This window comes from Chenopodium album, chromosome 4 (genome assembly GCF_948465745.1).
Source record: "Chenopodium album chromosome 4, dcCheAlbu1.1, whole genome shotgun sequence".
In the NCBI taxonomy this organism is placed as follows: domain Eukaryota; kingdom Viridiplantae; phylum Streptophyta; class Magnoliopsida; order Caryophyllales; family Amaranthaceae; genus Chenopodium; species Chenopodium album.
In genome coordinates, this window is record NC_137837.1 from 51,575,154 (window position 1) to 51,644,303 (window position 69,150).

At 39.7% G+C, this 69,150-nt stretch overlaps 1 protein-coding gene, 1 non-coding gene and 1 pseudogene across 2 annotated transcripts; all 3 read left to right on the forward strand.

Annotated features, from left to right (window-relative positions):
• Positions 1–18,312: 18,312 nt before the first annotated feature.
• On the forward strand, positions 18,313–24,028 carry LOC145627910 (uncharacterized). Its single transcript, XM_081680250.1, has 2 exons — positions 18,313–18,577; positions 20,791–24,028. Exon 2 carries the CDS (start codon positions 20,801–20,803, stop codon positions 24,026–24,028), a length of 3,228 nt encoding a protein of 1,075 aa, XP_081536376.1. The 5' UTR covers positions 18,313–18,577; positions 20,791–20,800.
• An 11,838-nt stretch (positions 24,029–35,866) lies between these two features.
• On the forward strand, positions 35,867–35,973 carry LOC145629738 (small nucleolar RNA R71). Its single transcript, XR_014111887.1, has one exon. It is a non-coding gene; the product is annotated as a small nucleolar RNA R71 (small nucleolar RNA).
• A 23,465-nt stretch (positions 35,974–59,438) lies between these two features.
• On the forward strand, positions 59,439–59,537 carry LOC145629778 (small nucleolar RNA R71; annotated as a pseudogene).
• The last annotated feature ends 9,613 nt before the right edge of the window (positions 59,538–69,150 follow it).

Genomic DNA, 69,150 nt, shown 5'->3' on the forward strand with positions numbered 1-69,150 from the left:
CATAAGACGGATCACACCCACCCGGACGATAAGGGTCGTATGGGGGGGGTGCCAACGCGTTGGGTAGGGTCGATGGGACCTTCCCAATAGGCGTAGCAAGGGGGGGTGGGGTGTTGAGGGTCATAGGGTCCCCAATGATTGACCGGACCCTCTTGAGGAGGGTGGTAGGGGTAGTTCACATAGGGCGCTTGAATGCCCGCTTGCACAAGATTGTCATAATTTGCCCTCGCGTAGTACCCCCATTGCTCAATGGAAGCTTGATTGTCTCGACGAATATCGTCGAGGGTACTACGAAGGGCATTGAAATCAAAAGGAGGAAAGGAAGAAGAAGAAGATGCCTCACCTCCCCCGCTAAGGGGGGGATTGATTTGCTCTTGATGGAGGACCGGTGGAGGTTGAGGAGCTCCACCCCGGGCTCTAGTTCGCCTCAGCTCATTGGGGATGATTTGCTGAGGGATCTTCCATTTGAGAGGAGCGGAGTGGTCCACCGTAGTGAGGTCGGGGTCCGGGAGGACACACCATTCGATCTCCCTATCAACCAGGAGGATAAAACGGCGTTTGCTAGTAGTGAAATTGAGGAAGCGGCTGTGACGGAGGGTGCTTATGGATAGAGCATAGGGAGGGAACTCGTCGGTCAGCTCTTCTCGGTTTTGGTGCACGGGTGGGAGCAATTCAATTTGTTCCTTGTATGCTCCACCCTTCAAAGAGAGAGAAATGATAGTAATCATGCCACCCATAAATATCTCATCACCCAGACGGTTGTCCCTAGTATCCAAGAGCCGTTGGATAAAGGTGGAGGAGCATTGAAATTTTAGCCGTTGAGGATTGTCGGCGAAGAATAGGCAAGCAACCTCGTCTTTTACCATGGAGCCGAGGTTGGCTTTGAAGAACACGGCGTATTGTAGAAGCCGTACAAAATACCTCAAGGCTAAATGGATGATGTTGTTGACTTTTGAGGTATTAGTTTGGAACCTATCCTTGTTTGTGATGCTCCTCCACCACTCTTGCTCGTTGTAAGGAATGCGATGGGAGGAGGTCATTTCAGACGGGTGATCAAGGCTAGTGGCGTGCCAAAAGAAGATCTCATTTAGATCACTCTCCGTTAGAGAGTGATCCTCGTTGAACATCCTGCAGTGTATAATGAGTTGAGGATCCTCATCGACATCTTCCGGCTCAAAAACTTCCTTGCGGAGGGAGGCAAGGAATTCCAAGGTCACACGCTCGTAAGTGTGAGCGTGGAGGTGGATGAAGTCGCCCCAACCAAAGTTTTGAGCCAACCTAGTCACCTCATCCAATATTCCCAGCTTCCTCAAAGTTTGAGGGCAAAAGAACCTTGTGGACCTAATCGGACGCTTGATGAGTGATGCATATATAGGCCAAAATTGCTCGTCCGGAGCAATAATGCCATGATCGTTGATGCCGGGAGGAGGTGGGAATTGCGTTGCTGAGGATTCTCCCACCCTCTTCCTCTTTGACTTTCCTTTTCCCTTGCCGAACATCGTGATTCTACAAATTCACCAAGAGCATATCATTAGAACAAATTGATAGGAAATGACATAAGAAGCCAAGTACTTAACCAAGGTAAAAGTGTATGCTTGAGAGTATACAATTCAAGGCATGCATGAATACATTTGGACCAAGGTTTGAATAAGGATTCCTATGTCATTCCTAAATTAGTCCTAACAAGGTCTAGGTGAAATTTGGCATGATGTCCCCTTATTTTCATGATATCCAATCATCAAACCATCAAAATCAAGCCAAAACCATGAATAACAATCTCCAATAACATCCAACTCATGCATTTCTCAATCATAAAATGGTAACATGAATACCCTAGTATGAAATCAACATTCAATTACATTGAGATCAAAATAAAACCAAGTTAAACATGCATAATCATCATAAGAACATGTTCTACTATGAACAACCAATCAATTGCAACAAGTCAATCCAAAGAACCACATGAAATAAACAAGTCATTACTAATAATTTCAAGAATACCATAATTCACACTTAAATACGTAAAACATGGTAAAACTATAAGAAATTAAAGAAATAAACTTGCAAAAGCTAGAACAAACATACCACAATTGATTGGAAGGAAGTAAAAACCCAAAAACACCGAAGCACTTAAACCCTTGAAATTGGGGAAAAATGGAAAGATGGGTTTGTTTGGTAGGAATTTTTGGTAGAGATTGCAAAAGTTGAGTGAAGGATGGAAAATAAGTGAGAAAGGATGAAGATTGGAGTGATTTTGATGGAGATTTGAGGTTGTAAGGGGAGGTGCAATGGAGGTTTAGAGTGAGAAGGAGAAGAATGGGGTAGGTGACGAATATGGGAGTGATATTCACGAAAATGCAGCAAAATAGAAAACATGGAAGCATTTTTTTTTTCGACTCTGAAGATAGGTTCGGCCGAACCGAGGGTATGTTCGGTCGAACCACAGTAAAAGTTCGGCCGAACTCCCCTGTGGTTCGATCGAACCATTGCCAAAACTCTACATTTTAAAATCCGGGCAGAAAGTTCCAGCAAAATCGCAAAAAGAGAGGAGTGACCGAACCCAGGGAAGTTCGGCCGCACTACGAATTAAGTTCGGTCGAACCATACTTGGGTTCGGTCGAACCTATGCTGGAACTGCAAATTTTTAGATTCTGGCAGAAAGTTGCTGGAAATTTCTAAAAATTTAGGAGTGACCGAACCCAGGGAAGTTCGGCCGCACTACAGTATAAGTTCGGTCGAACCTCCCATGGGTTCGGTCGAACCTTCTGCCAGAATTCAATATTTTTGTTTTTGGCAGAATGTTGCCATAAATCCTTGAAATTGCTGCAGTGGCCGAACATGAAGTGGTTCGGCCAAACTTCCATAAAGAATCACGCAAGTAAAAATAGTCCGTTAACACACATCTAAACACATTACAATCATGCTAGATGCAAAGTATATCTAAAACCCAAGCACAATCAAAACCCAAAAATCCAAACAATCCAAAGTCGTAGATGGAAAAATAGAAGCAACATGAAAAGAAAAAGTATAAAAGGGTTAGAAACTCGGGTTGCCTCCCGGAAGCGCTTTTGGTTAACGTCATTAGCTCGACGTTCCTTGAGTTGATCAAGGAGGGTCGAATTGACGATGCACATCAAGAAGTGTCACAGAAACTGGTTCATCACTTGGGAATCCTTCATGATAGGGCTTGAGACGGTGACCGTTGACTTTGAAAGGGGAGTGGCCATCTTGGGAAATTTCGTAGGCTCCATAGGGAAACACTTCCGTGACAATGTACGGCCCACTCCATCTTGACCTAAGTTTGCCCGGGAAAAGCTTCAAGCGGGAGTTGAATAGGAGGACTTTTTGGCCTTTGACGAATGCCTTCTTGACAATTTGAGCATCGTGCCAAGCCTTAGTCCGCGCCTTATACATGCTTGCGCTATCGTAGGCATTCATCCTCAACTCCTCTAACTCATGTAGCTCTAGAAGCCTTTGCTCACCCGCACTATGGAGATCAAAGTTGATTTGCTTGATTGCCCAATGCGTTCGATGCTCCATCTCCACGGGCAAATGACAATTTTTCCCATAGAGAAGCTTGTAGGGAGTGGTCCCTATTGGGGTTTTGAAGGCGGTCCTATAAGCCCATAGTGAATCAATAAGTTTGGAGGACCAATCCTTCCTTGTCCTAGCAACCGTCTTCTCCAAAATCACCTTGAGCTCTCTATTGGTGACCTCCGCTTGGCCACTCGTTTGAGGGTGGTATGCAAGCCCTCGCTTATGAGAAACCCCATATTTATCAAGTAGTCGAACGAAGGTGTGGTGCTTGAAATGCGATCCCCCATCACTAATTATTGCTCTTGGAACACTAAATCTATGGAAGATCACCTTTTTGAAAAGGTCGACCACCACCTTAGAGTCATTCGTTGGAGAAGCCACGGCCTCCGCCCACTTAGATACATAGTCAACGGCGACCAAAATATACTTGTTCCCATGTGAAGAAATGAAAGGGCCCATGAAGTCTATAGCCCACACATCAATAACTTCAAGCTCAAGGATGGGATTTTGTGGCATTTCATCCCTTCTAGAAATATTCCCCATCCGTTGACATCTATCACAAGTTTTGACAAATATCCACGCATCTTTGAATAGAGAAGGCCAAAAGAGCATAGATTGAAGGACCTTTGAGGCGGTCTTTTGAGCACTCATATGCCCACCACAAGGAGAAGAGTGGCACATATGGAGAACACTTTGAACCTCGTCGTTGGGGACGCATCTCCTCCACAAACCATCGACCCCTCTTTTCAATAAAATGGGATCATCCCAAATGTATCTCTTGGCCTCGTGCTTGAGTTTTCGACGTTGTTGTGAAGTGAAATCTGGTGGTATGGCACTACAAGCTAAGTAATTCACAATATCCGCATACCAAGGCTCTGATTTCACTTCAAGGACATAAAGCACATCATCTCTTAGAGCGTCCTCTATTGGCAAGCCATCATCTTCAAACCTTGCTATCAACAAGAAATAAAACATTAAGGGAAATGGTTTAGGTATAGCATTCACTTGAACATAAACAAAGGCATAGAAATTGAATTAATTATGAACTAAACATGCTCGAATATCGAAATTAAGAATCCAATCTAGCCGCCTTCCGGGTTTAATTGGCTTCTCCTAACATAGCCTCTATGTTTCCACATTAGAACCATATACTAGGAGGTACTATTAAATAACAATCGATAGTAATGAACCTTAACTAAGTCAACTTCCGTTTCTTGTTAGCAAAGATTCACCTTTAATCAACCAACAATGTGCACTTGCAAGAAGATTAAAGAATATCAAGCATATAAAGACTTTAATCACAAATAAATCAATTCTAAACCCTAGAACATGCTCAAGGTCCAACTACACCACAACCATCCCCTTAATGGGGAAATTACTCACTAATCATGATAATAACAAGATTAATCAACAAATAATCAAGAATCAACATGATCAACAAGCAATACCAACAACTAAAATAATAATCAAAATAAACAAATAAAAATAGAGGAGAGAGAGTAAGAAATTGCTCATTAATTGAAGATGAAGATCTACAAAGGATTGAACAAGCTCCTTCTTCAAAATCCAAGTTCATTAATGAAGAAAACCTCACTTTCTCTCTCTACCAAAGAAGACTAATCCTAACCTAACCTAAAACTAATTAGAGAGTAGAATAATTGGTTATTCCATGTTTTTCTAATTACCCTAAAATTGGGTATTTATACTAAGCTAATAAAACTAGGAAAAATAGAAAAATAAAAGAAGGAAAATAAAATAATGAAAGAAAAGGAAAATAAAAAGGAAATAAAAATAGAAAAGAAAACAAAAGAGAAAAGAAATAAGAGAAGGAAAAGGAAAAGAAAATAAAAATAAAAGAAAAAGAAAAATAAAACCAAAATCCCCCCAAAACATCAGCTACCCCGATTCCCCTTTTCTTCCAAATTCATGGCTGCTCTATCATCATCAACCATCAGCAAGCAATCATCTCAATCATCACCGCTTATCATCATCATCTTCATCAAGCATCCAAGATCGTGGCCGTCCAATTTTCATTAAAAATCACGCGAAAAGCTCGTGAAATGGTTCGATCGAACCGTGGGTTGGTGCGGCCGAACTACGGGGTTGGTTCGGTCGAACCATGGGTATGTTCGACCACTCCTCTTCGATTAACAAAACCCACAAAGTCTCTGTCTCGAAGTTCGATCGAACCACAAACGGTATGCTCGAACTTGATTGATTTTCAATTTGTTCTGAATTGCTTAATTGCGGGGCCGAAATGCTTGTGTGAATTGGTGGATTGATGTTGCCGGTTTAGGTGTGGCTGATTGCGTTGGTGGTTTGCGTGGTGCAGGTTGTGTTGCTGTTGGTGTTGGTGGCGTTGCTGTTGGTGTTGGTGGAGCAGGGGATGTGCGTGAATTGGTGGGTGATTGTGGTTGTTGTTGCTGGCAACTGGAAGTGAGGCAGGGGCAGCGAAATGCTTGTGTTCGTTGTTGTTGCTGTTGTTGGTGGTTGAGAACGGTGGTGCGGCTGGTGGTAATTGGTGGTTGATTGTGGGCGGTGCAGTGGGAGGTTGCAATTGGTGGCTGCTGTGTGCGGCGGCATTGATTGGTGGCTGCGGTGCTGTGAGAGTGGGGAGCTAGGAGCAGGGGAGATAAGTATGTGCTTGGTGTGGTGGAGGATAGGTGTGGTGGGGTGAAGGATAGGTGTGGTGGCAGCAAGGGCAGCATCTTGACTTGATTGACTCGGGTCTCGAACATCCAATGCAAACCACTTGACTTTGAAATCCGTGCTTGAACCCGAAAACATACCTACACAACCAAAAATACACATTGGAGAATCGGGACATAAAATAAGATAAATGAAATAGAAATAAATAAAATGAAAATAGATAAAGGACGAAATAAAATAAAACCAAGACAAATAAAATAAAATAAAATAAATAAAATAGGAATAAATAAAATAAAATAGAAAATAAGAGACATAAAACTAAACTAATAAAAATAAAACAAAAACTATACAAGCAAATAAAGTAAAATAAAATACGAAAATAAACTAAAGCTAATAAAATAAAGAAAATAAACTAAAACGCTCCAAAACTACCAAAAAAACAAGAAATTTTATTAAAGAGAAAACAAGAGAAAGAAAGGGAAAATAAGATAAAATAAACACGAAAATGACTCTAAAACTACTCCCTAAGAGTGACATTTATGTCACTCATCAGGAGGTCGTTGTTAACTACAATTTTTTTCTGGGTTAAGCTAATTTTTATATTTTATTTGCAGCTTATAATCAAATGAATCATCAGTTCATATTCGAAGGTAAAGAAGAAGATTTACGGTTTGAAGAAGCATTTTATAGGATTAATGATTTTTTTATATATGTAACTTTGGATTTTGTATAATTTTGTACTCTATAGTCTATACCATGTATAAATATATTAAATGTATAAAAATCAATTAGTTAGTTTGATGAACTGTAATTTTAATTTACGATTTAAAAATCAAATAAAAAAAAACTATTTTTTTTTTTTAAAATGATACCCAAGAGACCTATGAAGTTAGATAAGCGGTCTCTGTTTTCAAAAAACAGGGACTGCCTAAGTTCAATAGGCGGTCTTAGTTTTCCTGAAAAAGAGACCGCCTAACATCAATAGTTAGTCTTAGTTTTCTCATTCTAGAGACCGTCTTTCCGCAATAGGCGGTGTTAGTTTGTTCATTCTAGAGACCGCTTCAATCAAAGCAGTCTCTTTTCCAAAGAGACCACTTAGCTGGAGACCGCCTCTAAAGCAGTCTCTTTGGCTTTTTTGACGGGTCTCTTTGGCCATTTTTGTAGTAGGGTTGTGTACTCGTTTGTTATAGGCACGGGTCATTCTCAAACGGTAAAACTCATGACATAAGGCAGCATTGCCCCTGCATTTCGGGAGTGACTCCAATTCTAGCCGCATGGCCTCCCAGTTTTCCTCTTAATCGTATAGCGTGACTTGTAGAGTCGGCTCATAATGTTCGATAGGCAAGATGGCTTCAGCACCGTAAACCATGAGAAATGGGGTTTCACCGGTTTCTCGTTTTTTAATTGTCTGGGTGGCCCATAGGACATGACTTAATTCTTTAGCTTATAACCACCGGCTCTTTCAATTTTTTTTTATGTCGTTTGAGATGAGTTTGTTGAAGGCTTCAACCTGGCCGTTTGTTTGGGGTCAGTTGACTGATGCAAAACAATGTGAGATCCCTTGATCTCCCAACCAAGTCTTGAGTTGAGGCGTTTCATTCTAAGGGCCATTATCAATCACCATAAACATAGGTATCCCATACCGAGTGATGATGTTCTTCCAAATGAAAGAGATGACATCCTTTGTCTTGATGCTCTTGACCGCCTCTACCTCCACCCATTTGGTGAAATAATCCACAGCCACCAGAATATAGCGCTTTTTGCTTGGAGTGGGCGTATAAGGACCTATAATGTCCATACCTCATTTAGAAAATGGGACTAGGCTGTAGATTGCTATCAGGTCAGTTACCGGTTGATGAATGAGCTTGCCAAATCTTTGGCACTTGTCACATTTTTTAGCCATTTCCATGGCGTCTGACTCAAGAATAGGCCAGAAGTAACCTTGCCGCTTGGTCCTGACAACCAGGGATCTGTCGCCTATGTGAGAAGCGCAGTATCCCGCGTCAGCTCTTCCAGAACTTCTTTCCACTTTTTGGGGTAACACACTTCAACAGAGGTTTTAGGAAACCCGACTTGAAGAGCTCTCCGTTTCTCATCTCAAAGTTTGCATCACGTTTCTTTAATACGACTACCACTTAGGGTGAACCAGGAAGTGTGTCGTCATTCAAATACGATCGGATACTTTGGTTTTTATAACTTCCCAAAAGACTGAGGCTTATCGCAGGAGGCGGAGGATGCCGATTTCGACAAAGCATCTGCCTGATTGTTTTCAGACCTGGGCACTTGACTTTGATGGAATTATTCGAGTGTCCCTGCCTCAGCTTTGACCGCCTGAAGGTATTTGATCATTGCCGGATAGGTGGCTTTATATTCACCATGGTATTGGCTAACGACCAACAAAGAGTTAGAGTAGGCGTCAATTATTGTTGCCCCTGCCGCCTTGCACATGCGGATGCCAGCTAGAAGGGGCCTTTATGGATTCATATTTTGACTCGTTGTTTGAGCCTTTGAGATCTGGAACTTGAACCGTAGTGCAAATTCATATTTATCTCCTTCAAGAGACTAACAGATTATACCTTCACCACAATCGTTCATACTAGAGCTCCCGTTTACATACACTTTCCAATCCTGATCAAGGTTGTCCGGAGCAACAGGCCTTGTCATTTCAACAATGAAGTCGGCAAACGCCTGACCCTTCACTGTCTTTCTTGGTTCAGAGCTGATTTCAAGACTTTGCATTTCAATAGCCAACTTCAGCATTCTACAGGATGACTCTAAGGTTGTCATTGGCTGCTTAAGGGGTTGGTCTGTGTATATAACAACCGGATGTGCCAAGAAGTAAGGTTTCAGCTTCTTGATAGCCATGTAAAGGGCAAGGCCAAAATTTTCAACCATGGGGTACCGTAGTTCAGCATTTTTTAGAACATGGAGACGACATCCAGCTGAACCACGGTACCCAAAATTTTCAACCATGGGGTATCGTAGTTCAATTGGATGCCATCTCTCTCAGCAAGGAGAAAGGTACTGAGGGCATGATCAGAGACGGCTAAATACATGTAAAGCGTCTCCTTGGGCAAAGGGCTAACAAGCCTTAGCAAGGAGTGTAAATTTTCTTTCACTTTTATGAAAAGCCGCCTCAGCATCATCCCTCCATTCAAATCTAGTCTTCTTCCTAATTTCTTGGAAGAAGTAAAGGCATTTGTTACTTGACCGGTTGAGGAATCTCCAAAACGGAGCCAGGCAACCATTGAGCTTCTGAACTTCCTTGACAGTGAGGGGTGACTTCATGTCAATTACCGCTTGTATCTTCTCAGGGTTAGGCTCTATCCCCCTTTGATCAATCAGGGATTCAAGAAACTTCCCAAACTCAACACCAAAATCACACTTTTTGGGATTTAACATGACCTTATGCCACCTGAGTATGGTGAAGGTTTCCCGGAGATCAGCAAGGTGATCCGTCTGTAGCTTGGATTTGACTATCATTTCATTAATGTACGCCTCTACATTCCTCCTAATCTAATTAATGAAGACTTTATTAATCATCCGTTGGAAAGTAGGCGGCGCATTCTTCAAGCCAAACGACATCACTATGTTATAGAATAACCCCTGATTGATGACGAAGGCCGTCTTCTCTTGATCTTTTTTCTACAGGGGTATCTGGTGGAAGCCAGAGTAGGAATCAATAAAAATCATCAAGGCATGCCTGGCTGTAGAGTTGACCAGGCTGTCGATCTTTGGAAGCTGGTAAATATCCTTTGGACATGCCTTGTTCAAGTCAGTGTACTCTACACACATGCGCCAGGTACCATTCGTCTTCTTTACAACCACCACATTTGCAACCCAATCAGGGAATTTACATGGCCGAATAAACCCAGCGTCGAACAGCTTTTTGAATTTGGTAGCTGCCACCTGACTTGTCTCCTTACCGTGATTTCTTTTCTTTTGCCAGATGGGCTTCTCTTTAGGATCCACAGCGAGTTTGTGGACAACAAGATCTGGGCTGATGCATGACATCTCTTCCACTTCAAAAGAAAAGATGTCTTTGAATTCTTTTAACAGGAGGTGTAAGTCTACACTCAACCTTTCAAAGGCAGGCGTCCCCACCTTAACAATTCGCTCTCGACGGCTATCGTCTAGAGGAATATCAAGGTGCTCACTAGTTGGCTGGGGACGGAGCTCATCTGACCATTCCCTGGTCAGTTATTGCTATTTCTTCTCTTTCTTCACCTCCACCAGCTGATAAGCTTTCCATTCCTTTCCGCCTACAGGTGGGGCTAGGTAAGATTCCTTAACATGGTTAAGGTCTATTGGCTCCTTTTGCTGACCAGCTGTAGCAGCCGTTGGTTTGACATTTGAGAGGTAACCCTCCCTTGCCGTCTTCTGCTTTCCATTGAGGGAGCCAACAGAGCCATCATCCTTTTCATACTTAAGCAATATGAGAGCTGGGGTGATGATAGCCTTGCACTTGTTCAGAGTGGGTCGGCCCAAAATGATGTTATAGGCGGTCAGCTCTTCAACCACAAAAAATCGGACGATCATATATTGCCCTTTTCCCTTCTGCCCCAGCTGGATGGGTAGATCAATTTGTCCGACAGGGTGCACGACCCCTCCCCCAAAACCAACAAGTGGATGGGAGACATTGCGCAGGTTGTCCAACTTATAGTTAAACTTGGAAAGACACTTGTAGCAGATGAGGTCAGAGGAACTACATGTGTCAATAAGGATCCAACCAACTAGCTGGTTGGCGACCTTATATTAAATGACGACCAGGTTGTTATGCGGTCGGCGGACTTTGCCTCGATCCTTCTCAGTGATAAGGACATTTAGGAATGTACCATTGGTGGACACTTGTCTATCATCTACAAAGTGAATCATCTTCTTCAGATGGTCCTTGGAGCCCTGGATGGTCGGGCCACCATTGGCGAATCCGCCTGCTATGGTGAAGACCGGATCCTTGTCGGCGTTCGAACTACTAGTCGGTTGGGCATTCTTTAATGATTGTCTCACATTAGTCTTGGCAGTCGCTTTAGACTTCAAGATATAAGACTTCAGCACCCCCTTGTTAGTAAGACGATCCAATATATGCTTGAGACTATTGTAGTTGTTGGTGTCGTGGCCGACTTACTTATGAAAGTGACATTATTTATTCTTGTTCCGGGACGTACGGTTTGAATTCTTTCTTTTTCTTTTTGGACGGCTAATCAAGCTCATCAACCGCCCAAACTTATTTTCTCTTTTTGCTTTCTTCTGCTTTCTGAGCCGGCAGAGCAGACCGACTCTCTTTTTGTTTGTCTGACTTCTTGGAATCTAATTGATTGCTGGACAAGCAGAGGTCGGTATCTTGAATAAAGCTCTTTGCCTCTATCAACGCCTCTTGGAGGGTGAAGACCCTCTTCCGGACAAGGTATAACTTAAAGGTTGACCCATCCTTCATGAAGAATTCTATATAGGCTACCTTGTTAGACAGCCCTTAAATCTGGATTCTCACCAGATTGAACCGTCTGACACAGAAGTGAAGCCCTTCTCTCTCTCCCTATCGTATGGTGCTCAAGTCAAGACTTGATATCTTGGCAAGGATGTTCATTCAGAAGTTGGAGGCAAAAAGGAAAGCAAGCTTCCTGAAGCTGTCAATGCACCCGGCTGGAAAGTTGCCGAACCATTGCTAGGATATGCCCTTCAAGGTAGTTGGGAAGCATTGACACCACATAGCATCCTCCAACCCCTACATGTGGATAAGGTTGGAGTAGGCCATGAGGTGGTCTTCTGAGTTAGAGGTACCATTGTTGGCACCAACTAACACATTCTTAACCTTAACCGGATGTGCTGCCTCGATTATCTTCTTGGTGAACGCAAAAAATTTGTTCACCAAGTCTGATTAGACGGAGTTTCCAGTCCAAAGGTTGGACATTATATGCCCCCTGTCCTCCAAAGAGGGATGACTACATGAAATGAGGGGTGTATTGCTCGTATGCCATCTGAGGCACATACGGGGCATTCCCAATCATCCGAGGCCCAGAATGGACGGACTTGCCGCCTGTGTGGATCTCATGCAAGGACAGAGTATTCCTTGCAGATGTACTTTTAAAACTATTTGGAAATCTCGACGTAGAAGCTGACTCAAACAGTTGCTAATTCCGATTTTTCTCGATAACATGTCAAGCATCGGTGAAGGTTTTCTTGCTGCCATCCAGCTGAACATCTCAGATGACTTTCCTTTTTCCCGTCTAGGGCACGCCTAGGGAAGAAGGAATGCAAGGCGTAGTCTTCTCCTTCGGATGTGGAGTAGGTTGCCTATCTTTGAATGATTTCCTCTTCGCAGATTGAGAAGATTTTTTGGCTGACTGACCCTTGCTAGAGCCAGTCGTCCTCTTTTCGATCAGGTCCTTGATCTAACCCTTGAAACTTGTTATGAATTTCATGAGTTCACCTCGGGTTACTGGAGCCTAACCTCCTGCCGCCTTGGTGTTACCAGGCGGTGGTCTAGCAGACTTGTTGGGACCAACTTCATTGTTTACTCGTTCCAGCTTGTCTCTAGAATGAATGTGTTTAGTAATGAGTGACCCGTCAGTGTCCACATATGTTTCTACGTCCACATTGTGGTAGTCTTCATGGTCTGTAAAGACCTCCCCATCAACCGTGGGACAGCTGGGGTCTGGCGGTGGTACACACTCTTGAACCATCTTTGAGGTACTCTTCCCACAAACGGCGCCAAATGTTTTGGGTGTTTTTGTCCCTTTAGAGAGTTACAGCTCGAAGACTTGTACGGTGACACTTGTAGCTGCAAAATAACGGAGACTCTGGGTGGTTGGAGCTCTGCTTCCGACGATCAAGTTAGAACGTTCTGGAAAGAATAAAAAGCGTCGAAAGGTAAAAGTTAGATCTTCTCGGATTTCGAGATCATGTGTTTTCTCTAATGTAAGAGAACGTAGAGAATACTGTAATAATTTGTATATGTCCCCAAAATGGGTGAAATCGCCTTTATATAGGGTCATCGGTAAATATGCCCCTGTTTAGGACACTCTGACCTAATTCTTATGGGCTGCGGCGCCGAATTACGGCTTTCTAGAGATTTGGGCCCTGATGGCCGCCTTTTTCCCAAATTCTGTAAATGACATGTGTTAAATAAAGATTGGTCCAATTTGGACTAATCTAGACCTGACACTGATGTGTCCATTTGGACTTTTGATTGGGTGATACGACTTTAGCCTGTCAAAATTTGGCACCGTTGCCGGGGAAACGATTTTATTTTTATTTCTAATTATTTTCTGTAATCTAGGTTATTTCCTCTTGTCTTAGAGAATGTTAGTTCTTTGAGGCAAGTCTCATATTTGCTTTTAAGTTCTTTGTTTATGTTCAGGTGTTATAGATCAGGTTATATCCCATTTGATCCTAAGATCTAATGCTCTTTTCATAGACAAAAGAATCTTGACAGGCAAATCTTGGTGGGTTCTCGGGGAAACGACAATTACAGAGACCCTCTAAGTGATTCTAGTGATTCAAAAGTTCCTTCGGATTCAGAATCAGAGATAACAACACTTAAGAAGCTCAACGATTATTCGCAGCCGTCACTAACAGATTTTCTACACCTTACTCCCACTCCGGCTCTTGATGGAGTGCAATTCGAGATTAAACCTCGATTTATCACGATGATATAAAGGATGCAATTCAGTGGAGCTAAGGGTGAAGACCCAAATTTTCATATTGCAGATTATTGCCAATATTGTAATACCATCAGGCAAGCTGGGATCACACGGGACCAGATCAGAGAAATTCTTTTTCCTTTGGAAAAGCTAAATTATGGTATAATGGATTAAATAGAGTTGTACTTGGTATGACTAACTAGGAGACTCTTGTTTTAAATTTCTATAATAAATATTACCCTGCAGAGAGGACAGCTTTGCTAAGAAGCGCAATTAAGAACTTTGCCTAAGAGCCAAATGAAACTTTATTTGCCCAAGAGCCAGATAAAAGATTCAAGGATCTGTAGAGGGAGTGTCCCCACCATAATTTAGCGCAATGGCAGTTGATCCAAGCCTTTTTATAATGGGATTGGAAATTCATCTAGAACAATATTAGATTTTGCAGCTAGTGGGAGGTTTAAGAACCTTAGTGTTGATGATGCAGGTCAAGTTATCAAAGATATGGCAATCCATAATTCCCAGTATGGGAATCCTAGAGGCTTTGCTAACAAAGGGAAACATAGTGTCGACTTTGTATCCTTTTTGCAAGCTCAATTAACCTCTATTTGTCAGAAATTAGATAATCTTAGTACTACAAATATAGCTAATGTTTCTGCAATTAGTAATAATTCTAATGAGGCTTTCTGTGAAAATTGTGGAATTGTAGGTCATTAGGAACAAAATTGCAGGAGTTCCGTGGAGCAAGTTAATGCCTTTCAAGCTTATACGCATAATGACCCATACTCCAACACCTACATTCCTAGGTTCCGGAACCATCCATATCTTTCCTACTGGAGCACCAATGTCCAAATCCCACCACCCCCACAACAATCACAGGCGCCACGACAACAACTACAGAAATATTATCATCCCAATGCTAGCCAGAAGAATCAACCACAATAACCCTCCTCATCTTCTGACCCTACTTTGGCAGAAATTAGAGCGATGCTAGCTAGTATGCAAAAGCACATGGAGAGTAGAGATGATAAAATTGATTCGATCATAGCTCATAATAAAATAGTAGATAATCAAATTGCGTAAATTTCCTCTACTTTACAATCCCGTCAACAGGGAGCCCTACCGTCGCAGCCAACCAAGACTACTATAAGCGTCGCTCGACGTGCGCCTACGTTAAATCATGTGTGAATATGCTTGGCACTCATAGGAAGTGAGAATTAACATAATACGATAAGGGACAAGGAAATTAGGGAGCCGCCAAAAAGTTTTTAAGGAACTTGTAAACCGGTCACAGATCATAAAAAGGCAACCATTATAAAGGGACAACGATAGGCAACAACGATTGACCCGTGAAGGTTACACTGCATTCATAATCCATGAGATTACTAACTCCATATGGTTCGGAACGACGAAAGGAGGATCGGGGATGATGGTATGAAGTGAGTCATGGAGTCATATTCGCCTGTATTGACCTCTACTCGATTCTTATTGTGAAACGTGATTCCTGCGCTCTCTAAGGCATGCAAACAAAATATTCAATTTGCTCCAAAATATTATTAAGCTAAATTGGTTGAATATTAATGCAACACATAATTCTAAAATATCGTGATCACTTAATTAAACAATAAGATTAAAAAGGAACTTAAACCGGTTGTCCAAATTATCTTATTAGGTGTGATCTTCAATTACATATTCCCTTTAAACATGCAATATGGTGATCATAATAACAATAGAATAAACATTAATATTGGAAGCAATTTAACAATAAATCTAACAATATAAAATCGTTCGAAAAATAATAGAATAAAAGGAACATAATTCTTACTTTGATTTTGTTAGCTTGCAACTATAAAATAATAAACGAGTTAGTAACTTCAAGGAAAATTAATAAAACTATAATTAAATTAAATTAAATAGAATTGATTTGGGGCCAAACCCTCCAGCAGTTCTACCTTTCACGCCTTGGTTTAAGGACAAAACCTTGAGTAAAGTAAGGATTCCTTGGAGTACTTAAGAAAGGAATTTTGAAAGAAGAAGGGTAGGCTAGTGTATAGTCTAGAGCATAGAAGACAGAAAAAAAGAGTTAATTGATGCCCCGTACATCATAAATAAGGAGGTATTTATAGGGAAAAAGAGTAGAGGGAACACACGGAACCCTAAAATGGATAAAAACCCTAAAAACACTACCGCAACACGACAAAATATACCGCAACATGGCAAAAATTGTTGTGACACGGTGAACATTTGTGTGACGCGGGATATTTTTGTGTGACACGGAAAATATCTGACCTACGGGAGATAAAACGCGTGAAGGGATTACGCGGAAAAGACACGAGAGTGTCCCGTGTCACATCACAGACACCGTGTCATGGGAATTCATAGCGTGGCGTGACAGTGAGCCCCGTGACGTGGTGCATTTTGCCGTGAAGCGGCAGATTCTGCATCCATTTTTCGTCCAAATTCATTTTTGCCCTAATTTCATTCAGCCTTTTTAAGTGCCGATAGATAATATCGGGCTATTTCTGATTTATTATTTATTAATTGGGCTAAAATAATAAATAAAATAAAAAAATAAAAAGGTTTGGGCCAAAATTAAAAATAAACTATGCTTTGACTAAACATCAAGACTGATCCATGGACTATTAAAAACTGAATTTAATTAAATACGATTTTTTAAGTACTATCGGGATTAAATACTGAACCCGACCAATAATGGCGGTGAAAGATTGTTCATCATTGGGTTTTGTTTCGATAAGACTTTTTAGGTGTCTACAGAAGCCCCCACTTTTACTGAGTTTGTAGAAACTTCAGTTTCGAAAACAATAGTCAAAGTAGTCGATAGGGACGGAGAATGATTTAAGACGTTCTGCGATCCTAAATCACTCTATATACGCCGATACCTGTAGAAAAATGTTAGTTCTACAAATAAAAGAGTAAAGGGATAGAATGCGTATCTAACACCAATGTATCAGTGATAAATGAGTTTGGTAGCTTCCTATGCTTGAAGAAATCCACCGAATAATGCTTTCCATGCTTGAAGAAAGCCGACAGAATAATTTGGTGGTTTTTCTATACTTGAAGAAACCCACCGATAACACTTTTCATGCTTGAGGAAAGCCGACTTGGCGGTTTTTCTATAATTGAAGAAATCCACCAATAATACTTTCCATGCTTGAGGAAAGCCGACTTGGTGGTTTTCTATACTTGAAGAAAAATCCACCGATAATGCTTTCCATGCTTGAGGAAAGCCTACTTGGTGGTTTTCTATACTTGAAGAAAAATCCACCGATAATGTCTTCCATGCTTAAGGAAAGCCAACTTGGCGGTTTTCTATACTTGAAGAAATATCCACCGATAATGTGTTAAAATGTCGAAAATGTGACTCTGATGATTGTTAGGGATAAATTGGTAATTTTGGTACCCTTTAAATACCAATTAAAATTTTCGCGCAACTCTGGTGAAAAAAGAACTGTCTGAAAGTTGGGGAAAATCGTTCAAAATTAGTCAAAGATACCAAAAATATTCGCCAAGAACTTTCAAGAGCGTGTAGGACATACAGCTCTTTATCGCGTCACGTGGAAAAATCCCGCGACACGATGTGAGACCCCGTCTGAAGGTGGAGAATCCCGTGACGCAGGATATATTTGTTGTTGAGACCTTCAACGCGCCTCGATAAGATATCCGTGCCACGCTAAAAAAAAGCCGTTACGCGATAACAGCTATATTTTTGGCTTTAAATTCAAGCTACTGCATCCCATTTTGTTACTTCTTCTTCGCCATTTTCATTCTCTCAATCTTCTTCTGTTCTCTCTTCTCCTTTTTTTTTTCATTTTAAATTTCGCCGATCACCATGTCATGAAGTTCCGCACCGGCGCACGAAATATTTCACCGTGTCGCGGCATTTGGAACCGTGCCACGGCGTTTGTGTTTCGCCTTTTTATGTAAGTTTGCCGTTGCTGCTGTTCGAGTGCTCACCGCAGCTGCTACCGCCTTTTTTCTTCACCGTTTTGAATGGAATTGCACCGTGACACACACTAAACTACCGTGACGCGGCGGCTGATTGCAGTGCCGGGGTGTTAGGACTGCTGCTTATTGCGGTTTTTCGAGCTTTTAGAGCTCAATTCTTCACAAAAATCACTCCAATTTTTTTGCTATTGCCCTCATTTTCGAATTCTTACAAGGATCCATGTAAGTTTTCTTTGCTTTTTGCCTCAAATTTTGTTGTAATATGCCATCTTTGCTTGAAACCCTACAAAAATCAAATTAGGGGTTTTTTTATTTTGAGCTTCTATGTCAAAACTCTTGCCATGAATTATTCCTAAACGCTGTTAATTAAGTGCTATCAATTAAAGTGGTTATATATAATAAATAAATAATAATAAAAAAAGTATTCCTATTTCTTAGCCTAATTTCCCACCAAACTACTAGTATTAGAATACTAGTCTACTACTCACAATTACCCACGACTTCACTGCTCCCTCCACTTCACAAATTTTTTTATTTTTTTTGTTTTGCCGCTAGAAACTACTGCCCTCAATCCCAATTTCCCCAAATTGAGTTCCCTTCAATCCAAATCCAAATCCCAGTTTCCCTAAATTAATTAAAGAGTTCCCTTCAGTCCAATAAATTGTTGAGCAATTCCTCTTCTCCGGCAAATTGTGGGCAGTTGAGCAATTCTTCTATTTCTGCAAATTGAGCACTTCATTGTCCTCTCTGCTGGTGTTTGCGGGCTTCGTTGATTGAAATTATCAATTGTGAGTATTTTTTTCTTATGTAATTGCATTTTTTAAGTTTGAATTTGTTGTTCTTCATGGGTCAATATTCAATGTTTTTGGGTTATGCTGTTTATAGAACTTTTAGTTATGAAATTTGCAATTTTGATTAAGGTTTTTTGAGGTTTAATCTGAATTTGCTAATTTGCATGTTAATAAATTGTGTTTTGTTCCATTTTATTCTGGTTGTTTGATATTTCATTAGGCTTATATGACCCCCATTGCCTATTTAATTGAGGTAGAAGGCTAACATGTGTTCTAGTGTTATATTTTGTTCTTAAAATGGAGAGGATCTGAATCACACAAGGTTCCGTCCGTTTGAGCAGAGTAGATTTGCTGCAATAACTGAAAAAATTAGGTAGGATTAAAAATTCAAACTTTCACATAATCATAAGTGAATACAACAGAATCTTAGTTTAGATGTTTCAAAAAAAAAAATCTTAGTTTAGATGTTTAGGGTGCGTGTCTCTGTTGTATATTATGATACATAGTCATTCAATTGACAAGTTTAGTCATTTGGGTCGTTCAACAATCATTAGCTGTGGATCATACATATCTATGTAAGTAGAAAGTATGCATGTAGGTAGATATGGTTAATAATCAAATTAATTGCAATAAATGGAGAAAAATACAACAGCCAACATGCATAATTATTGAGTCAAAAATCATGAGTCTGTTAACTTGTACAATTTTTTTCATTAATTTATCTGGTCATGTCTATACCATGGATTCACTAAAAGAGTACTAAGTGTAGGATTGGACCAAAGTATCTATGATCATTTGCAATAACTAATTTAATTGGGCACCAAAAATATTTGCACAACTACTAAAACAATAACAAGATACATCACAAACATGATGTTTCTACTTTGTACACTTTCTAATTTTCTAGCTTGCTCTGAAAAACTGAGTAAAATAAGGGGAAGAGAAACCCGGACCCACAGATGTTGTAATCAATCATCAAGATATCAAATTCACTATTTTCTTAGTAGAGGAGTATTTTTGTTAAATAGTTTCCTAATAAACACTAAAGATAGGCATGGTCCATAATTACTTGTGAAATTAACAAACGATTTAGTCAATGTAAGCAAAGAAGAACATTTGGATACTCTCTAGCATAGTTAGTCTTAAAGTACACGTCTAAGTGTTAGGCACAATCACTTATTAATGATTTAACTCATGGAAATACCAACCTTTAATGAACATCTATGGTTCTTGTATCATAGTATCTTTAGTGACCTGATAAAAATCACTTGTATTATAGTCACTTTGCTACAACTGCCAGCTAATTTAGGAGTTATCATGGATAATGTTTTGTGTCCCTACTTGAATTATTTCTAGTCCATATAGTTTAATAAAGAAAAGTAGTATTAATTGAGTATATACAAATAAACTTGAAAAGAAAAGAGGCTTGGTTATTGTAAAAAGAACCAACACATATGCCTTACACTAACTTGGTTTTCATTATAATCTTAAAGGTAAGTGCATTTAGAATTAGCAGGGCAAAACAAGTGAAAAGTATGGCCACATAATATGCTAATGCACGAATTGAACTTGGAACTCTTTTAGTCTAATTGAAATCTACTCCATGTACTACTATCTTGAATAGCTTGCTATACCTCAATTATTAATAATTATTAAATCATACTTTATTGTATAGTGGAATATAAAAGCGCTTCTATACTCCTACAATTTTTAAGTGTTACAACCTAACCAACACATAGTTTCATGAAAATCAATTGACTTTAATATAAAAGGTTATAAGTGGGTTAGTGGGGTATTATTGTAAGAAAATTTAGCTGGGTTAGTATTTATTGAAAAGTAAAGGACGTGAGAGGGAAAAAAATAGTTTAAAAAAATTAGTAGTGTGTTAAAGAGGCGACCACAAGGAGGGAATTGTTAAGATATGCTAAAAATTACTTGTATCGGATTAAATTTGAATATTACATTTATGTATGAAATTAATTGATTTCATTATTGTTTATTTGTTGTTAATTGTGATTAGTACCTCACTCTATTATCTAATTTTATAAGGTTAAAAAGTCCATTAATGACTTTTTTAAAATTTTTTAAGAAATTTCATGGAAAAGGTTATCTTGTATATATACACAATTTATATTAACCTAAATTAGTATAATTATCATTAATTATTCCGTCCTTTTGTTAGTTATCGTAGTTTTACTTTTATGGTGTAGCAATATAAAAATGGATCGGAAATGGATGCTTGCAAGGCGTACTAGTGACGAATATGAACAAGGGGTAGATGAGTTTATTGCATTTGCTATTGAGCATGCTGAAGATCCATCTCGCATTTTGTGTCCATGTGTCAATTGTAACAACATGATCCGACACAATGTCGAGGATGTAAGAATCCATTTGGTGGTTAATGGAATTATCCAACAGTACAAGTGTTGGATAAAACACGGTGAGACATTAGGGGACATACCTTCTTATGTAGATACTGAGATGTATGATGAAATGAATGATGATGAAATAGAAGATAATTTCCATCTAGGCAATGATCATCTAGAAGAAATGACGCGTATTTTAGAGGAAAACATTGAAGATAGTTCTGAAATGTTTGACACATTATGTAGTGGTGAAAAGACCCCTTTGTACCCTAGTTGTTCTACATTTAGCAAATTATCTGCTGTGCTGAAATTATACCATCTCAAAGCTCGTAGTGGATGGACTGATACAAGTTTTTCGAGCTTACTTGAATTAGTGAAAGAGATGCTTCCTATTGATAATGTGCTTCCGGGTCGTATTTACGAGGCAAAGAAGATGTTGTGCTCTATGGGCATGGGGTATGAAAAAATTCATGCATGCCCTAATGATTGCATTTTATATCGAAAAGGATATGCCTCTTTAAAAAGCTGCCCTGAATGTGAGGCTCCACGATACAAGGAAAATAATGTGCCAGCTAAGGTTATGTGGTATTTTCCAATAGTGCCAAGATTTAAACACTTATTTAGTATTGTTGAAGAATCAAAGAATTTGACATGGCATGAAGATGGGAGAAAAAAAGACGGTTTACTTAGACACCCGGCCGACTCTCCACAATGGATCAAAATTAACCGCGACTTTCCTGAATTTGGGGCGGAGCATAGAAATTTGCGTCTCGCCCTTGTTGCTGATGGAATGAATCATTTTAGTAATCAAAGTTCTCCTCATAGTACATGGCCAGTCATTTTAATGATATATAATCTTCCTCCGGAACTGATAATGAAAAGGAAGTATATGATGCTGACCATGCTAATTTCGGGCCCAAAACAACCTAGGAACGACATAGATGTATATTTGGAACCCTTAATTGACGATTTGAAGATGATGTGGGAGCATGGTGTAGAGGTGTATGATGCTTATCGCAATGAAGAATTTAATTTGAAAGCATTGCTTTTTGGTACAATAAATGATTTTCCAGCGTATGGAAATTTGGCAGGTTATGCTACAAAAGGCTATGAAGCATGCCCTGTATGCCAGAATAACACATTCTCCTTCTACTTAAGTCATTCACGCAAAGTTGTCTACCCTGGAAATCGCAAATTTCTGCCAGTTAACCATCAATATAAAAGGTGGAGAAAAGCTTTTGATGGGACTTCTGAAGAAGGGACTCCTCCAGTGCCGCCAACAGGAGAACAAATACTTGAGAAAATGGAGAAGTTGAATGTCAAGTTTGGGAAGTTGAATGCAAAAGATGTTCCGAGCGCTGGTTACAAAAAGAGGTCAAGATTCTTTGACCTTCCTTATTGGAAGACCTTACATATTAGACACTTCCTAGATGTGATGCATATTGAAAAAACTGTGTGTGACAGTCTTATAAGTACTTTACTTAATGTGAAGGATAAGAGTAAAGATGGTGAGGCTGCTAGGCTAGACTTAGTTGACATGAAAATCAGACCCGAATTAGCACCAGCACCAGTTAAGGGCACGAATCGTACATATCTCCCACCTGCCTGCCACACTCTATCAAGGAAGGAGAAAGTTTCTTTTTGCAAGTTTCTTTCTGGAGTTAAGGTTCCTGAAGGTTATTCTTCAAACATTAAAAGGCTTGTGTCAATGAAAGACTTGAAGCTAATTGGATTGAAGTCACATGATTGTCATATTCTAATGGAGCATCTTCTTCCAGTGGCTATTCGCTCTATTTTGCCAGAAGCTGTTCGAAATGCTATCACAAGACTTTGTATATTTTTCAGTGAGATTTGTAGCAAAGAGATTGACCCCTTTAAATTGAGTGACTTGCAAAAGGACCTTGTTGTTACATTGTGTAAGTTGGAGATGTATTTTCCGCCATCATTTTTTGACATTATGATTCATTTAACTGTTCACTTGGTTAGAGAAGTTCGATTATGTGGACCTGCATATCTGAGATATATGTATACGATTGAGAGGTTCATGAAAATATTAAAGGGGTATGTTATGAGTGGGAGTCACCCAGAAGGTTGCATTGTCGAGCGTGCCTTAATTGAAGAAGCTCTTGAGTTTTGTAGTCAGTACCTTTCCAAAGTCGATGCAATAGGAATCCCAAAGACAAGGCATACAAAAGGGTATGAAGGAAGAGGAATAGTGGGGAAAAAAGTGGTCTCTCTATCATATAATGAAAGGCATCGAGCACACTTGTATGTACTTCACAATAGTGAAGATGTTGATCCGTATGTAGAGGAACACTTGGCGTTTTTAAGGGATTTAAATCCACGTAAGAGTGAAATATGGATAGCTGAAGAACATAATCGCTCTTTCGTTGAGTGGTTTCGACTTCGAATTGCTGATGAATTAGCTAAGTCACCTTCGCATGTTTCTGACAGACTAAAATGGCTATCTCGGGGTCCTTGTTTTGAGGTTTTATCATATTCTAGTTATCAAATCAACGGGTATACTTTTTACACAAAGGACAGGGACAAAGAAACCACTATGCAGAACAGTGGGATGTCGGTGTTGGCCCAAGCTATGCATATCTCTAGTGGAAAAGATAAAAACCCAATATATGCGGATATGACTTATTATGGAGTCATCCACGACATATGGGAATTGGATTATAGGACATTTCAAGTTCCGATTTTCAGTTGTAATTGGGTTGATCACAATAATGGTGTGCATTTTGAGAACCCAGGGTTCACTATTGTTGATCTTACAAAAGTGGGTTATAAGGAGGAGCCATTCATATTTGCTTCACAAGCAAAGCAAGTTTTTTATGTGACTGACCCGGCAAATAAAAGGAGACATGTTGTTTTGTCATCAAATAAAAGAAATGTGTTTGGAGACCAAGATATAGATGACATGGAAGACCCTTCATTCTCATTACAATCTCATTCATTTAGCAACAATGTAGTGGAGAATGAGGCATACACAAGAGTTGATCATGGAGAGGGTATATGGGTCGAAAATGCATCAAACTCAAGTACTAAAAAGGGAAAAAAGAGGAAAAAGCATTAATTTGGTAATCATACAACCATCTGTTTTTCCCTCTTAGCCCCCAATCTTTTACTGTTATATTACAAATATTTACATATTCTTAATATGATTTTAATATGAATAATTTGCCCATGTGATTCGTTTTTTAGTGGCTTCTTTACATGTATCTGTTATTTTATCTTTGTTTGAGCAGGAATTACATTAATTAACATGTTTAAACTTACTAATATATATATCATGTCCTAGGTTAATGGATTCTTTACATATCAATCATGAGCATGGTGATGATGAAAATAATGATGCAAATGGTCATCCTACTTATAAAGGTAAAAAGGACACAGGTCGAGGTGCAACTAGAATGGCATCATTGGTTCGAGCTAGAAATAGGGGTGTGAGATTCAATGTTCAGTGGAATGCCAATGGTCAACCTATTGGGGATTATAGTGATAAATTGATGAGTTGTTGGGGAGCTAGTATCCACAAAAATGTTCCAATCATTTACCCACACTGGCACAAAGTTCCTCAAAATCTGAAAGATGCACTTTTTGAGGATCTGGAGGTAAAATTCTTTAATTAATGAGTATATATATATGTTTACATGGAGTTGTACATTGATTACTATTTACATTTTGTTACTTGTTCACTGTAGATAACTTTTAAGGTTACTGAAAGAGATAAAGATTGGTTTTTACGCAAAGGAGGGCGATGTTGGAGCAACTTTAAATCATATCTTTCAAGAAATTGGTTGTTTGATCAACAAGGAAATTTGCGAGAGAAGCCACCTTCAAAATATGATTTTATTGATGTCTCTCATTGGAAAACGTTCGTTAAAAGTCGTCTTTGTAAAAAGTTTCAGGTTTCATTTCTCTTTTCTATAATACATGATTTATAAAGCAATTAGTCCAGACTTCAATAAACAAACTGAAATGTTAGTGATATTTTGCCATTGTTTAATGCTTGAATAGGAGAAAAGTGCAGTTAATCGAGAGCGTGCATCGAAGAATGAGTATCCCCAAAAAAAAGGACGAAGAGGTTGTGCTAGATATGAACAAGATATGGTTTGTATTGAGGTATTATAGTGACATTATATAATTACTTCCAGCAAACTAAACTAAATTTTACTTTTGGTCTTAAATCCAGATTAAAAAGCTGAAGAATGATGAAGGTAAAATTGTTTCATCTTTAGGTCGTGGTGAACTATGGAAACTTATGAGAACCAACCAAGATAATATAGTTATACCTTCAGCTAAAGCCAAAGAAGTGGCTGCTCGAATTGTATGAACTTCTAATCATTTTTAATTGTTTTGGAATGTGGAATGATTCAATCTCAAAATCTATTGTATGTTTTAAATATGTTACAGGATGATCAAATGCATCAATCATCTAATGGTGAGTTTGTTGATCATGGTCGTGATGACGTACTTAGTAGGGCTTTGCAGAAGAAAGAAGGAAATGGACGAGTTAGGGCAGTTGGTGCTGGAGTGACACCTAAAAGATACTTTGGAGCATGTGACTCAAAGAAAGAAAAGATAACAGAAATGGAATCACGTATCAAATTCTTAGAACAAGAGCTACAAGAATTGAAAAAATCGAGGTTGGAGGAGAAAATGAAACATCTTGATGAGGAGATTGTTGAAAATTATAGCACCGATGAAGTAGCTTTGGAACATAATAAAACCATTCAAATTCCTGAGGTAAAAATTTCATTATTTTTCTCATTAAATTTGATTAGATTGTTAAAGACACGTGTGAAGATGCCTTATATGTAGTATAATTAAATATGTTAAAGTGATGCTGGTTGTGAAACTTTGAATTTAAAATACATTGATATTGGTGTTGCCTTTGGAATATAAGCTTTACATTAATTTATATCGTTCTCACACTACAACTCTTTTTTTCCCTATCATATTCTCTGGGAATTCAATACTACAACTCTGGGAATGTCATGTTGCTAGAGGTATATTGAACCTGATGGAGGTTCTATCTTCCCATCGGAACTCTTTCTAGCACTCTTATGATGAGTCTTATAAATTATATCATACATATCTAGTTGTCTAACAACAGGATTTAGCAAAATTACTAATTGAAGTGGTTAGATAACTATAAAGACAATTATTTGAACAAAATAGGGGCAAGGTATAATGTTTCAGACTCCATCCCAAAGTTCCTTACATTAGTGTTGAAAATTTTATATTGCTATATTGTTAGGTCTTAGTTGAGACGAATTGTGCTAAATCAATTTTTACTATTTATTATATAGGGAATAATTGCATGCCAGTTAGCTTTATCAGATCCGAGTTATAGAGTGGTAGCTACTGGAAAGGTGCACAATGTTAACAACGGTTCTGTGGTACATAATAAATCATTACCATCGGGTTACATGCGAGTTGCAATAGATTATACAACTGAGGAGCATACACCTTTGCCCGTCCCTCTCGATGATGGTGAAGCATTCGTCCTTAAAGATGCCATAAACACAATCGTATTGTGGCCCACACATCTCATTATTACAGATGTTCCGTTATAAATCCATTTTTTTTTAATATTATTTCTTGATGATTGCCACTTTGCGTTTTTTGGTTATAAAATTTTTAAAGTTGTTTTTTTTTCTGAAAAAAAAAACTTTGGATTACTAGTGTTCACAGGGTCATAAAAGTTCTTCAGATCCCAAAGCTAAGAAGACCAAAGCTTCTCCATTGAATACCATATTAAGAAATGATGAACCTTCTCATGCATCATCTGAATATCAACCACAAAATTTGGATGATAATATTGAAACAATCCCATTCCCGGACACCCTTCCGGCTGATCTTCAAATAATGCACAAGTACACTTTGAAGATGGCTCAGAAAGAACAAATTCACATCCTTATTGACATGGGAATTCCTGGTCAAAATAATGAGATCTTCATAGGCCGTGAAGAGATTTTTCAATTTCTTGCCCAAGTAAAAATTGGTGTATGTCATATCGTAATTTACATGTCGTGAGTGTTTATTAGCTGTTTGTTTATACTTTTTTTTTTGTTTTTTTTAAGGAAATATGTTTATGTTGGTTACATGATATATTTAGTTTTAAAGATCCATTTAATCATATATCTTTCATGATGAATTCGTAGGTTATTGCATCGTCGTTGCCAAATGCTTGGTTTAGTGGGTTTATTTGGCTTTTTATGTCCAAGTGGGATATCTCCCGTAGCACAATTTAAGAAGGGAGAGATAAAGATAGTTGAAGAGGATCAAAGAGCTCGTTCTGAATACATCAAGAATACATTATTTAAAGTTGAGGCAACTAAAGGAAGGGTCTTCCTAGCACCGTATAATGTTGGGTATGTATATTATTTTTTTATATTATATTTGTCCATGGTGAATAATTTAAACTACTAAGAGTTGGTTTTTACCCCTTACTACATAGGATTCATTGGGTGTTGTGTGTTATTGATCCGTATAATGACATCGTATATTTTCTGGATCCTCTACACAATGAAAATAACAAAGGCACATGAAATGGAATTGGAGATGATTTGCGTTCAATTGTCGACAGGTTAGAGACTTTTTTCAATTTCTTTTAATGAATATTGGTGCAAAATTCCTCTAAAAAGTGCCAGATTTTCATATTTTTAGGTTGAATGTATAATTCTAAGCTCATTGTCATTTTCTTGTTTAAATTTCTTATATGCTGCTTCTTAAGATTTGGCATGTGAGTTTACTCCTATATTTCTAATGGTTTTCTAACGAACAATTTGGTAAGAAGATGCCTTGTTGAGTTGTGCAATTATATACCATAGGAGTGCAGACAGTACAATATTACCTTTAGTTGTGCAACTGATGTAGTGTCAACTCTGGCAGAAATGGTACGGAGTTGGAGAATTATGTAGGAAATGTATAAATAAGGACATAAGTGTAGTGTAGCATCTTTTATTTCATCTACAATGGTCATCTCATCATCGATCTATTACTTGAAATCAAGTGTAAAATGCAAAGGTTAATTAATGCAATTTTCAAGGTGACATAATCAAGTGTAAAATGCAAAGGTTAATTATTGCAATTTTGTTGTTATGCAGAGCACTCTTTGGTTTTCGAACTGAAAAGGGATTGTTAAAGAAGATTAAAATGAGCACCAAGTGGGTGCATATACAAGTATGTTGTATGACTGTAATTTTTGTTATATTTTACAATTTTTGAAATTATTTATGATTATTTTTTTGTCATGATTATGCAGTGCCCACGACAAAATAATGGTGTTGATTGTGGATATTATGTTATGAGATTTATGAAAGAGATCATTGACCATAAGCAAACCCAAATTTTTGAAGATGTATGACCTTTTCTTTGTTTTAAACTTAATAGTCATACATTTGATGCTTATTATGTTAATCAAAATTCTTATTTTATTTATTCTTTTTTGTCCGGTCTTATTTTATATTTTGCAGTACTTTCATGATTGCAATGTCTCAAGGTATGATCAAGACCAAATTGATGAAATCCGAACTCAATGGGCACGTCATGTTCTTCTCATGTGAATATGTGGTTGATTCACCATGTATTTTAATTTGTAATAGGCCACAAATTTTTAATTTAAGAATTTTGTAGTGACTTAATTAGGGTATTTATATATTTGAATTGACATATATTGTAATGTAATTTTTTCCCTTTCTTGGAGAGTGTTACCAAAAATGACTAATAATATTATTTGTATTTTATGAGACCTTAAGACATTTATTTCATTTGGAAAACTAAATTTAGTTCTGTTCTAGATCTTGGTTAGTTTGTACTGATTTGTTTAGCTACATATTTATTAATAATTATAATTAATGCATTATATAGATTTTGAATTTAAAATATTTAACAGCGCTTTCTAATAAATGCTATTGATTAGTTCAAAATAAATCAATTATGAATGTCATCAACCTTCCCACCATTTTAATTGATTTTATAGCGTTTTATATTCACTGCTGCTAAATTGAACACTATTAATGGCGCTTAACTTAAGCGCTATAATTGTTTTAGCAGCGCATATATTCAATAGCGCTTTACAAACGCTGTGTTTTATAGAAAAAAAGCGTTGTTAATTAATCCTTTTGTTGTAGTGTTGGGGAGAGATGACAGTGACCCCTATGGATTTTAGCATGATCAGCGGCTTACGCTTCACCGAGAAGGTCGTACGGCAAATTCCTAACCTCATTTGGGGGGCACCTGAAGTAGCAAATTTGTTAGGTCTGGTCGTTCAGCATATAAGGACTCAACCGGTGCCTCGAGGTGGTCCTAAGAGCGGGCGATCAGAGTTGGCTTCTGTTCTTGCCCATGGCTTTGACTTGGCTGAGACGACACCTGAGTAGCGAGTGCGAATCTTTGTCTTGATTCTCATTTCCGGGACTCTTTCTCATGATAGGAGTTCACGTGCGCTCGTTTGCTACCTTCCTTCTCTGGTTAGGATCGGCGAGATAGGATCCTATAGTAGGGCTAGCATTGGATATGCTTATTTACTCTTGTCGCTGCGTCATGGCTGCAGGCAACTTAATGACCAGGCCTCTGTCGCTGTCTATGGTTTATAGAGAGTCGTAAAGGTGACAATTTTTCTTCTTCATGTCTTGTTTTAACCAGTTTAACTCATGTGCTTAGAGATTAATTTTTATTACAGCTGTGGTTCTATGAGCAATTTCCGGTATTGGCCCCTAGACAGCGTCATGGATCGGTCCATTATATCCCTGTTGGATCCAGCTGGCGTGACCGAGGCGAGTCACAAGTGAAATCCGTTTCTGCGTTGCGCGGGCTACTGCGTTGAGGCACCTTTTCTGTTGGTGTAAGAATTGATCTTGGAGCATGTTATTCACTACCTTGATGTTATTTTTCGGCTTTCATTGCAACTTTTTATGGTTTTTAGGTTGCTGTTGAGATTCATTATCGGCCTTGGTCAATTTGTTGTAGTGAAAGCAAACCACAAGAGCATATAGAATTCAAGACTAGTGCTCACACACTCAACTCTCATATATGTGGCGAGTAAAAGATGTACTCGATCGCTCTCCAACCAACTCCTTTATGTGAACAATGCCTTCCCAACTCACACTCTCGTGTGTATAAAATAATGAACGCTTAACCTACTAGTCGACTCGAAATATGTCAAATCATAACTTGCATTGATAAACAACACTTTCACATTCATACAATTCTATGCATAAAGGTCGAAAGGTCTTTAAAGCTCGTAATGTAAGGCTAGGGTAAAGGGTAGGATAAATTTGGGAATAAGTGAGAGAAAAGCTATGCTTAACGGAGCAAATCCTAATAAAGCCCATGATCAAAATAAATAATGATCAACATCTCCTACATAACCAACTCCAAAATCAATCTACCAAATATACTCCGATCATAATAAACAATCCCAACTCTTACAATTTCACTCAAAAGATATAATAATGAAGAAGTGGAGTGAATAAACAAACTTTATTTCCAAACTTGAATTTTCCATTGAAGCTCTATTTTTTTCCTTTTGATTAACCTCGAACTAGAACATTTGAACATTGAACATTTTTTTTTCTTTTTTTTTGCTTTTTTTCTAATCAAGTTCACTTATTTTTTTCACTTTTTTTTTTCTTCTTGAACTTCTATTTTTTTCATAATATCATGCTTTATTTTTTTTCAAGAAAATATAACTTCCAAACTCATTAAAACAAACATGATAAAAAAACAAAACAATTTCTCAAAAACCCACCCACATTGTGCAAATAATAAGCACACTACAAACTCTCTCACCTCACTCACTAATAGCTCCCCCAAGCCAAGCTTGGGACTAGTAACCAATGGGGCAAAATAGGCTTGTAATGTGGCTAATAAACATCAAAAAGTCAAGACAACAACATGGGTAGCAAGAAGGGAACAAATGTATCTACAATCATCTCGAGGCTACCAAAAAGAACAAATGCCTTCGTCCTCCTCAATGTGCTTAATAATGAATCATATAAACATTACTTATATTTGCAAACCAATACTCAAATTCATTGACATAGCAGGAACTAACACACATTCCTAACCAAATCAACTAGTCAAGTACTATATTCACAAGTAGTTGGGCAAAATTGACGCATGTTAAAGTTTCAAGGCAATCAAACATCAAATCATGATCAACTAATCCACAATGCTTATCATCATATACAAAGAATCAAAACAATTTTCTCAAGTAAGGGGCACAGGGAAGCATGATTTACAATTCATTGGAACGTATTTTTGGATTTTTTTTATTTTTCAATTTTTTTTTGTATTTTTCATAAATAAGAAAGCAATAAATATATCCTAAAAATCAATAAATCTAACCTAAGAAAACACACCAAAAATAAAAGAAAAGAGAAAAAGAAAGATACCAAATCCATAATCTCCCCCAAGCTAGAATCAGACAATGTCCTCATTAGCTAGGGAACTAGCCCAGCATAGCTAGTCCTGGTCATTCTCATCCATGGAGCCAAACCCTGCACCTCCACTGCCACCTGCACCACCTGCACCAGAAGAGCTACTACCAAAATAATCAGCATGAAACCCCCCCCCCCCGCGCCGGTCCCCCGAAAGGAATGTCGTGGCCGTACCCATGGAAAGCAGAATAGTCAGTATAAATGCCATGGGCAGTGGGATCCCTATCGTATCCCTGGGGTGGAGGCTGAAACCAGTCAGGGTAAATAGCATTGTCGGGAATGTTGCCCCGACGAGCATAATCATCGTACATAGGGTAGAGAGCTCTACCCTGGTTCCTCTCCAAGTACCCTAACCTCTGGTCTATGGAGCCTACCATCCTCCTAAGGTCAGTGTGGGAATTCTCCATACGTCCTAAGGCCTGACCTATACTCTGAAGGTCCCAAATTGGGTCAGAGTCAACATGGGGAACGGAGTGAGACATGCGAGGGGGAGAAAACGCCACCTCAGGCTGAGGCTGAGGCTGGGGTGGTGGAATGGTACTGGTGGTGCTTGCCCCCTAGCGTTGGCAACTGAAAGGTCATACGTGTAGGATGGTTGCCCTGGGGGAAAGGCGGTCAAGTCAGAACTAGGTAGGGGAAAAATGGGCAAAGGATGCTCGGTCCCAGTCCTAATACACCAGTGGGGTGTCTACTCACTATCCGGTCGTACCCACCCTAACTCCTCAAAATACCTAGCAGTCATATAGGTATCTGGTCCACAGTTGGTCAGTTGGTGGGGTCCACCCTCAACAAAACCGGCCTTTTTCACTGCTATTCGAGTGATAAGGCCTCCTATACGAATGGGGTGCAAGATGTGGTACTGGCCGTGGCATGTCTGCTCAGATGGTGAATAATGTACCTACCTATGTTCAATTTCCCAAACCCATACACATAGTGTCCTATGACAACTAGTTCGTTAGTTTGGGCATTATGGGGCTTGTTCCTAACTAAAAAACACAAACCCGCAAATCTTTGCCAGATTTTTGGGATAGGGTGATGAATAGGTTTGGTACTAGCATGTTGGGGGTCGGGAGTAGGCAAACCAGTCAGAGAAAAATAAATGTCACCCATTTATAGTCCGCATGCCATTGGTGAGGTAACTCAGAATTTAATTCAAATAATTTACAAAATTCTACATAATTTAAACTAATATTCCTATTGTTCAACCTAAAAATTAAATTCGGCCCATTTCTACTATTTACAACTTTTAAAGAAGACAAGAATTCACAAGTTAATTCTTGGTAAGTAGGATAATGCATATCAATGGATTTTCTCATGCCTATGTCATTTAAAAACCGTTTCACAAAATCATACAAACCAAATGATTCTAAAGTAGGGCGGTGTAACCACCGCGAAGGAATTACCTCGCGCCTGACTAGGTGTTCTAGCCGCTCCTTTTGCTCCTGGCTAGCGATACGGATCGTCGGCCAGTACGGGAGTTGCAAATCAGGATCGTATTCATCCCTCGAACTACAACTCCTACTGAAAATAGACCGAGCCCTCTTTGAAGCCATCGTAGAAATGGGTATGAAAATTTATTTGAATGAAATTCGAAAATTATTATATAGAAATGTAGAGGATGAAGAGAGGAGTAATAATATGTAAAAAGTTTTGGATTTGGGTGAGAATTGGAGAAGAAATCTTATAGAGAAGGTAGAGAGAATTTGAGTTTTAGAGAGAGAAAGTTATGAAGGTAAGAAGAAATGAAGGGAGAAAGAAGAAAAAAGAGAAGAAGAAGAAGCGGACGCCCCTCGCGCCCGGCTGGGCGATCAGAACATTTTATTCGCATAGTCTCGCGCCCGGTCGGGCGGTATGTTTTCCGGTCGGGCGATCTAAATTACTCGATTTCGTATACTCTCGCGCCCGGTCAGGCGCCCTTCGCCCGATCGAGCGATCTGATAAAGTATTTTTTGCCTCCTCTTGCGCCCGGTCGGGCGAGGGTTGCCCGATCGGGCGGAAAAATATGTCCGTATACAACGAGTTTCGCGCTCGGTCGGGCGCCCATCGCCCGGTCGGGCGAAAACACTCGATTTTTAGACCTAGCTCTCGTGCCCGGTCGGGCCCGAGTCTAATTGACGAATTTCGTATTTACTTCTTTTCTTCAAATTTTGGCTAACTCTTTTCCTTCAAACCTGTATAAGCACTCATAAAACTCATTAAATTCCCTCATCTCTCCTCTCATAAGAAAAAGAAAGAAATTCTAGTATAAAAAGCATTAAAAATATGGGTTGCCTCCCACAAAGCGCTGGTTTATCTAGGTCCCGCACGACCTTCTTACCAAGTACAGGGATTAGGACCCTTGGCCTAACGCTTGGTCGGGTGGTTCTCACCCGGTCGAGCGTTGTTTAAGCTACGACTCGACTTCCTGACACACCCTGTGGGACGCCAATTCACCTTATCTGCTGGATCCTCCTTGACTTGGATTGGAGGCTCTTCAATGCTACGCACTAAAGATCCTTCTTTGATCGAAGGTTGCTTTAAATTGTTATTGCATTTAACACTTGCAACTTGATCTGGCGGAACACTTACCGTAGGCTCAAATTGCACAACTTGCTTGATTGATTCCACCTTTTCGTCCTCAAAACCAAGACCAACAGTGTAGAGGGCTATTTATATTGCATCAACTTCCTTTTGCCATTTGTCTATCTCATCTGAGAGGGATGCAACACAAGATACCGCCTCCAAGGGATATTTTTCAAGAGCTTGGGGCTTGTTAGAATAATTCTCAACCACATTAACACTAAAACACTTCTCCTCTGTCATGGGGCTTTTAGGGATATTATTAAGATTAAAAATAATTTTATCATCCCCTACTGATAGTGTTAATTTACCACTTCTCACATCTATAAATGCCCCTGTAGTGTTAAGGAATGGTCTACCCAAAATAATCGGGGTTTGCATATCCTCAGCCATATCAAGAACAACAAAATCAACAGGTATATAAAATTTACCTACTCTAACGGGAACATCCTCTAAAACACCTAAGGGGTATTTGAAAGAACGGTCGGCCATTTGTAGAGTAAAATTAGTAGCTTTTAATTTACCCATATTCAGTTTGGAACACACAGATAATGGCATAACACTAACGCTAGCACCCAAATCACACAATGCATTATCAATCATTTGATTGCCTATATGACAAGGGATAGAAAAGCTACCCAGGTCTTTTAATTAAGGTGGAGATTAATTCTAAAGTACGGCACTACACTCTATAGTGAAAGCTACTGTCTCTACCTCACTAATAGACCTTTTTCTTGTCAATATTTCTTTCATAAATTTTGCACATGAAGGAATTTGTGTGATTAATTCAGTGAAGGGAACTGTTACCTTCAAATCTTTTACCATCTCCAGGAACTTACCAAACTGCTTATCCAAGTTTGTCTTAAAGTGACGATTGTTGAATGGAAGTTTGATAACTCGCTGTGGAGCATTATTTCTCTTATCTGGAGTGGCCACCTTCTCTGGATTCGTACCCTGCAATGTAGAATTAGATATATTAGTACTATGCTTTAGCCCTGCAGGGATATTAGCTACATCGTCAGGTTTAAAGGAATCAAGATTAGCGTTATTTAATAAAAACAGGTTCATTAACTCTGGGCATAGGGGGCCCTTCATAGTTTGAACCACTCCTTAGAGTAATTGCATAGGCTTGATCCGTAGGCCTGGTCGGCTGTGCCAGCAGAGCTCGCTGTTGGCGGGCTTTTAGAGTAGCGGAAAGTTGCGCAATTTGATTATCTACGATTTTATTATGTGCTAGAATAGCATCAATTTGTGCATCTCTACTCTCCATATGCTTCTGCATATTAACTAGCGTCGCTCTAATTTCTGCCAAAGAGGGGTCGGAAGATGAGGAGGGTTGTTGTGGTTGGTTTTTCTGGCTAGCATTGGGATAGTAATATTTTTGCTGATGTTGCTGTGGCGCCGGTGGTTCTTGTGGTGGTGGATATTGAAAATTAGTACTCCGGTAGGAAAGGTACTGATGATTCCGGTACCCAGGATTGTAGCTGTTGGAGTATTGGTTATTCTGCCTTTAAGCTTGAAAGGCATTAACTTGCTCCACGGAACTCCTGCAATCTTGTTCCCAATGACCTATAATTCCACAATTTTCACAGAAAGCCTCATTAGCATTATTATTAATTGCAGAAATATTAGCTACATTAGAAGTGCTAAGATTATCTAATTTTTGGCAGATAGAGGTCAATTGAGCTTGCAAAAAGGATACAGAGTCAACACTATGCTTCCCCTTGTTAGCAAAGCCTCTAGGATTCCCATATTGGGAATTATGTATCGCCATATCTTCAATAACCTGACCTGCATCATCAACATTAAGATTCATAAATCTCCCACTAGCTGCAGAATCTAAAATTATTCTAGATGAATTTCCAATGCCATTGTAAAAGGCTTGGATTAACTGCCATTGTGCTAAATTATGATGGGGGCATTCTCTTTGTAAGTCTTTGAACCTCTCCTAGGCCTCATATAAAGATTCATCGGCTTCTTGGGCAAAGTTCTGAATTGCACTCCATAGTACGGCTGTTCTCTCTACAGGATAATACTTGTTATAAAAATTCAAAACAAGAGTCTCCTAGTCAGTTATACCAAGTGCAGTTCTATTTAAGTCATTAAACCACAATTTAGCTTTTCCAATTAATGAGAAGGGAAAGAGAATCTCCCTGATTTGGTCTTGTGTGACCCCGGCTTGCCTTATGGTATTACAATATTGACAATAGTCGGCAATGTGAAGATTTGGGTCTTCACCCTTGGCTCCACTAAATTGCTTCATCTCTATCATCGTTATAAACTGAGGTTTAATTTCAAATTGTACCCCATCAAGAGCCGGAGTGGGAGTGAGATGTGGAAAATCTGTAAGCTTGAGTTGTGAGTAACCACTAAGCTTCTTTGGAGCCGTCATCTCTGATTCTAGATCTGATGATACCTCTGAATCGCTAGAACCAGTTGGAGGATCTCGGTGATTATTATTATCAGCAAAGTCCGCCAGGATTTGCTTGTAAAGGTTTTTCTGTCTATGGAAGGAACATTCGATCTAAGGATCGAATGGAATGTACCCTGATCTGGAACACCTAGGAATAAACAAAAAAAACTAAAAGCAAATATAAGATTTGCCTCAAAGAATTAACGTTCTCTGAGACAAAAAGAAATAACCTAGACTACAAAAGTAATCAGAAACAAAAATAAAACCATTTCCCCGGCAACGGCACCAAATTTTGACAAGGTAAAGTCGTATGCCCAAATCAAAAGTAATTCTTAAATCCTCTAACAAATGTAGATAGGGAAGTAGGGTCGAATCAAATGAGAAACAGATCTTTCTATTCCTAATTAACTAATGTAATCTAAATTATAAAGTAACCAATATGTGAATTTGAATATGAAACTAATAAACTACGAAGATTAAGAGTAGGGAGAAAACAATGAATAAAAGGATCTAGGGCATAGGTTAACCAATAAATAATATTCCAGGGTAGAATATAATAATCATTCATCAATGCATACATTAATCAGATTATAAAGGGCTTTCGCTACGTATTATAATCACACAATTAATTTACCGGTATTAAATCTCATCTTTCGAATCTCGACTCAACCATTTATAAATTAACCTGCCTATTGAAACTAGACCTAAACATTAATTCTCATCAGTCGAATCTCGAATCAATATTTTCAAACTCATGCATAAAAGATCAGGCCTAATCTAGTCACAGATCATTAAATCAATCAATAAGAAATTAATCTAGCGTTGACAATCAACAACAATAAATTACCCCTTCATATTATTTATGGATCCCCATAAACCCTAGAAATAAAACTAATCACACATAATAGGAACTAAACTAATCAAAGTAATAAAACAAGACATGATCAAAAGAATAAAGTAAACAACTAAGATTAAGAGAAGAGAAATCGTTACCAAAATAAATCTGTAATTAAGAATAAAGTAAGAACAAGAGTATATGAGAGAGAAAACTAATCTAAAAGCTAAGTAGAGAGAGAAAATCTAAGAATAATAATTAAGAGAGTAAAGAAGAGAGTAAAGAGATGCTAAAATCGTATTACGGAGGAGTATTTATACTCCGTACAAATCCTAAACTAAAACTAACTTAAACGACGCTAATCGCCTCCTAACAATAACACGCGCCCGATCGGGCGCGTTTTTTTTTCTCATCAGTACACTTCTCGCGCCCGGCCGGGCGCGTCACCGAGCGCCGACCTTTGTTTCTCTCGCCCAGCCGGGCGAGCCTCCGGGCGCCAGCCTCTTTGGCCAGGCGGCTCTCTTGGGCCACTATTTGGAATATGATTGGGCTTCAATTCTTCGGGCCAATCTAGGTTTCTTCTTCGGGTCTTGAATACTCAGTCCAAATGCCCCGGTATCACCTATACCGAGCCCTTAATCACCGGTTCGATGGCTCTAACCGGCCCTGGGCTATAAAATCTGGTCGTGCTTCTCCAGCGATCGTAATTGCTCTATAATATCTCGGGAAAATGCTCCAAAAGTGCAAATCCCTGCAAAAGTCAACCAAAACTACGAAAACACTAGAAAACACCAATTAGTAATAAAAGTGGCTCTAAAGAGCCAAAAACACTACTAATTATGACCAAGGGACGGGAGTAAAATACTATATAAAATAGACACATCAAATTTTGACAAGGTAAAGTCGTATCCCCAAATCAAAATTAATTCCTAAATCCTCTAACTAATGTAGATAGGGAAGTAGGGTCGAATCCGCAGAGAAACGGATCTTTCTATTCCTAATTAACTAATGTAATCTAAATTATAAAGTAACCAATATGTGAATTTGAATATAAAACTAAACTACGAAGATTAAGAGTACGGAGAAAACAATTGTAACACCCTAGAAATTCCTTTCCTTTAAATACCCACTTTACACTTCAAAATACGATTTAGGAATATCTAAGACATTACCGCCACCGTGAAAACGGCTAAGGCAACTATCAAAGATACACCGTGGAAGACTTAAAATTAAAAACCGTTTAAACAAGTCCACTCAAAAGTCCACCAAATGAAAGTAAAGTTTAAAACCAAAACAAACAAAGTCAAATAAAATCAAACTACAACTTGGAACCAATAAAGGCCCTTATTCAAAACCGTTCCAAAACCAAACCTTTGCGTTAGTCCACACAGAATATGTCATAAATAAATAAAGCATAAAACACATCATATACTTATAGAAACTAGCATGATTCTCTCTTCACTCATGCCCATTCATGAATATGCTTCATCACCTGAAAACCTTCTCTCTACTAGTCCCCACTACTCGCCATTAGAAAATGGGTCGTCGTAGGGCCAAAGTAAAGACATGGCCAAACACACAAACACACACAATCAGCAAAGCTGAATACATAAGCGTAATTAAACACACTAACATGCTTTCACCTATCAACACACACTTACCTCATTGCACCTGTTTACAAGCACACACAACAATCAACAAGACACATTAACTAAACACTAAATAATTCATTTAGCGTTGATTACGCATCGAACGGGTTTCCAACTATACCTCCCCCAAATAAATTGAGGTTAACTGACACGGGAGCTAACCGTGCCAGCGACAAAACCACTCAAAGGTGGCGGAATTCCTGCGCATAATAATAAATAAAAAGGAATGTACAGCGTCCTGTACTCCATTAGAAGTTATGGTTAAATATAAAACCCCATAACTCCCTCCATTGTTCATACTCAAGGTATATACGTTCCAAGAGTTTTGGTGCGTAATCTCTTTCACTTTACGTTATTTACGTTTTATTGGACTTGGTGATGAATCTCAAAGCATAATAAATCAATCAACAATAATTATTCAATCAACCAAACATACCAATTTAATTCTTGAATAATTAGTGACCACATATTATTTAATGTTGAACCCGTTTTAATTCTACCTCAGTGTCAAAGACACCTTAAACGCATAAAGCGCCAAAAATCCTATCCCTCGGTGTTAAAAACACCTTAAGTGCACAAAGGCACCAACAAAACAATTTATCCCTTGTGTACATAGACACTTATATAGCTCCTTCCTCATGCTTAAAGCATCAATAAAAATTATTTGAACCATAATAAAATTCCTTTTCATTATTCCAAACATAATTAACCATGTAGTTTAATTAATCATGCATTCTAACATGCCATAAATAAAAGTGTGGTTCAAACACAACATGCCCAAAATATAATTTTCCAATCTATAAACTATCACAAATAATTCATGCTTCACAATTCAATCACCAACACCATTAATTCACAATTCCATACATAAACCTTAGCATGATACTACTTGTAATTGATTGAAATCAATCCTAGCATGATTCTACATCATCAAAATATGCTAAGTACGTGAACTTACCTCAAATAAGCTCTTAAAATAACCGAGTACTCTACAATAATTCTCGAACCAAGTCGATCTCCTACATAGAGGGACAATAATACTATATTAATTACCCTTGTATACACAATTTCCAGCAACTTAAACTCACTTTAAATAACTTATAATAATCTGAAAATTATTTAAAAACCCCTAATTAAACTCCTTTTTAATGGATAATCACACCCTTTTATTAAAAATCACAATTATACTACTTTAAATAAAATTCCAACATTTTAAACTAATCAAAAATCCTTTAAAACTTCATCAAAATACATCTTTATACTTAAATTATCCATAGAAACATTAAATTATCTCTTACCCCTTTTAAACTCAAGGATAAAATTTAAAGCATAAAAAAAAAACTTCGTTAAAAATCAAAAACTGCCCGAAAATCATATTTAGAGGCTGAATTTGGCCATGAAAGGATGGTGCTCACTACCAAAGGTAGTGAGTATTTCTTAAAACATTGTTTCCACACGACAAACAATACTTTTTTTTATCAAAATCGGAGGAGTTCAGAACCTGATCGGGATTAAAACGGGATTAATATTAACGAACGGAAATCTAATAATTAAAACATGAATTTACGTGTTTAAAATAATCTGGAATTAAGTTAAACTAATAAGTAGTTATAATCACAAAAATTTCAAAACATCATTACTATAAAAGCCCTAAATCAATTATTCATAAAAACCCTAAAATCATGATTTTAATAATTAAAAACCCTAGGTTATAAAATTTATAAAATCTGAAATTTATAAAGTTTAATCATCAAAATACAATTTGATACTAATTAAATTCATTTCAAACAATAAAATCAAAACCCATAAATCAATAATTATAATTACACAAATTAATAAAACAAAGGAGAGAGAAAATAAGACTAACCTTTTTGTGTGGGAAATTTTTACGGATTCATGGGGTATTTATAGAGTAGAGAGTGTAGGGTTAAATTTGGGCTCATAAAAATGTGGGCTTGATTTATGTGATAGGGCTTAAGTTATGGGTTTTGGAATGCGTTATTCCAATAAGAGTATGTAGGAATAATTTACATTATCCAATAATTAATAAACGTTTGGCCCAAAATATATTTTACTTTTATAAAACTTTATATTTAAAATACTTTAACCTTTTAAAATATTTAATTAAAATACCTGAGCCCTTGACAATACATTTTATTAATACTTAAATACTTTATACAAAAATACATAAAAATACGGGGTATTACAAAAATGAATAAAAGGATCTAGGGAATAGGTTCACCAATAAATAATATTCCAAGGTAGAATATAATAATCATTTATCAATGCATACATTAATCGGATTATAAAGGGATTTCGCTCCGTATTATAATCACACAATTAATTTACCGGTATTAAATCTCATCTTTCGAATCTCGACTTAACCATTTAAAAATTAACCTGCCTATTGAAACTAGACCTAAACATTAATTCTCATATGTCGAATCTCGAATCAATATTGTCAAACTCATGCATAAAAGATCAGGCCTAATCTAGTCACGGAGCATTAAATCAATCAATAGGAAATTAATCTACCATTGACAATCAACAACAATAAATTACCCCTTCATATTATTTATGGATCCCCATAAACCCTAGAAATAAAACTACTCACACATAATAGGAACTAAACTAATCAAAGCAATAAAACAAGACATGATCAAAAGAATAAAGTAAACAACTAAGATTGAGAGAAGAGAAGTCGTTACCAAAATAAATCTGGAATTAAGAATAAAGTAAGAACAAGAGTATATGAGAGAGAAAACTAATCTAAAAGCTAAGTAGAGAGAGAAAATCTAAGAATAATAATTCAGGGAGTAAAGAAGAGAGTAAAGAGATGCTAAAATCGTATTACGGAGGAGTATTTATACTCCATACAAATCCTAAACTAAAACAAACTTAAACGACGCTAATCGCCTCCTAACAATAACACGCGCCCGATAGGGCGAGGCACCGCCCGATCGGGCGTGCCTTTTTGCTCATCAGTACACTTCTCGCGTCCGGCCGGGCGCGTCACCGAGCGCCGACCTTTGCTTCTCTCGCCTGGTCAGGCGCGCCTCCGGGCGCCAACCTCTTTGGCCGGGCAGCTCTCTTGGGCCAGTATTTGGACTATGATTGGGCTTCAATTCTTCGGGCTAATCTGGGTTTCCTCTTCGGGTCTTGAATACTCGGTCCAAATGCCCCAATATAACCTATACTGAGCCCTTAATCACCGGTTCGATGGCTCTAATCGGCCCTGGGCTATAAAATCTGGTCGTGCTTCTCCAGCGATCGTAATTGCTCTATAATATCTCGGGAAATTGCTCCAAAAGTGCAAATCCTTGCAAAATTCAACCAAAACTACGAAAACACTATAAAACACCAATTAGTAATAACAGTGGCTCTAAAGAGCCAAAAACACTAATAATTATGACCAAGGGACGGGGGTAAAATACTATATAAAATAGACACATTAGCGATCCTAAACCACTCTTGTAACGCCGATACCTGGAAACTAGCGTTAGTTAAATAGATAAAAGATTTAAGAAATGCGTATCTTGCACCGTCGAGCACGCGTCTCTGAAAGTAACCGATTTGCTGCCGTATTGCTGTATTTCTGTATTTTTTACGACCTCCTGCAAGCTATAGTATGCCGCTTGAAGACTGTTACGCTTGTAACTGCCTCCAATTCCACTATGATAGACTTCTGCAAGCTAGAGAACCCCATCGAAGATTGCTTCGCTTGAAACCACCTTCTAGCATTTTGTGACCATCTTCCGCAAGCCAGGGAACACGATCGAAGACAACTTCGCTTGAGATCACCTTTAGTTGTTTGTGACAACTCTTCGTAAGCTAGGGAATGCTACCGAAGATATCCTCGCTTGAAGCTATCCTCATTTGTTGCGATAATATTCCAAGGAAAATTACCGAAGACCCACGCTTGTCGATCTTTACTAGCTCGCTTGAACTTTACTTCCATTATGCCAGTACGTCGATGCTTCTGCGGCTTTTGAACCTGTATGTCGGTGCCTTTCGCTAAATGAACCAATATGTCGGTGCCTTGCTACATGAACCAGTATATCGGTGCTTTACATATTGAACCATTATGTCGGTGCTTTGCAATAAGCCAATGCTTAGGCGCTTTAAGTTAAGTGAGACGATCATTCATCCCGTCGATCACTTTATGTAATTGTAATCAAGCCGATTACTAAAATCATGTCAAATTTCTTATAGGGGCTAACTGGCGTACCAAGGAACCCAAAATATATTGCAAGAGATTGGAATAACCGCACTAAGTGGCTAGACAATCTGGCGCCACTGAAATATTTCTAGCGCCGCATATTTAGCTGTAGCGCCAGACGCTGGCACTAGCGCCAGGCGCTAAGCCTTATCGACTGGCGCTAAAGCCTGTCGCTTGGCGCTAGAGTCGGGTTTTCCATAAATACCATTCTTTTCTTCATTTCCGCTGCTGCTGCTCGTGTTTTGCTCGAGAATTCGCTCAGAACTTGAATTCACTCGTTCTTGCTCGTTTCCCAACCGAATTCGCTCAAATTTGTTGCAAATCAAAGCTTATTCCATCCATTTTCCTGATCTATGTAAGTTTTCTTCAAACTCACCTCGGTTTTAATGAATTTTGCACATATTTGTTCACGAATTTCTTGAAAATTCGAAACTTAAATTGCTTAATCCTCTTTGTTTGTCAAATTTTATGCCATGAAATTGCTTGATTATGTTTATATATTGTCTTGGGAGTAATTTGAGACTTGTTTGACACAATTTGGTGAAGAAACAAACAAATCACCATTGTTCGACCTCTTGAGGTCGGGAAGACAATGTGGCTTGTTCTTGACGTTTTTGCTAGCAATTCTTGTCCAATTTGTAACAATAATTACTATAGTATTGTAAGAAATTGTTTGAATGCTTGAAAAATGTCGTATATGCTCAATTTGAATTTGTGCTCTGTTTTAGTACTACGTACTCTGTTTTTTGCGAACATAGTATCATGCGGCTAGGCAAACCTTAGATACTATAAAACCTTAATTTATGATAATTTTGCACAATGTAGCATGGTAAGATAGCGAGGTTCGGGTTCACGGTCCCGAGACGTTCGACGGGAGCACGAGCCCGTAGAGGACGATGCCGACCCATCCACTTCACTCAGCCGACTCTATGAGTGGGATGAGCGGACTCTGTACTTCTCTCCCATTCACCACATTTTTGAGAGGGTGCGACGGGGTATCACAGTTGGTAGGACGCGCTGCCATGGTTCAGGTTGCGACATCTTGGGCAACCTATACAAGATGTACATCGGCAATGACGAAGAGGCGAGACTTCTCTGGGAGTCTTGCGGACTAGCTGTGCTTTACGAGACCTTAGAGGCTATGATTGCTTTTAGCGGGGGTCACCATGTGGTTCGTGCTCTGGTGGAGTTCTTTTGGGACACCGCCAACACTTTCCACTTTCCTTGGGGCGAGATGATGGTCACCTTAGCCGACTTTAGTCTCATTACGAGACTGGAGTTTAGCTCTGTTACGCTGCCGTTTGACAAAGAGATCAGCGTCTTTTCTCCCGAGGTCGAGGAGCTCTTGGGTTCGATTGCTGTTCGGGCTCGTGCTCGTGCTGAGGTAGAGTCGACCTAGTTTAGCACGAAGGGGATTTACCGTTTGACTCTTGCAGCGACTTTTGTTGACGATGCAACCACCCGAGATCAGCGGGTGCGCATCTTTGTACTTATCCTGCTGTCAGGGACGTTCTCCCCTAACAAGGGTAGTAGAGTGCTGCTTTACTACCTGCCTGCAGTCCGTGATCTACACTTGATCGGGACTTATGATTGGGCCAACTTGGCCTATGCTGACTTCATCCGAGCGTTACGAGACTCGTGTCGACACCGGTCCTTAACGAGGAACGTCGCTCTATCCATCTTTTAGAGGGTCGTAGAGGTATACTTTATCTCCCATAAAGTTTAGCTCTAAACTTTGATTAGCACTTGCTGATAATTTTTACCTTTTGTAGATCTGGTTCTACGAGTACTTTCCCTCGGTTGCGCCGGCGAGACCATCGCCGCGCGGGTTTCCAGTGAGTGCTTCCTGGGGAAGCCGCCATACTGGGATGTCCACTGCTTTTGTCCGAGATTGGATCATCTCGGTATGGTTCTTTGTATATTTGGATACTTTGTATTACCTTTGATAGATTCTTATCTGATAGGCGTTATTTGCAGGAGCCTGACGTGCTGTACCGGCCGTGGGTCGGCTTGGTTGTCCTTGGGCAAGCTGCGCAGTATACTCCTGAGCGTCGCTATTTCTTGGGGACATATGGAGCGATCGCATATCTTGGAGAGAGGGTTGCTATTCAGCATTCCTCGGACACCTTTGTCGTTCCTGCTCCTCCACCGCGTCACATGTTCAATGCCGCAAGGTTGGTGAGCATGTCAGAGAGAGCTAGTACCCCTAGGCGATCTTATACGATCCGTGAGCGGTGCTATGAGGAGGAGCTACTGCCGTTGTTAGCTCTAGTCCCTGTACTGGCTGAGGAGGTGGCGGTATGATGTTCAACTTTTACCTTTCGTTAAGTATCCGCCAAGTAATTCTTTACTGACTTTGATTTGCTTTTTTCAGGCTGCACCTACTGAGTTCGTGCCACCTCGTATGTCTATTCATTGTCAGGGGACATACGAGCCGATTGAGGGGATGATTCCTCCAGCTCCTGAGGGTGAGCGCTTCGTGGAGCGGTCGATCCCTCGCCATCAGACTCGGGTAAGCTTAATTATTTGCAACTTTTGTCCATATATGTTATGCATCTTTACTGACTTTATTTTCTTAACAGTTCTCGCGCGAGGTGGTTACGGCGATGGCATGGTGCATAGATGCCTTCCGGAGCCAGCTCCTTCGGATGAGGAACGTGGCTACATGTCGTCGTGACGACGCCATCCAGGAGGTAGTTTCCTTTCTTACGTTTTTGCATTACTGCTTCTATTTTACATGTTTCTTATTTTAGTTTCTTTTGCAGGGTCAGCCCATTCCTTCTCGTACCCGTACGAGACCCGAGGTGCGGAGGGAACCGGCGAGGTATAGCCCGAGACGTCGCCACATTGGTTCTGGCGGTTAAGGCGGTCGTTCTGAGGCTGCCCGTACAGAGGCGGTATAGGGTTCAGGCTCTTCATCTGAGGGTGCACATGCTGCGCCGGTAGGCCAGGGAGAGGCTACCTCGGCTCTCACAGGTGGTGGGATGTACGAGGTCGGCTCGTCATTGCAGCAGCCTCCGCAACCTCAGCCTCAGGTTGATCTTGGGTGGACAGGTCCTGTGCTGAGTTTTCCACCTCCCGAGGAGACCGAAGCTGGAGCTGGAGCTTGAGCCGGAGCTAGTGGAGAGGTTACTCCTCGTACGGCGCAGTTTTATGAGATGATGGGTGTACGTCCCTCGACGTCGTAGTTTGTTCCTGTGCTTTTTATTTTATTTTGACTTTGTATAGAACTTTGCCTTTATTCATTATTTAGACATGCTTGTATATACATATTACTTATGAGTTTATTCAGTATTTATTTATTATTTATTATTTTTTTTTTCATTTTTCAATGTGCATGTTTGTGTGTGCAAAGAATTGTGAAAAATAATTTTGCGCAAAAATTCCGTCATTTTTATTATTTATGGAGGGTATCCGACTTTCTCCCCCAAAAAGAAAAAAATGAAAAAATAAAAGTCAAAAAAATTGGATTTATAAAAACTTGGAAGTGAAGTCAAAATAAAATCCGAAAAATAATATAATTAATATAATAGTTACATTAATTAAGAAATAAATGAAATTTAGAAAAAAAAAGTATAAAAAAAGAATAAAAAAAACGTAAAGTCATTGGTCTAACTCGAATCAGGCTAAAAAACGCGGTTTTTTGAAAGCTCGTACAATAAGACATGTTAGCGCCACCTGGCGCCACGCGTTTTGGTGTAGGGCCAGGCGCTATGCTTAGCGTTTGGCGCCAGGCTCTGGCGTCAGGCGCCAATATTTGGCGTCTGGCGCTGATGAGCGCTGACTCCAAATCCTTCCCAAATTAAAACTGCGCCGATTTTGTGCATAAATAGCCCCCTGCCCAGCCGATTGTCTTCATAATTTCAGCAGATTAAATATATTCTTAGCTTTTGAAACAATAATCATGTCTCTAGTCTCTAAAAGTTTTACCAACTTCACTCATGAATGGTGTCGGTCTCTTACTGCCAAGGAGAGAAAAGAGTTAGATGTGTTTCACATGGGGGGTATTTGACAAGAGGAAAATGTATGTCGTTATCTACCCTTCTCCCAAGTCAAACAAAATTTGTAAACACCTAACCAACCTTATATAAATATAGGGCAAGTTAAGGGTCGATCCCTAGGGAATGCAATGATGAAAACTAGAGTCTAAGTCAAGCTACGTCGAAGATGGAGTTGAGATTATGGTTGGAACTATGGTAAACTAAAGCAAGTCTAATCAAGTAAAACAAAGGTCTAAACACTAGGGATATGGGTTCCACATGCAAGTTCAATGATAATGCTAGTTTAGAGCTCAATCAATTAATTCAAGTATTGCAATGGACAAACAATAGTAGCAATCAAGAGAGTTCAAATGCTATCTCCTATAGGCCAATCTAGGTGTCACTATGAAAGGCAAATCAAGAAGGATCACAAGCAAACCCAATCAATTAGAGCAACTTTCAATTCAATTGTTCATGTCATTAAGAGTTGCAATGCAATCTAGATTAATCTTATAGGTTGATCACTCCTAGTCTAATCAATCTCATGCAAAACTATGTCAACCAATTTAATTGCAAGAAATCAATCAATCAAAGAGCATCAACTAGCAATTTCATTAATCAAACATGCTTCCCCTTTTCCTAGCAACTAATCTACTCACTAATCATGGTGAAATTCAAGAACAAATAACTAGAAATTGCTTTAATCTTCATTTCTATATCAAAATCTAAGAGAAATCAAAACAATCAACAATATCAAATTCAAATCCAAAGAAGAACAAGCAACAAGCAAAAATCAAATAGCAAGTAAGTAAAAGATGAAGGAAGGAAGAGATTCTCACTAATATTGATGATTGAAAATGAAGAAATCCAAACTTGATTGATCAAATGTTGAGTTACAAATCCAAAACCAAGAACTTCTCTCTAGATTCTCTCTCTAAAACTAAGCTAATGAACATTATCAAAAAAGTTCGTTTCAAAAAGGAAATACAATTCTATTTATAAGCAAAGAAGAAATCGGCAGCTCCTGCGCCCTCTCTCGATAGACCCGCGCCCGCGGAGAAATGGGTACAGAACCCTCCGCGGGCTATCTGGGCAGACCCCGCGCCCGCGGCAGCAGAGACCCTCGCCCGCGGCAGTGAAACCCGCGCCCGCGGCTAATCCCCTGCTCCCAAAGCCTTATCAGTGGGGGCCGCGGTCTCTCTGAATGGAGCGGCCTCTCCATTTTACCCGCGCCCGCGGAGAGCTCGCGGGGCAAACGCGGCAAGTTCCTGCCAAGTTTTGGCAGTTTTGAGTAACATAGGCCCGCGCCCGCGGCAAGATGACCCGCGCCCGCGGCCTGCTGGTATTGCCTTGGAGACCTCTCCGAGGCCTCTCCAAGGCCTCTCTAAGCCCTCTCTAGCCAAATGCTTCTTCCTTGCTTGATCATTAAGGTCCCAAATTGAATCCTTTGCCAAGGTGATTCTCACAATACCTACACAAGTAAACAAAGAAAGGAAATAAAAGGGAAAAAGAGCCAAATAAAAGAAAACACGATAAAAACACGAGAATCATAAAGAAAAGAGGAAAAAGAGAAACTAAAGGAAAAAGGACCAAAAATAAGAGAAGAAAGCATGAAAAAGGGAAAGAAATAACCCTAAAAGACTACCCTATTAGTGCCATAAATGACACTCATCAAATTCCCCCAAGCTAGACTTTTGCTCGTCCCGAGCAAAACAAAGGCTAAAAAGGAATAAGAAGGGCTTATTCGAAGTAAAAAGAAAAAGAGGGGCGAGAATTTACACTAAGACTCACTGTCGTAGAAATCACGGTTGTTTTTAGCTACAACAAGCCATTTAAACCCCTAGATCGCTCTAGAGGACGAGTGATGCTCTCGTAAGGGTATCCTAAGAGTTTACCCATAACTCTCCACCAAACCCCCAAGAGGCAAACCAGAGAAGGAAAAGAAAGAGGAAAATGGAAACAAAATCTTTACGAAATGGACTTTACAAAGAGACTATAATTCAAATGAATAACAACCTTTCTAAAGAGAATTATGGTATGCACGTTATAAGATACCTAAGGTTGATTGAAACATAAACATGCTAAGCATAGGAACTAGTTATCACATTTCACTTTCATCCCAAACGGTCTTACCGCGTTCCCCCTACTAATCTCATGTCTCCCCTTAGTGAGCATCTCATAGATTCCGCGAAGGAACCGGAAAAAGATCAAATTTTTGGGCTACTCGACATCTTGATTTCGCATCCCCTTTCCTTAGTCTACAACCTATGATTCCCTCCACCGATGAAAGACTCAACTCCTAGGTCCAAAGGTCTTCCCCAAGGTTGTAACGCAAGGCAAGAAGGGTTAAGGTAGGCTAAAATTTAAAATTTGGTGGTTATCCTAAATTGTGAAGCAAAGACCGGCCAAATCTCAACACCAAACTTAAGTAATCACAAACAAAAACGTATTAACACCCCCAAGCTTATTCAAAGCAACAATCTACAATCATTAGAACAAAAAGCGCAAGTGCTTTCCCCCCCAAGCTAAAAGAAACATTGTCCTCAATGCATAGAGAGGAGAAAGACACTTGAAAAAAATTTTTTTTTTTTTTTTTTTCTTTTTTTTTCTTTTTTTTTTTTTTTTTTTTGCATTTTTCTCATTTATAAATTTGTTTGAATTTCCTTGAACTCCTTAAAAGCATTAGTCCTTGCCTTTTTTACTAAGGACGACTTTTACATAAGCATTTGCCATTATTTACCAAATATAAACAACTCAATTATGTGCACCAATTCGAACCAAACCCCAACTTCGTAGACCACAATCACCAAACATTGACCCTTGCTTCAAAAAAACCAAAAAAAAGAAGGAGAACGAAACAAAAGGCTCAAGATAACTAATTATGCGGCTTGAAAAGAGGGAAAAGGGTTCAAAGGGGTAACAAGAAGGCAAATGTATCCCAAACCAAAAAGGGACTATCCTAGAAAGAGAAAAATACCTCCCCGAAAAATTGCCTTTGTCCTCCCTAGGTAGTTCGGTCACGGTCTTAGGAATCATACGCTAAGATTCTAGATTAGGTTTGCGAAAATCAAGGATCCATGCCAATCACACAAGAGTATGATGAAAGCTTGAACAAATATAAATCTCACATGGTTGTAGCAAAGACTCACTAAGGGTGTCAAATCAAAGATAGGGAGCAACTACCAACATGCCACAAACGAGTAGAATCCGGCTTCATGATCCCCCTAGTTCTAGACAACTATCTTAGCATGCTTTATCCTATAATCAACCAAACGTAATCTCAAACCGTGCATACCATTATTACCTAAGAAGACTATTATTCAAAAGCAAAAGTCCATTGCATACAAGTCCAATTTTCAAAAAGAGAAAGAGTGAAAATAAAGCCTCAAAAAGTTATGCACACAAACAAGATTAAAAGAAAAGGAAAGAAAAGAAAAGAAGAAAATGGAAAACTTAGACAAGGACAAGAAAGGGAAAGAGGAAAAGAGCAAAGATGCAATCATAACACGTTTATCCCAATCGACATACAAACGGTCTAATGGCCACGTCGCCAAAGACCCCAAATACACTAGGTGTTAAAATCATACATCCTCGAACCGTTTAACTTCTCCTAAATCTAATCTTAATCTAAGCAACCAAGAAAATGAAGAAGTGAAAATAAAGAGGTAAAATAAGAAAGGCCTCACCAAGAATCCGTGCCAAATTAAAGTACCCAAGGAGTAGGAACGTGTTTCTCCAAAAGGTTCCGCAATCCAAAGCATATGCTACGAGCAAGGTGAGTTAAAGAAAAAGGCTATATATATACAAAATGAAATTGTTAGTAACTTCCAAACAAAAGAAAACAATTAAACACTTAGATACAAATTATATATAAAAACCTAGAGAAACCATCATCATCAAAAAAAAAAAATTCGTTTTTTTTTTCTTTTTTTTTTTCTTCTCAAGACACTCCCAAAACATCAAGAAATGAAACAAAACAACAACAAGCACAGACCAACAAGACCATTAGCAAAAATCCACCAAAAGCCTTATCAAAGACTTCCCACCGAGCCCCAGGTGCCTCCCCAAACCAACATAAAACATCCTGTTTGACCCTCTCCCCTCACAAAATGAAGGCATCGACCGCGATGCCTATAAACATGCAAAATAGGGAAAGGGGAGAACAAAAAAAGGGAAACAAACATGCATAAGGGGACTATTGGCCACTAGGGCCGGCACCATCATCACCCGTATCCCAACCTCCGGTGTAACCGGGAGGAAAACCATAGTGACCCTGGAATAGGTCAAGTTAGGATCGGGTTAATTGGTCATAGGGCTCAGGCTGAACAAGGGGCTCGGGGTGATGGGGGTGAACATAGTAATATGCGGGATCACCCCGATAATCACTCCCCCCCGAGATCCTATAATCATAAGGTAGGAAATCGCGCCTTGGCACATCGGGGTCCTCCACCCTGGGCGAATACAGGTACGTAGGGAGGTTGTCACCACCCCATGAAGGTACCGGCCCTTGTTGGGGCGGCACATAAGGGTAGTTGACCGGAGGTGTGACCTCCCCCCTACGCACACTAGCGTCATACAATGCGCTAGATTGATAAGACAAAGTTTGGTGGTCCGAGTACATACCTTGCATGCTCAATTGCATGCGCTCCATGTTGTCTCTCATGGCCTCCATCTCTCGGAGATAAGCATCTCCTTGGAAACCTTGTTGTTGTTGTTGTTGTTGTTGTCGTCGTCTTTCTCTTCTTCTTCTTTGAGCATCATCATGAAAATGCTCATGTTGTTGTTGTAGTGGCGGTTGTTGTTGCTCTTCATCACACTCATCTCCTCCTCCTTCCTCCTCTTCCTCATCATTCTCATCACCCCCATCAATCTCATCATCCTCCTCCATCTCATCCTCAATCCTCCCATTGTCCCTAGGGACCATCCAAATGTTCCTAGCCTCACGAAGGATGGAGGTGGCGGCCGGGTTAGGGAGTAGGCAATGGTGGGTATTTCTCACTAGCCAAGAGTAGGTGCCGGTTCTCCTAGTGCTAGTTATGAAATGTAAAGTGTTAACTTGCTTCAAACTAATCCACACGTCTTCCCTGCTTCCAACCGGAGTGCAAGACTTCAAGAACCCCTCTTGCTTAAAATACGACACAAGACGTGTCACCATGCCCCCACAATGAATTTCCCCCGTTTTGACCCCATGCATTATATCCTTGCAACAATTCATGAAGATATAGCCAAAATTAATCCTTGACCCTAACTCCGGCTTGGTAGCCATCCATAACACCATAATCTCCTCTCGAGACAACTTCCCCAAATCTTGCTTATTAAAAACCGAATACCCAAGAATTCTATGAAGGATCCTAAGGGCCGGATGGATAATCTCACTAGCAAGAGACTTTTTCGAATCAAACTCCCTCTTGTTGGCTATGGTTCTCCACCAAGAAACCTCATTGTACTCAGATTGGACTAGGGAGATAAGGGGCTCGAAGATATCACCATTGGAGTTGAAACCAAGGGCTACATTGAACTCGGCTAGGTTTATGGTGTGTTTGACATTGAAGAGTTGGAAGGAAATAATAAAATCGGTTTCCCCCACCTTATTGAACTCAAATGTGGAGAAAAATTCAATGGAAGGCTCCAAATAGGTTCTAGGGGCCGATTTTAGAAACTCACCCAAGCTTAAGTTATCTAGGAGTATGTCAAGGTCATTTTCAATTCCTAACTTGGCCATATCCTCACGAAAGTAATGCCGGGAGGGTCTAAACTTCCGGTCTTTCATTTTGTTATAGATGGGGGTTTGTTTGGACCGGTTCCAAAATTTGAGAGGGGGTAAAGGAGGAGGAGGAGCATCATGTTGAGTTGTGGAATGCGGTTGGGGTTGAGGGTTTGAGGATTGGCCTTGAGAAGATTGGCCGGGGGATTGGTTTGAGCGCTTCTTGCTACTTTTGACTCTTCTTATCAAATCCATTTTAACAAAATTCACACAAGTCATAAGAACACAACAAACTCCCTCAAACAAAACAACTTCCACCAAAAATTACTCACAAACCTCCTTACAAATCAACCAAACCACCACAAACTACAAGGTACCTGTTCCAATCAACACAACAACCAAAATCCAACAACAAACAACAATATCAACAATCATTCAACAATATAATCATGAATCAACAAGAAAAAGTAACAATCACCCAAATATACCAATTTTCCCATAAATCAACCATAAAACACAAAAATCATGCTCAAATTCAAGGTAATTAAACCAATGTAAAGAAATCAATTGAAATTGACAAAAATATTACAAAGGTTAGAAGTATACCAAGATTGGAGACTAAAATTAAACTCAAAGCACTTCAAAGACCCGAATTTTCCCGAAGAAGCACGAGAAAGAAGAGGAGGAGTGTTGAAAATGGAGGAATATGGAAGAAATTGTGAAAAATTTGGGCAAAAGGTGAAGAAATTTGTGAGAAATTGATATTTTGGGGTTAGGGTTTGAGAGGAGGTAGAGAGAGAAAGGGGAAAAATAAGGAGAAGAGGAGGAAATAAGAGAGGAGAGAGAGAGAAGAGAGGCGTGCCCCGGGTTGAAACCCAGATCGCCGCGCCCTCTCCCAAAAATGTCGCGCCCGCGGCAAATCTTCCGCGCCCGCGGAGAGACCGCGGGGCAACCGCGGGGACTTCCTGGAATTTTAGAATTTTAATACCTGATGGGGGGCCGCGCTCTCTCCTGAGTTGCCGCGCCCTCTCCAAAATCTCCCGCGCCCGCGGAGAGACCGCGGGGCAACCACGGGAAGTCCCTGGAATGGGGTACCAAATTTGCTTGAATTTAGGCCGTGCCCTCTCCCGAAAATGCCACGCCCGCGGAGAGACCGCGGGGACTTCCTGGAATGGGGTTCCAAATTTTGCCGAATTAAGGCCCGCGTCCTCTCTAACAGGAGGTGCCCTCTCCAGAACCTCCCGCGCCCGCGGAGAGACCGCGGGGCAACCGCGGGAAGTCCCTGGAAATGACATTTCAATTTGCCTCAAGAGGAGAAATTTCCCCCGAGGTCTCTCCTTGCCCTCGAGGAGCCCTCTCCCTAACACTCTTAACTTTTCTTCAAACCCCTTTTTTTTCCAACAAGAGATGATAATGGCGACCTACAAGACAAACACAAAACTAACTCAAAAATAAAATCAAAAACCAATCAAGGAAAAATAAAAGAAAAGAAAGGAAAAAGAAATGAGATGAGAATCCGGGTTGCCTCCCGTAAGCGCTTTTGGTTAACGTCGCTAGCTCGACGTGCACCACCATCTCAAGGTGGCTTAAAAAGAATCATTTTGTGAACAAGTCCAACAAACACTCCCTCATAGTATTTCTTGAGCCGATGACCATTAACTTTGAATGAAGATGAGGAGTTGAAAGGAGAAATCTCCACGGCACCATTATCAAAAACATCTTTCACCAAGAATGGTCCACTCCATCTTGACATGAGCTTTCCGGGAAACAACTTCATCCTTGAATTGTAGAGGAGGACTTTGTCACCTACACAAAACTCCTTTTTCACAATCAACTTGTCATGAACCTCTTTGGAGCGAGCCTTGTAGGTGCTAGCACAATCGTAAGCATCAAGTCGAAGTTCCTCTAGCTCATGAAGATCCAACCACCTCTTCTCCCCCGCACTAGCTAAGTCAAAATTTATCTTCTTGATAGCCCATAAGGCACGATGTTCAAGCTCTACCGGGATATGGCACGATTTGCCATACACAAGGCGATATGGAGTGGTACCAATAGGCGTCTTAAAAGCCGTTCTATAAGCCCATAGAGCATCATCTAACTTGTTCGGCCAATCCTTTCTATTCCTTGCAACCGTCTTCTCAAGAATGAGCTTTATTTGACGATTGGAGACCTCGACTTGGCCATTCGATTGAGGATGATATGGAAGGCCGAACCGTTGATGCACTCCATGTTTCCTCAACATCTTTTGGAAAGCGTTGTGAACAAAATGAGATCCATTATCGCTTATCACAGCCTTAGGCACGCCAAACCTTGGGAAGATGATTTTGTTGAACAACTTCAACACTACTTTGTGGTCATTAGTAGGGGAGGCAATGGCCTCAACCCATTTAGAAACATAGTCCACAACCACAAGTATGAATTGATCACCATATGAAGATGGGAACGGTCCCATGAAGTCAATCCCCCAAACATCGAACACCTCTAACTCAAGAATGGGTTGTTGAGGCATCTCATTCCTCTTGGAGATATTCCCAACCCTTTGACATCGGTCACATGACTTCACAAAGCCCCATGAGTCCTTGAAGAGATGCGGCCACCACAAACCACATTGAAGAACCTTGGTAGCGGTCTTGGAAACACCCATATGCCCACCACTAGGGTCTGAGTGGCACATCCTTAAAACACTAGGCACCTCTTCATTTGGAACACAACGCCTAAGTAAGCCATCAACCCCTCGTTTGTATAGGATGGGATCATCCCACAAGTAATGTCTTGCCTCCCTTTTGATTTTCTTCCTTTGGTTCTTTGAGAAAGAGGGTGGAAACTCCCCACATGCTAGAAAATTCACCAAGTCGGCATACCATGGGAGTTCCTTCACCTCTATGGCATATAAGAAGTCATCAAGCATTCTATCCTCAATTGGTGAACCATCATCATGAATGTGATCACCCTCAAGGCGAGAAAGATGGTCCGCCACAACATTCTCCGCACCCTTCTTATCCCTAATCTCAATCTCAAAAGTTTGCAATTCAAGCACCCATCGAATCAACCTAGGCTTGGACTCTTTCTTGGCAAAGAGATACTTGAGGGCCGCGTGATCCGTGAAGACTATGGTCTTGGAACCCAACAAGTAACAACGAAATTTCTCAAAAGAGTGCACAATTGCTAAAAATTCCTTTCCGTTGTTGTGTAGTTCTTTTGAGCCCCATTGAGTGTCTTGGACATATAATAGATCACATGAAGCTTCTTTTCTACACGTTGTCCCAAAACACCTCCAATAGCCCAATCACTTGCATCACACATCAATTCAAAAGGAAGATCCCACCTTGGGTCTTGAACAATAGGAGTGGAGATAAGGGCCTTCTTCAATTTATCAAATGCCTTCAAGCATTTGTCATCAAAAATGAACTCAACATCCTTTCGAAGAAGGTCATTTAGGGGCTTAGCAATAAGTGAAAAATCCTTGCTGAATCTTCTATAGAAACCCGCATGACCAAGGAACGATCTCACACCCTTGACATTCACCGGAGGTGGAAGTTTCTCAATAACTTCTATTTTTGCCTTATCCACCTCAATGCCTCTATTTGAAATCTTGTGCCCAAGCACTATACCTTCTTCCACCATGAAGTGGCATTTCTCCCAATTCAAAACAAGATTGACCTTAACATATCTTTCCAAACACTTCTCAAGGTTCACAAGGCACTCCTCAAATGAGACACCCCCCACCGAAAAGTCATCCATGAAGACCTCCATTTCCTCCTCCAACATATCCCCAAAAATACTCATCATGCACCTTTGGAATGTAGCGGGTGCATTGCATAACCCAAAGGGCATTCTTCGATAGGCAAAGGTCCCATAAGGACATCTGAAGGTAGTTTTCTCTTGATCATCGGGGTGAATGGGGATTTGGAAGAATCCCGAATATCCATCGAGGAAACAATAGAACTTGTGCCTTGTTAGTCTTTCAAGCATTTGATCAATAAATGGAAGAGGGGAGTGATCCTTCTTGGTGGATGTGTTTAGACGTCTATAGTCTATACACATCCGTCAACCCGTGACCGTCCTAGTTGGAATGAGCTCACCCTTCTCATTCTCAACCACGGTCATGCCCCCCTTCTTTGGAACGACATGCACGGGGGAGACCCACCTTGAGCTAGAGATGGGGAATATGATTCCCGCATTCAATAGCTTGGTGATCTCCTTCTTAACTACCTTCCCATTTGGGGATGTAGTTTTCTTTGTCGTTCGATAGAAGGAAGGGCGCCTTCCTCAAATGTTATATGGTGTTGGCACAAGGCGGGGCTTATACCTTTAAGATCATCAATTGTGTACCCCAAAGCACCTTGGTGCTTTCTCAAAACACCACATAACGCTTGAGCTTGGCTCACGCTCAAGGATGCACTAACTATCAAGGGATAAGTGGAATGAGGGCCCAAGAACTCATACCTAAGGTGTGATGGTAGAGGTTTGAGCTCTACCATAGGCACACCATTACCTTCCTTTGATGTGGCCGCTTGCAAAGCCTCTTGGCTTGAGATTTTCAAGCACATTTGCTCATCCACTTCCTCCATGCTTCCATTAAGCAATTCTTCATAGAATGCCACTTCCTTGCATGGTGTACCTACTTTGTCCTTGTTCAACAAAACATTCTCAAGAGCATCGTTAGAGGTGAGCAAGTGCTCATGCATGGAAGACACAACATGATCAAGTGAATCAATCATCATGCAATTTTCTAGAGAAGAAGATGGATATTTCATGCTTTCATTCAAATCAAATTCAATGACCTCATCTCCTACCTTAAGGGAAATCTTTGCACTCCTCACATCAATCATAGCACCCGAGGTAGCAAGAAAGGGTCTACCTAAAATGATTGGAATGGTAGCATCTTCATCCATTTCGAGCACAATAAAATACACCGGGAACACAAACTTCCCAACCCTCAATGGAACATCTTCTACCTTACCTTTTGGAAACTTGATTGACCTATCGGCTAATTTCAAGGTAATGTTAGAAGGTAAGAGTTCCCCTAGTTCAAGCCTTTGATAAACCGAATATGGCATTATGCTAACACTAGCTCCCAAGTCACATAAGGCATTATCAATTTGCATCTTGTTAATGGCACAAGGGATGGAGAAGTTCCCGGGGTCTTTCAATTTGGGTGGCATTTTGTTCATGATGATAGCACTACAATTTTCGGTCAAATTGATAGTTTCCACAACCTCACAAGTCCTTTTCCCACTCAAAAATGTCCTTGAGGAATTTGGCATAATTTGGCATTTGGTTGATCACATCGGTAAAAGGTAGAGAAAGATTAAGTTGTTTTAGCATATCAATAAATCTCCCAAATTGCTCATCCACTTTGTGTCTCATGAATTTTTGTGGGTAAGGGAGCTTGGGTTTCACAATTTCTTTCTCTACTCTCACCTCTCTAGGTGTCTCAACCACAACCTCATCCAATGATGCCCTATCCCCCTCATTCTCAACCAAGGCTTTCTTAGGAATCTCCTTATCCTCACCCTTCCTAGGCAATCTCTCCTCAAGAACCTTACCACTCCTAGTAACAATAGCATTCACGTGTTTCTTGGGATCAAGACCTTGGGAAGGTAAAGAAGAAAGGCTTGCATGATCTTTCAAAGCATTAGCAAGTTGAAAAATTTGATTTTCAAGCATTTTATTGTGGGTTATCATTTCATTGAACTTCTTATCACTAACGGCCATGTATGTGTTCAACAACTTGGTTTGATTCTCAATTATTTCCTCCAAATTGGTCCTAGGTGAAGAAGGTTGGGAATATGAATTTTATCCTTGAGTCCTTGGAACAAATCCAGGTGGGGGACCTCTTTGAGCATTATTTTGAAAATTGCCCTTCCCTTGGTTGTTCCAAGTACCCCTATTTTGATTTTGTCCATAACCTTGATTATGGTTACCACCACCTTGATTATGGTTACCACTACCTTGGTTGTGATTTCCATAACCTTGGTTTTGATTACCATAATTTTGGCTTTGATATTGGCCACTATAACCTTGGTTATTATAGCTACCACGAGAACCTTGGTTCCCTTGGTTTCTATAACCACCACCTTGATTATAGTTGTCAAAATTGCCTTGGTTTTGGTAATTCCTATTTCATTGACCTCTTTGATTATCAAACCTTTGAGCATTATTATTTGACACATAATTCACATGCTCACTCTCATTGTTATCAAACTCATCAACACATTCATTAGGACAATTACTAGAGTCATGATCATACGATCCACATGCATCACAAAACAAACAACCCATAGGCATATTATGTGAAGAGGGAGGGGGTTGAGAGTTAGAAGGAGTACCTCTCCCCTTAAATTGGGAGGGAAGATTCGAAGCTTGGGATGAAGTAGAAGTGCTCTCCAACTTGGCTTTGATTGCGGTCATCTCCTTTCCCAAGTTTGTCATTTGGGAGGAAAGGTTGTTGATCGCATTTAGATGGTCTACCGAGTACAATGAAGATTGCTTGCTTGAAGAGTCTCTCTCCCCATCTTGCCAATCTCTATAGTATGTCACCACGTCCTCAATGATGTCCACCACTTCTTCTTCGGTCTTGTTCATGATAGGACCCCCGGCCCCCCCATCAAGGCATGACTTGCCTTGGGGACTTAAACCGCCATAGAAGATTTGGACCACTTGGTATGTTGGGATTCCGTGGTGAGGGCACTCCCTTTGATACTCTTTGTATCTCTCCCATGCTTCGTAAAGGCTTTCATTTGGCCTTTGCTTGAACCCTTGAATCAAGGCTCTTGCCTCCGCCGTCTTCTTTTGAGGGTAGAAACGGGACAAGAAGGCCTTTGTAACATCATCCCATGTTCTCAAGGAATTGGGCTTCACCTCTTTATCTAGCCACTCTAAGGATCTTCCTATGAGAGAGAAGGGGAACAACTTGAGGCGTATGAACTCTTGAGAAACTCCGTTGACTTTGATGGTGTTGCAATATTTTTCAAATTCTTTAAGATGGTTCAACGGGCTCTCATTCTTAGCCCCACTATATTGCCTCCTCTCAATTAAGGTGATCATGGCCGGCCGAATCTCGAAATCATTTGCCGGTGTTGTAGGCGGAGCTATGCCGCTCTCAAACCTATAAGCACCGGGTATTCCTAGCTCCTTCAAGGCCACTCTCGGATTTTCTCCCATGCCTTGCCCTTCTTCAATCTCTTCTTCACTTGAAGAACTATACCCCAAGGAGAATCGATTAGCTATTCTTCTTCTTGAGAAAGTCCTTTCAATTTCCGGGTCAAAAGGCACAATGGATCGATCACGAGCTCTATGCATGCAAAACTTCAAAGAAAATATTAGTAGCACGGCTACAAGTGTAGCCTAAAGAAACAAAATCTTTTTGTATTTTTTTTTTTCAATTAAAATGAAGTAGACTCAACAACAAAAGCTAAGCACCAATAGCATTCCCCGGCAACGGCGCCATTTTGACAAGAGGAAAATGTATGTCGTTATCTACCCTTCTCCCAAGTCAAACAAAATTTGTAAACACCTAACCAACCTTATATGAATATAGGGCAAGTTAAGGGTCGATCCCTAGGGAATGCAATGATGAAAACTAGAGTCTAAGTCAAGCTACCTCGAAGATGGAGTTGAGATTATGGTTGGTACTATGGTAAACTAAAGCAAGTCTAATCAAGTAAAACAAAGGTCTAAACACTAGGGATATGGGTTCCACATGCAAGTTCAATGATAATGCTAGTTTAGAGCTCAATCAATTAATTCAAGTATTGCAATGGACAAACAATAGTAGCAATCAAGAGAGTTCAAATGCTATCTCCTATAGGCCAATCTAGGTGTCACTATGAAAGGCAAATCAAGAAGGATCACAAGCAAACCCAATCAATTAGAGCAACTTTCAATTCAATTGTTCATGTCATTAAGAGTTGCAATGCAATCTAGATTAATCTTATAGGTTGATCACTCCTAGTCTAATCAATCTCATGCAAAACTATGTCAACCAATTTAATTGCAAGAAATCAATCAATCAAAGAGCATCAACTAGCAATTTCATTAATCAAACATGCTTCCCCCTTTCCCTAGCAACTAATCTACTCACTAATCATGGTGAAATTCAAGAACAAATAACTAGAAATTGCTTTAATCTTCATTTCTATATCAAAATCTAAGAGAAAACAAAACAATCAACAATATCAAATTCAAATCCAAAGAAGAACAAGCAACAAGCAAAAATCAAATAGCAAGTAAGTAAAAGATGAAGGAAGTAAGAGATTCTCACTAATATTGATGATTGAAAATGAAGAAATCCAAACTTGATTGATCAAGTGTTGAGTTACAAATCCAAAACCAAGAACTTCTCTCTAGATTCTCTCTCTAAAACTAAGCTAATGAAAATTATCAAAAAAGTTCGTTTCTAAAAGGAAATACAATTCTATTTATAAGCAAAGAAGAAATCGGCAGCTCCCGCGCCCTCTCTCGATAGACCCGCGCCCGCGGAGAAATGGGTACGGAACCCTCCGCGGGCTATCTGGGCAGACCCCGCGCCCGCGGCAACAGAGACCCTCGCCCGCGGCAGTGAAACCCGCGCCCGCGGCTAATCCCTTGCTCCCAAAGCCTGATCAGGGGGGGCCGCGGTCTCTCTGAATGGAGCGGCCTCTCCATTTTACCCGCGCCCGCGGAGAGCCCGCGGGGCAACCGCGGCAAGTTCCTGCCAAGTTTTAGCAGTTTTGAGTAACATAGGCCCGCGCCCGCGGCCTGCTGGTATTGCCTTGGAGACCTCTCCGAGGCCTCTCCAAGGCCTCTCTAAGCCCTCTCTAGCCAAATGCTTCTTCCTTGCTTGATCATTAAGGTCCCAAATTGAATCCTTTGCCAAGGTGATTCTCACAATACCTACACAAGTAAACAAAGAAAGGAAATAAAAGGGAAAAAGAGCCAAATAAAGGAAAACACGATAAAAACACGAGAATCATAAAGAAAAGAGGAAAAAGAGAAACTAAATGAAAAAGGACCAAAAATAAGAGAAGAAAGCATGAAAAAGGGAAAGAAATAACCCTAAAAGACTACCCTATGAGTGCCATAAATGACACTCATCAGTATTTATGGTGTTAAAGGGGTAGATCTTGATTTAGATTTTATTCATACCGCTTTAGAATATTGGGATGTGCATACTCATTGCTTTAGATTAGGGTATGATGAAATTAGCCCTTTGCCGGAAGAATTCGGTGCTATTTTAGGCTTCCCTGCATTAGATCTCATAGTAATCCCTAGAATAAACGAATATTATTATAAGGATTTTGAACGCTTCTTCAATTTAAAAGACAAAGATCTAACAAAAATAGTAGATGGTAGCATAATTAATTTGAAAGAAATTTTCTCGCCATTATTTTGATAGACCTTATTCTGAGTCTTTTCATGTTTATAGAAGAAGGGCTTTTCTTTTTTGCATGTTTAATCAATATCTTCTCACTAGTGGTAAAACTAATGAGGGTCAAGCAATCATATCAACTGTTTTGGAGCAGATAGAATCTGGGAGAAATCCAATGCCATTAATAGTTGGAGAGACTATGCTTAGTCTTGATGAATTAAAGAAGAATCCAAAAGTGCCTTTATTTTATTACAGGTAGAAAAATAATATTTTTAATTACAGAAATCAAAAACGTATTTTTGTATAGTAATAATAATTTATTTGCATTGATTTTTTTTTCTTTTTTACAGATGTGGCTAATAGAAAGACTAGAATTAATTAGTCCTCCAGACAATATCAAGAAGTACACTCCAAATTGCTTTGTGAGAGGGAAGAAACGCTTCACTAAGATGGGGCGCCATGAATGGAAGAAGGTTTTTGGGTCTTGCAATTTTGCCATCAAGTGGGTCATCCCTTGGTGGAAGATAGAAAAGATGGTTGGTGTTAACAAGCAACCTTTCTGCCGTCTTCCAAGCTTGTCCCGAATGACTTTTTATTATCCCTGCTGGGTAAAAAGACAATACGACCTACTTCAAACAATTCCTCCCGGGGATCTTCGTCGTCCCTATGAGTTTCCTGTCTCTCTCAAGAAGTAGACAAATTTGATACTTATTGGAGCGCTAGACCTTTATGGGAAGTGATTACCCAAAAGGTTCCTCCTTCCTTGCCTAATGATGAGAAAAGGTGGCTTCTGAAGAAACCTTCAAAGGACATGAAGAAAATCAGGGTAAACTTGAGGTGAAGAGTCGTCTAGGTGACAAAGTGATTCCCGTTAAGGAACGCTTGGGTGAAAGAGTTGAGTTCAAAACACTTACAATGCCTAAGAAGAAAATCTCTGCGAAGGATTAAGGAAAAAGGAAAGCTAACACTACAGAGAAAAAAGTTTGGGTAGAAAAGAAACACGAGGTCCTAGCTAAAGGAGAAACCATTTACTCCAAAATTGAATGTAGGTCCTCTAAAGGATGCCTACTAGCTAAAGTTATGGATGAGGAAGAAGACGCAGATAAGAATTGGAAAAGGGCAAAGAAAGAGAAAAAAGATTAAAAGCATTGCTTAACTTTCAATTCTTAGATTTTGTTTTAAATTCAAAGTTAATTTATTTAGGCTTTATTTAAATTCCATCAACAATTTAATTTATTTTATTAATGAAATTCCAGATTTTTAATTAAATTATCTCCTTTAAATTTAATTTATTAAAGCAATGAAAACCGAAAATTTAATTTTCCAGAAATTTTTCCGAGTACGGAAGTCGAAAATTTTTCGAAAAACACCGAAATATTCCTAGATACTTTACATTAAATTGGCGCCGCGATTTTGCAACTTGCACCAGCTGCGGCAGTCTGGCGTCAGGCGACAGAGGCTGTCGTCTGGCGCTAAGGTTCATCGGCTGGCGCCAGAATTTTTTCTGTGATGCCGATGTTTCGTCAATCTTTTGTTGAATTTTTTATTAAGTCTGGGATGCGAGGTTTGAAAAAAATAAAGTGGTCGCACCCATAAAGGTTGCCTACGTATCATTTCTTAAGGAATCAGGCCAAACGTAGCTCTCTTGAGTGTCCTACTCAAGTGATTATGGGTAGTATTTTTTAAGTTGGTCAAGATTTTTCATGTTTGAGAACTCATTGCCATCCATGTCAGTTAATTTTGCTGCACCTCCTGACATGATCGTTTTGACAATATAGGGTCAAGACCAATTAGGTCTGTTTTTTCCCCTTGGATCCAAAACATTTTTCCTTAATGCTATTAACACCAAATCTCCTACTTTGATGTTTCTTGTCTTGACCTTCTTACTAAAATGCCAAGCCATACAGGTTTGGAAACATTGAGTGTGATGTAGAGCTTCTAATCGTTTTTCAACAAGTAGAATTAGCTCTTCATATCTTGCCCTAGTCCATTCAACTTCATTGAGTTTTCTCTCTAATGCGATGCGTAGAGATGGAATCTCTAGCTCTACAGATTGTACGGCATCCATTCCATAAACCAAGGAAAATGGCGTATTTCCTATTGACGTGCGATAACCCCACAATGCGAAGTGAAGTTTGTCATGCCAATCCTTGTAATTTTCCATCATTTTCTCGATGATAGTCTTTAAATTTTTATTAGCTGCTTCGACTGCTCCATTTACCTGAGGTCTATAAGGAGAATAATGATGATGTTGAATACCATATTTTTGTAGCAATTCTTCACACTCGGCTTGAAAGTGAGTTCCATTGTCAGTTATCATTTCATGTGGGACTCCATATCGACAAATAATATTTCTTTCGATAAAGAGTGCTACATGTTTTGCAGTGAATTTGGCGTATGATTGTACTTCGACCCACTTTGTATAGTAATCAATTGCCACTAAGATATATTCGTGACCTCTTGTTCCTGGGGGAGTGATTTTGCCGATGATGTCAATTCCCCATGTAGAGAATGGTCATGGCAACGTGTAGGTGTAGAGTAAAGATGGAGGAACATGTTGTAAATTAGCGTAGATTTGGCACTTAGGGCATCTTTTTACGTATTGATGGCAATCCCTATTCATTGTAGTCCAATAGTATCCTTCTCGCATTATCTTTTGGACTAACATTTTGCCATTTACGCGAGTTCCACAATTTCCTTCGTGGACTACCCTCATTTCTCTTTAAGCACCCTTTTTTCCTACACATAAGAGAGCTCGACCCTTAGGTACCTTTTTATGTAGCTCGTTGTCTATGAGTACGTATTGGGAAGCCAAGAGTCTCAATGCTTGTTTTACTCTTTTGTCAGCGTGGGGAGGGTATTCTCCTTTGGTGACATAATTGAGTATATCCGTATACCATGGTTCTTCTTCTTCTTCATGGGTCACCTCGTCATTTTCTATAGCTTGAACGTAAGCCAGTTTATGCCTTTTTTCTATAGTTAGAGGCATTTGCTCGGTTTCCGTAGGAATCCTGACCATTGAGGCTAGTCTTGCCAAGGCATCAGCAAATTGATTTTCTTCTCTAGGTAGATATGTGTATTCCACCTTCTCTAACTGATTAGTGAGGGTTTCCAAATAAGTTTGGTAAGGTGCTAGGCTTTCGCACCTTACTTTCCATCTTTTGGAGATTTGATTGATGATCAATGAAGAGTCTCCGAATATCCGTAACTTTTTCACTCCCAATGCCAAAGCTGTTTCAAAGCCTACCACGCATGCTTCGTATTCAGTAGCGTTATTGGTAACGTCGAAATCAAGCTTTATGGAGATTGGAATATGCTCTTTTTTAGGTGATACTAGTAATACTCCAACGCCACATCCCTTTTGGTTTGAGGCTCCATCGAAGTATAAGGTCCAAGTGTCGTCTTCCGTGACCATCAAATCTTCGTCTGGAAATTCATTGTCGTGTATTGGCGTCGAGTCTTCTATTGGAAAGTCTGCTAGAAAATCCGAAACCACAGATCCTTTGATAGCTTTTTGTGGCATGAACCTTACATCGAACTGGGCTAAGTTAACTATCCATCTTGATATGCGCCCATTGAGTGTAGATTTCTCGAATAAATACTTAAGTGGATCTAATCGGGAAACTAAGAAGACTGTATGCACGAGCATGTAATGTCTTAACTTGGTTGTGGCCCACACCAATGCGAGGCACAATTTCTCAAGTGGTGTATAGCGTTCTTCATACTCGAGCATCTTTTTGCTTAAATAGTAGATCGCATTTTCTTTGCCTTCTACTTATTGCGCTAGCATGGCTCCCATTGTCTCTTTGGTGACTGTTAAGTACAATCTAAAAGGTATTCCTGGAAGTGCTGGTGCTAATACGGGAGTATTTGTGAGATAGGCTTTGATCTTTTCAAAGGATTTTTGACACTCGTCATCCCATATCACTGGTACATTCTTTTTAAGCTTTTTGAAGATTGGTTCACATATTGTTGTCAATTTTGATATGAACCTGCTTATATATTGCAACCGGCCAATAAATCCTCGAATTTGCTTCTCGGTTTTGGGCGGTGGCATTGACATGATTTCCTTGATCTTGGTTGGGTCTATCTCTATTCCTCTAGAGCTTATGACATAACCCAAAAGTTTGCCTGAGGTGACTCCAAAAGCACACTTAGATGGATTTAGCCTCATGTTGTATTTTCTCAGCCTTTCAAAGAATTTTCTCAAGGCTATTTGATGGCCTGGGCGATCTTTTGATTTTACAATCATATCGTCCACGTATACTTCAACTTCTTTATGCATCATGTCATGGAGCAAAGCAGTCGCTGCTCGTTGGTAAGTAGCACCCGCGTTTTTCAACCCGAATGGCATTACCGTGTAGCAGTTAGTACCCCATGGTGTTATGAAGGTTGTTTTCTCCATGTCTACTTCCGCCATGAGAATCTGATTATAGCCCGCGTATCCATCCATGAATGAGAGGAGCGCATGATTTGCTGTGTTATCTACCAGAATATCAATGTGTGGTAAAGGGAATTCGTCCTTTGGACTTGCCTTATTTAGATCTCAATAGTCGACACACATTCTTACCCTTCCATCCTTTTTCGGAACTGGGACGACGTTGGCGACCCATTCGGGGTATTTGTATACCTTGATAAAACCTGCAGTTATTTGTTTTTGAACTTCTTCTTTAATTTTAAGAGCTACGTTGGGTTTCATTCGACGTAACTTTTGTTTTGCAGGTTTCATTCCTGGAATTAATGGTATGGTGTGTTGAGCTATCTCTCTATTAATTCCTGGCATATCTTCATATGACCAAGCGAATACATCGATGAATTCTGTAAGCAAGTTAATTAAATCGGTTTTTTCTTGTTTATTAAGTGTTAATCCGATTTTAACTTCTCTTTTATTGGTTGAATCATTTGAGATATCAACCGTCTCAGTTTCCTCAATTATCGGTGTTTTCTTTTCAAGTGTTTCCATTGCTTTAATAAGTTCTTTGTCATTTTCATTATTAGTTAAGCAATGCTCATCATCTGGGGTTAAATAAGAACACAAAGAGGAAGGAGAAGAAGACATCTTATTAAATTCTGAGATCATTACATCAAAGAGAGATATGTCCTCAGGGACTTGATCACTAACAATCCTAGGGGAAGAGATAGCAGGAGGGGGTGCTACAACTAAAGACATAGATGACTCTATAGGGTGAGACTCTGACTCTGACGACTCTTCGAACATCGGTCCTTGCCCCGTTGTGATGGAGATTTTCCTTCCGCTTGGAGTAGTCACCTTGACGGTCTTGCGCCACCCTTGTAGTGATCCTTCCGCTGGAGTGATGAGCTTTGAGGGATCAAAGCTTTTGCTTTGTAGGACTGTTTGGATTAGCAAGGAGTTATCCTCTTTGTATGTTGGCTTATCTTTTTCTCTCCCGAATAGTAGTCCCATGACATTAAAGTAAAAGCATGGGGGTGCTTTCTCCTTGTGGACGGGAGTTGGGATTTCGTCTATGAAGTAGCAATATAAGAAAATCTCGATCCCGGTTGCCTTATGCCATTTACGACAAATGGTTCAGGAAATTCGTAACATGGATAATCCTCTCCATCTTTTATGAATTGTCCATTGAGGGTAAGAGGATACTGATCCATTGGGATTGCTTTCTTGTGGATGCGAGCGTCCCTACGTTCCTTTGACTTTTCCTGGGCTCGCTTGAGATCTTCCCGAGTCGGTTCGAAACCAAGTCTAATTTCGGGAGGCTAGGTGATTCCAGCGGTTTTGCTATTCCTTTCTTCTTTCCTAGGGTCATCTCGGGAAAATGTCCTTACTTCTTTATAATAGCGTTCACGATCATATTGGAGTGGGGGTCGTGGCAGAGAGGGGTCCCTTCATCCTCCTCGATTAAGGAAACCTCTTTATTAAAGCCCCACAGATCTTCATCGTCTTCATCGTGCTCCACATTAATTATTGGATTCTCTATAGCTTTAATCCTCATGGGTGAAGCATCGATTGTAATGGGAATTCCTCCAACTATGGCTTTTACCTGTTGGTGAAGTGATGAAGGGACAACCTTTAGGTCATGAAGCCAAGGGCATCCCAACAATAGATTGAACGAAGCCTTAATATCTACTACTTGGAACGTAGTAGCGTGTTCTATTGCTCCCGTCGTTATGTTCATAGTAATTTTACCAAGAGCTTGACGACGAGTGTTGTCGTAAGCTCTTTTTCCTTGCGTTGATGGGGTTAGGTCTTCATCCCTTATGCCTAGCATTCTCGCAGGTCTAAGTGGACAAACATTAATGGCCGATCCTTTGTCTACAAGAGTCATAGGGACGTTCATTCTCTTGCAACCCACTGTGAGGTTTAATGCCTTGTAATGCTTGTCACCTTCTGGAGGTAAGTCTTTGTCGGAAAAGGTGATCAAGTTGATAGGACTTGGGAGATCACTCGTAAGGAATTTAGCCAACCCCTCAGGAGTGGTGTCATAATCTATCCCTATCTTGTCCAAGGCATTCATTACAGCCAACCTATGCTCTCGAGATTTTTCTAGAAGCTTCCATACGTTCATTTCAACCTTAGTTTTCTTGAACTGTTTGACAATGTCATTATCTTCTATGATAGGTATGGGAACTTGCTGTGTGGTTGGCATAGGTTGTGTCGAAACAGGAGGTTGCATTCTCCCGGATCTTGTGAGGACGTCTATGGATGAATCTTCTTCTACCCGGAAGTCATCCATATCCATGGCATACGACACCGAAGGTGGAGGTCCTACCACATCTTTCAAGTAAACGTCTTCTTCATCGCTGTCCCAAACTCCATTAATATTTACGTCTTCTTCTTGTGGAGCTCGGACTAGCCTCTTATCATCAATCATTTTCTGAATTAAATCCTGAAATTTAAAACAGTTTTCAATAGTTTGACCCCCTAATTGATGATATTGACAATAAAATCTATCTGTCCTTTTTAACGATTAAAATGGTCTTGGTTCGAGAGGTTTGATCTCGCCACTCTCGGAGAGCATTTTCAACATTTGTGCATATGGAATCCCAATTGGAGTGTAGA

Excerpts from the sequence above, each read along its gene's own strand:
- LOC145627910 (XM_081680250.1), top strand. The coding sequence starts at position 20,801 with ATGGATCGGAAATGGATGCTTGCAAGGCGTACTAGTGACGAATATGAA.